Source organism: Solanum lycopersicum, chromosome 2, assembly GCF_036512215.1.
Source record: "Solanum lycopersicum chromosome 2, SLM_r2.1".
Taxonomy (NCBI): domain Eukaryota; kingdom Viridiplantae; phylum Streptophyta; class Magnoliopsida; order Solanales; family Solanaceae; genus Solanum; species Solanum lycopersicum.
This window is the reverse complement of record NC_090801.1, coordinates 35,684,227-35,756,315: the sequence shown is the minus strand read 5'-3', so window position 1 is coordinate 35,756,315 and position 72,089 is coordinate 35,684,227. Positions and strand designations below refer to the sequence as shown.

At 35.8% G+C, this 72,089-nt stretch overlaps 3 protein-coding genes across 3 annotated transcripts; all 3 read right to left on the bottom strand.

Annotated features, from left to right (window-relative positions):
* Positions 1 to 36,254: 36,254 nt before the first annotated feature.
* On the bottom strand, positions 36,255 to 37,641 carry LOC138342006 (uncharacterized). The gene is made up of 2 exons (XM_069294187.1): positions 37,081 to 37,641; positions 36,255 to 37,016 (listed from the first exon to the last, which is right to left on the bottom strand). The coding sequence occupies exons 1-2, from the start codon at positions 37,639 to 37,641 to the stop codon at positions 36,255 to 36,257; spliced, it is 1,323 nt and encodes a 440-aa protein (XP_069150288.1).
* A 332-nt stretch (positions 37,642 to 37,973) lies between these two features.
* LOC138342005 (uncharacterized) lies at positions 37,974 to 44,380 on the bottom strand. Its single transcript, XM_069294186.1, has 2 exons — positions 43,964 to 44,380; positions 37,974 to 38,132 (listed from the first exon to the last, which is right to left on the bottom strand). The coding sequence occupies exons 1-2, from the start codon at positions 44,378 to 44,380 to the stop codon at positions 37,974 to 37,976; spliced, it is 576 nt and encodes a 191-aa protein (XP_069150287.1).
* A 4,991-nt stretch (positions 44,381 to 49,371) lies between these two features.
* On the bottom strand, positions 49,372 to 49,944 carry LOC138342004 (uncharacterized). Its single transcript, XM_069294185.1, has one exon. It carries the CDS (start codon positions 49,942 to 49,944, stop codon positions 49,372 to 49,374), a length of 573 nt encoding a protein of 190 aa, XP_069150286.1.
* Between the last annotated feature and the right edge of the window lie 22,145 nt (positions 49,945 to 72,089).

The following is a 72,089-nucleotide window of genomic DNA, read 5'->3' as shown; positions in this document are numbered from 1 at the left end:
CTGACATACATACATGAACAGAATCATCATGAAAACACATTACATCCCTAATTCTAACAACAAACATACCCAGCCTACAAATCGATGGGAGCTAGTGACAGGGACATGCAACGGGGAACAACCCTAGTTTTCAGAATAGATTCATGTGAGCCCTAATGGTATCTTGGGAAACGGATATAGAGTAAGAAAACACATACCTTTTCAGCCTTGACAACCAGCCACAATCGCACGTCCTAACCCATGCCCAAACCTCTCTTCCGAGTCTTGATACTTGTTCACAAGTGAAGTTCTTTACGTGTAATGCTTAGGCGTAAGATTTTTTTTTTGTTTTTGATGGATGCAGCCAAGAACACGTTTAGCACGGTAGTCTTATTTTATTTTTCTGTAGTTGAATGGTAAAGTAAAGCTGAAAAAGGTTTTAGGAGTAATATAAAGAATTAAGAGTGGGCATGAAGCACACTCCTAGTTGGAGTCATTCGCCCCTTCTTATGGGAATTATTTTTGACTTGTTCAACGCAATTAAAATGGTAAAATCAGATTATAAAATATATATATTAAGTTATTATAATTCCCCTCCTTATTTTAATTAATTTTAATCAATTAATTTGTGCCTCATTATGCCTCCAACTCGGCTCGATCCTGAGTGTGGAGGTAAGGAAATCTCTGGTTTGACAACCGAGATTTGACTTATTTTGACTAATTAATAACTTAATTTAATTAATTATATATAATCCTATGGTAATTAATATACTACCCCTAGAACAAAAATTACCTTTATACCCCCAGAACCCTTAAAACCTAGGACTTACCCTCTAAGTCTGGTTAAGACTCATCCAGGAGAATCCTTGTATTCGGGTACACTACATGGAAGGACCCAATCATTCATAGCTCAACTAACTCCCCAAGTTAGTTGCCTTGGATGTCGCAAGGTTTCAGATGTCTTGTTTTACGCGCATCAATACGTGTGAACCCAGTATAATCGTAGGCATTCTAGACATATTAAGCATTACGTATCATATACATATTTAGGATTGTTACAGTAGAGATTTATGTAAACCTCCAAGTAAATGTAATGATAATTTTTAAAATTTTCCATATTTTGACCTATTAATGTAATGACGTAAGACTAAGAGGCTAGTTTTAGTCCTCAAAGAGTAAGTTGACAGAGGTTATGTCTAGGGGGTAAACCCGTATGTGACAACCGCCAACCCTTAAATCAACCTAATAGGAGAGTAAAATCATCACACAAAAATAAACAGTATGAAAACAAGGGTAATTGAATCACTACATCAAAATTCATCACTAGTTCATAGCTTAAGATAAGAGACTTAGGTCAAATTAATAACATACTTCATGACCTAGTTCAACTACTCAAGAACTAGCATTATAAGACTATAATGCATCTTAATCTATTAATAATTGATAAAATAACATTATATAGTAGTAATTAAATCAATAACCAAGTCAATTGAACCAACATTTACAATTCATATCAAGATCACAACCAATGGATAAGGGCAATAGGTCATCTTCTACAAACTAGACCAATCCATAAAGAGATAGCACAATTAAGTTAAAATAAATGTTAATCTACTCACAGTATCCAAAATAAATCATAGAAAAGTAATTCATAATGGCAATTTTGTATTGGATAAAAACCCACTTGAAAATCTACTTTTGAAATCATTTTGATGGAACTCTTAGAGGAAAGACGTCTCAAAGTTGAAAGGAATTACATACCTTATTAATTGATGAATATTGATGGAAATATTTGACCCTTTGAATCCCTTTAAACAACCCCTATCTTTGTCTTCGTGGAGTTCTTCAACTAGAGAGAGAAAGAAGAGAGAAGGGAGAGAGTTTTGGTTTTGTGAATTGTTAGAGTTTAGGTTAGTCTAATTAGGTTAGGGGATTTATACAGGTTGTTAATTAACTTAGTTAGACTTACCCTAAACCCTAATCAACTCTTAACTAAGACATCTAATTACATGAACTAGATGAAAACATGCAGCAAAACCAGTCACAGACGACACCACGATAGATGAATCGTAGGTCAATCAACGACCACTGTGCACCTCCGTGCTGCATATCCATCGATGAGTTTATAAACAATGCAAACTAAACCTTTGAAGATTTTTTCTAAGTGAACATCGACGGAGGCATCGACGCCCCGTTGTTTCACCAGTTGCTTGTTGGGGTCTTCTGTTTGACACTGTCCCTTGATAGCCTTTTGGTCAATTTGCACGGGTCCTCCTCAAGGGCCCTTGGTTTTTCCTTAGTGAGTCGTGACTTGACGTTTCGACTACGAACTAATTCTAATACGTGTTATACACCCTTACACCTATTTTCATTAGTTTCCGACACCTAAAAGCTAGTCAAATAGGCTAAGGCACGCTAGTACCTCATTGAACTAGTTTCCTGGCGTCATGGACGTTCTTTGAAATTTTTGTTTCTAGCATTCCTAAATGACCTATATATATTAAAATATACCTTAAAACAGTGTCTAAACCTCTTGAAACCTATTTTATGCTCCAGAACACATCATAGAATTTCGAAGTGTTACATTATCCCCCACCCACACTAGGAACATTGTCCCATAATGATACTAAAATCTTTGGTAAGGAATGAATAGATTCAAAATTATCAGCCCAACCAATCAACAATACATAACAACATGAAATACAACATCAATAAGAACATTTACACAAGGCCATTCAAAACATCACTTACCACTTATAAGTCTCAAATATCACATTATGAGGAATTTCCTTCTCACATCAACAAGATGAGCTCAACATACCATATATGAGTCAATTATGCCAAAATTCAACTTACCAACTTGCTACATAGCATTTCATAAAGAATCACCATATCAAAATGCACAACACAACTCAAAACAAGCCAAAGAGCAACAGTTTCAAGGGAAAAGTACATTTTAATGTATCTTACTTTATTGCCACCAAAAATGCCCATTATTGAAAAATTTCACTAAAAATAAAGTGACTTCAATTTTTGTTATTATTTTAATTAATAAGAGGAATAAATAACCTAATTTATCAAATAGATGAGGTTAACGGGAATTCTTGTCGGCCTCGGCCTCAAATTTTGCACCTTCAACTAGATGGTTCTTCCATAATACCTTTACGGAAGATACCTCTTTGTTCTTCAACTTAATTACTTGTCTATCAAGGATTTTAACCGGAACCTCCTCATAAAAGAGGTTATCCTTCCACCAAAAACCTCTATATGAACAATAGACTCGGGATCATCGATATATTTCTTAAGCATAGATACATGGAAAACTAGATGAACCAAAGTCAATTCACTTGGGAGTTTCAACTCATAGGCACCCTTACCAAACCTTTGCAAGATTTCATTGGGAAACACATAATGAGGACTCAACTTCCTTTTCTTGCCAAACCTAACCACCCCATTCTTAGGTTAAATCTTCACGTACACCTTATCACCTTCTTCAATCTATAAGTCTCTTCTCCTATGACCGTCATAAGACTTTTGCAAAGTATAAGTTGTTTGCAACCAGTTCCTTATGATATGAACTTTCACCAAAGTCTTATAAATCATATCTTACCAAGAAGAGAAAAATCACCAACTTCAAACCACCCAATAGGAGACCTACACCTCCTACCATACAAGGCTTCATAAGAAGTCCTGGATATGGATGAATGCAAACTATTATTATAAGAAAACTCCACAAAAGGAAATTGATTATCCCAATTTCCGTTGAAATCAATGACACAAACTCTAAGCACATCCTCAAGAGTTTGAATAGTATGCTCCACTAGACCATCAATTGAGGGATGAAAAGTGGTTCTTAACTTCATCTTGGTACCCAACCTTTCTTGGAATGACCTCCAAAACCTAGATAAGAATTTTGCACCTCTATCCCATATGCTGGATAACGGAATACCATGGCGACACAAAATCGGATCTATGAATATCTTTGCATAATCATCTGCTGAATAGGTAGGCTTGAAGGGACTAAATCAAGAAGATTTTGTTAACCAATCTACAACCACCCATAAGGATTCATATTGTTTTTTTGTCCTAGGAAAACCTACCACAAAATCCATATTGATGTTTTCCACTTTTAAGTAGGAATTATGATTTCTTGAAGTAAGCCAACCGACTTTTGATGTTCGACTTTCACTTGTTGGAAATTTTGACATTTTTCTACAAACTCCGCTATGTCCTTCTTCAAGCGTTCCCACCAAAACACCTCTCTAAGGTCATGTACATCTTCGTATAACCTGGATGAATGGAGTAACGGGATCCATAAGCTTCATAAAGAATCCAGTTATTCAAACCATCTATATTGGGAATATACAACATTCCTTGATAACTCCAGACACCATCCCCACAAGGAGAATGACACATTAAGCTTAGCAAGAATTGATTCCTTGAACTCCATCAATGGTTGATCAAAGTGTTTTTTTTGACTTCACCTCAACCACGAAAGATTACTCAGAGTTATGATAGAACATAAAACCACCATCGGGATAATCTTCAAACCTTACACCCAATATATCAAACCTATGAACATCTTTCACTAGGTCTTTCCTGGTTTCCTCTACATGAGACACAATACCCATGGTCATAGGACTTAGAGCATCCGCAACCTTATTGGCCTTGCCTGGGTGATAGAGAACACTCATGTTGTAATCTTTCAACAATTCTAACCACCTTCTTTGTTGGAGATTCAACTCCTTTTGGATAAACACATAGTTGAAACTCTTATGATCGATATACACATCGACATGAACACCATAAAATTAGTGCCTCCATATTTTCAAGGCAAATACAATGGCCGGTAACTCAAGATCATGAGTTGGATAATCCTTCTCATGCACCTTTTGTTTTCCACAAGCATAGGATGCTACATTCCCATCTTTAATAAGCACACACCCTAAACCCACTTAGGATACATCATAATACACAACGAAGCCCTTTGTACCCACTAGTAAAGTTAACATAAAGCAGAAGTAAGCCTACCTTTCAATATTTGGAAGCTTCTTTCACATGCCTCGACCACTCAAACTTCCTACTCTTTTGGGTCAAAGTAGTCAATGGAGATGCAATGGACACAATACCATCCACAAACGTCCGATAATAGTAAGCTAGACCCAAGAAACTCCTAATGTCAGTTTGAGTAAATGGTCTAGGACATTTCTCACCAAAACTCGAATTTTCTATACTTGGCAAACAATTGATGTTCTTTAAGTACTTGTAACACCACTCTCAAATAACCCATGTGTTCACCCTCATTTTTTGAATATACAAAGATGCCGTCAATGAAAGCAATGACAAATGAATCTATGTAACTTCAAAACACCCTATTCATTACGTCCATAAATGCCGCCGGAGCATTAGGAAGACCAAAGGGCATTACTAATAACTCATAGTGATAATATCTAGTGCAAAATGTCGTTTTGGTATATCCTCACCTCTCACCCTATGTTGGTGATACCCCGACCTCAAGTCAATCTTAGAAAAGAATATTTCCCCTTGTAGTTGATCAGACAAGCCGTCAATTCGAGAGACAAAATACTTGTTCTTGATGTTGATTTTATTGAGTTGGCGATAATCAATGCACATCCTAAGGGACCCATCCCTGTTCTTCAAAAACAAAACCAGAGCACCCTATTGATATAATAGGTCTAATGAATCCGTTGTCTAGTAGATATTGGAGTTTAGTCTTTATCTCTTTCAATTCGACCGAAACCATCTGATAAGGAGGAATAGATATGGGATTTGTATCCGATAACAAGTCGATACCGAAATCAATATCCCGCTCAGAAAGAGAACCGAGAAAATCATTAGAAAAAACCTCCGGAAATTACCTTACTATAGGAACCGACTCAATGGGTGGAATGTCGGAGTCTAATTCTTGGACTCTTTCTATATGATATAAACACCCTTTAGAGATCATTTACAAGCGTTAAGACAAGAGATGATACAACCTCTAGGAATAGAATTTCCCCCCTTCAACTCTAAAACGGGCTCATTTGAAAAGTTAAACTTCAGCACCCTCGTTCTACAATCTATAGAGGCAAAGCAAACTTGCAACCGACCCATACCCAAGATAACATCAAAATAGTACATATCAAGTTGTACTAGTTCAACATAAGTAACTCTATTGGGAAAAATTATATATAACAATTATTATACACACTTTTTGCAATAATTTACTCACCAATCGGGGTAGACACCATGAAAGGTTCATTCAATATATCAGGAAAAATGTCAAACTTTTTAGCTACAAGAGGAGTAACAAATTACAAGGTAGAACCAGGATAAAGTAAAACATATACATCAATAGAGAAGACTTTTAACATACCAGTCACCACATCGGGAGAGGTCTCTTGCTCACCTGTAGAGAAGAGAGCATAGAAGCGATTCTTCTTTGGAGAATCATTAGAACCACTTGCTTGGGCTTGACCACCACCCTTGTCTTGACCCTTCACATCAGGGAAATCCCTAACCTTGTGACAACTCTTTCCACAACAAAAACAATTTCCCATTCAAACTAAGCATTCACCAAGATGAACCTTTCCACACTTGGCACAAGTAGGTTTTTCATTTGGTGAATTTCCTCTCTTTCCCTTTTCGGACCTTTAGGTACCTTATCATCACGAGATTTTGGGAACTTAGAAGGAAGTTGATTAGAGAACTTCTTCATGAACCTAGGTTTGTCTTGGATATCAAGCCTACCATTTGAAGAACCACTATCAAAAGATCTTGCCCTCTTGGCATCTCTACTCTTCCTCTTAGACCTTTCCTCTTCCACTTTTTGTGAATATTTTATGAGACAAGAAATGTTCATATTATCACGTTGCATGGCCAAATAACACCCCTTTTTCAAACAATCTGACTCATCCCTCACAAAACGACTCATATCAGCCCTAGGATCGAAAACCAAAGAAGGAGCATACTTTGACAATTTAGTGAATTTTAAATAGTATTCAAGAAGACTCATACCTCCTTAACGGAGGTTGATAAAATACACCACTTTGGATTCCATCTTCTCCCTAGGAATGAACCGATCAAGAAAAGCCTTCTTGAAGATCTCCCAAGTCATTGGTACTCTCGTTAGAGGCCTATTGTCCCTCCGTTGGGCGTACCATGTTTGGGCCACATATTTGTGTTTGTAAGCGGCTAACTCTACCTTCACACTAGTAATCAACCCCATAGCATAATAGGTCTTGTTTATTTGATCAATGAACTCCTAGGGGTTTTCTTCAACCTTGGACCTATAAATTTAGGGGGATTCATTCAAGTTAAATCTTTCGAACAAGAGGCTATAGTACCAACAGGTCAGTTTTCTTGAGGTACAACCTCCCAGTTATCTTGGGTTGTCATGGCTTCAGCTTGAGTAGTGACGACTTGGGCTTGTTTAGTAATGGCTTGGGCCATTTGGAAGGGGGAAGCCCTTATTTCAGCATCCGTCAAAGGTGGAGGATTGACCAGAGCTTGGTCAACATTACATTTGATGTTTTGATGACACTGGCTCTAAGTACATCCTCAAGAGTGTGAGTAGTAAGTCCGCTTGACCATCCATTTTGGGATGAAAAGCGGTGCTCAACTTTACTCTTGTACCCAACCTTTTTTTAAAATGATCTCCAAAACCTAGATGTGAATTGTGCACCCCTATCCTACATAATGGATAACGGAATACCATGAAGACTCACAATATCATCTATGTAGATCTTTGCATAATCTTCCGCCTAGTAAATGGACTTAACGGGAATTAAGTGAGCGGATTTGGTCAATATATCCAATACTACCCATATTGAGTAATGTTGCCTTCAAGTCTTCGGAAAACACAATATAAAGTCCGTGTTAATGTCTGCCCACTTCCAAGTAGGAATTTGGATTGCTGGATGTAAACCACTCGACTTTAAGTGTTCGACATTAAGTTGTTGGCAATTTGAACACTTTGCAACAAAATTTGCTATTTCCTTTTTCAATTTATCCCAATAATACAGTCTTCTAAGGTCATGATACATCTTAATAGAACCTGGATGAATCGAATAACGGGACCCATAAACTTTCTCAAGAATCCGATTTGTCAAATCATCAACATTGGGTACATAGAACCTATCTTGTGTCACATCCGGGGAGCACCCCCTAGAAGTAACATGGCGTACTTGACCTCTCGGAGGTCTTATACAAGCCCATAATTATCATTCATTGCATTGACATAGTAAACATAACAGAAAATCTAAAACTTCTCATAGCACATCATATGCTAGAAACTTTACTTCATATATACATAAAAATATTAGTCATAATACATATTTAGACCCTAAGTCTCTTTGCCATCTTATACTCAACATCATTAAAATATATAAGGGAAACGGCCCTTAAGACATAATACAAAACTATACGATATTTAATAGACTTTATAGTAAGTACACATTAGGACATCCTTGGACGTAAGGATTCCTTTCCTTGAGCTTAACAATCACCTATCAAGCTCCTCAATCATGTAGACACCCTTTAAGTATACATAACCTACACTTTGTGTAAAAATTAGAGAAGAATTAGATTAGTACAAAAAATGCACTAAGTATGGGAACCATGCAAAAACATGCATTTAAGATGGACATTTTCTTCAAATCATACTTGAAGCCTTTTTGTGTAAGTCCTTATAAAACCTTCATACCATAGCATTTATATCATTCACATACTTCATATAAACATATTCAAAGGCGAAACATCACATAAGATCACATGTAAAATTTATTGAATTCTTAAGGCACATTACAATAAGCTCTTTCTCCCTTAACAGTGAACCACCTTCACTTTTGTTCATTAACTTCTGAAGTAACCCTTTAGTGATACTTGGTGCAATGCATCACCTTAAGGACACATTGAAACATACATGTCATTTACACAAGACAACACATATCATAATAGAAGTATAGTACAACATAAACATAGTTAAGCAAAGACTATAAGGACATTACCGTGAACTCCTAGTCATTATGCACATATACTTATTTTACTTCAAATAGAACCTTATAAGACCTAACTCATGCCCCCAATCTAATTCTACTAGTTAAATGTACATGTAAGGCCCCATAACCTCACATATACTTAGTAAACCTATCATGAGACCACAAGCCTTTACATCCACGTAATATATCAACATAGTAAGAGGAGACCACTTTATTAATGTTAAGCAAGACCTTCCTCATAAAGTCAACAAAATCAACATCATACATAAGGACTCATATCATGCACATCATCATAACAAGTATATAATTAATACAATGTGATGTATAAAGAACACATACACACTGACATGCATTATAACACTTTCATAGAACTTCCTAAGGAGATACTTGTGCAATGTCTAGATGGGTTCATTACTTGAACCTATCCTAAGTAACCCCCCTTAAGTAATTCTAGTTATGTTCCTAATAATTTACTTCCATTGTGCATTTTACTTTAGGGAAACTATAGACTTAACCAACACTAAGACCATGAGGGCTAAACATGGAATTTGGTGTTTTAGAACATTATACCAAGGGAAGGTGTTCCTACCTAGACAAGGTATACCATTAACATATATCCTAGAATATTAGGTGATATTACTTGTTAGATCTTATGTGGCATGTACAGTTTATGGAACTAATAGATAGGTATTCCCTCTTCGTACCATTTGGTAGTTGGGCCTCCTCTCATGTGAATCCATTTGATGAGTATCCCTCAAAGAGGAGTAAACATCACATGTGGAACCTATAGGGTGAATCTTTCTTCTTTATGGAATGTCATCACCTCCCATTGTCAAGTTCACTCGGTTCTAATCTAAGTTCCCTTTATTGAAAAGCCTCTATTACATTTATTTAAAAAATAGAGGCTTAGAATATTTACTCCTCATATACATATAGCATACTCAAAAACTTATCTAGTTTTAAAGTAATCTTTGGAACCCCTCTCAAGGCCCCTCTGCTTACTAGATCATCATACACGTGTGTATATATGCATAGATGTGAACAAACCTTCTACATAACACATAATGTCACACATGTTCATATATCAATCCACAAGTCTATAGGCATAACAATATGATCAATAATTTTCATATAACCCACTTAGACTCTATCCTCATTCATACTTCATCATATCATGTGAATTTTTTTCATAACATGTCCATATATTCATTTTCATATACATAGAAACCAAACCTTGGAACTATCCTATCAAGGTCCATGTGTGCGATGCATAGGCAAAGTCCTAGTTGCCCATACTAGTACACCTATCAAGTCATCCTTATAAGGAAACACTTATCATACTTTCATAAACATTATCCAATGAACTTAATATGTTAAGATATATGTTAAGGTTCTACTTTGTCTAAGTGGAACACCTTCCATTGGTGTAATTTTCTACAACACAAAATTCCATGTTTAGCACCCATGGACTTAGGTGTCGGTTAAGGCTATAGATTGCCTAAAGTAAAATAGACAATGTAAGTAAGGTAAAGTAAAGAGACCCGAACTAGGATAACCTAAGATAATATACTTAGGATAGGTGGAAGTAATGAACACACCTAAACATTGCACAAATAGCTATCTAAGGAAGTCCTAGGAAATTTTTCTTATGCATGTGACTATGTATATGTTCCTTATGCATGACTTTGTAGTATTGGTCTACTTGTTGTGATGAAATGCATGGTTTTAGCCTCTATGTAGTGGTTTTTATGTACATGTTTAATATTGGTATTGATGACTACATCATGAAGGTTTTGTTGGTATGAATGAAGTTGTCTTCACTTACTATGTTGATGTACGAATTGGATGTTAAGGTTTATGGTCTCATGATTGGTTTATTAAGTGTTTGTGAAGATATGGAGCTTCACATGTACATTGAACTAGTAAACTTAGATTGAGGTCCTGAACAATGTCTTACAATTATTAATGTGAAGTTAAATTAGTATATATGTAAAGTGAAAAGATGTTCATTGTAAAATTAGATAATTCACTGTAACAATGAAAGTAGCTCACTTTAATGTGACTCTAAAATTCCTTAAATTTGATTTGTGATTTCATATGATGTTTGGACTTTGAATATGTCTATATGAAGTATGTGAATGATATAAATGCTATTGTATCAAGGTTTTATGAGGTTTTAGCAAAAAGGCATGAACTATGATTTCAATGAAAATGTCCATTTTAAATGCATGTTTTTGCATGGTTGCCATACTTAGTGCATTCTTGTACTAACACCGTTCTTCTCTAGTTTCTATACAAAGTCCAGTTTATGGATGCTTAAAGGATTTCTCTATAATTGAGGAGCTTGATATGTGATTCCCAAACTCAACTCCGTAAGTCCAAGGATGTATAAATTATTATTTATGTCATATATTCTAAGGGTTGTTTCCCTAATGTATTCTAATGTTGTTGAGTTTAAGATGACAAAGAGATATAGAGTATGACAAAGAGACTTAGAGTTTTAAGTATATAATATAATAATTTATATATATGAAGTGAAGTTTTTAGCTTTTGATGTGCTATAAAAATTTTAAATTTTTCGCTAAATTTACTATATGACAATGCGATGAATAATAACTATGGGCTTGTATAAGACCTCCGAGAGGTCAAGTATGTCATCTTACTTCTAGGGGATGCTCCCCGGATGTTACATCAGACCCCCAAGGATCGCCCGAGGGGTCAACAAAGGGAGCCCACATTGGACCAAGCAAGCTTTCAAGAAAACAAGTCCGCGTCAAGGACATTGTTCAACCAAGAGCAAAAGTAAAGATCTTTCAATAGATCATTTTTTAAAATAAAATGAAACCCAAATTAAAATCTGAAGACGAATTGAATGATCAATTCAAAATGTAACTATATTATATCGTATTCATAACAAGTAATACAAATATTCTATTGAAAATAAGAACATTAATATATGATTACTTAATTGTTAATATGAAAAGAAAAAAAAGCAAGTAGAAGGGTACAAGTAAATCCTTTCCAATTAATATAGGTGTTTAAATGTAGAATTTTGAAATGAATATATTTCTTTAGGTATGAAAATCACATGCATGTGGAGGTGATAAAAGTGAATGTGAATACCTCCAACAGAAAATATCATAGAACCTTATCTTGAGAGTAGAATAAAAAGAGTGAGAGAGACGAGCAAATTGTAAAACAAGCAAAAAGAGCATGTCACGCTCATAAATTATAGGTCTCAGACACCACCATATGAAAAAATAATTTTGAAAATCTTGCGGGAATAGCTCCGCGATGTGGACTTTTTCCTCGACAAAAATCTGAAAATATAATTCAAGTTTGACTTCATTAAAGGGTCTAATTAATTGAGGAGTCTTTTGGATATTTCATTGGGGGACTATATATTTATTTCCCATAAGTTTTTCCACACATTTACTCACTCAAAACAAAAACCCCAAATCAAAAACCAATTGCTCTCACTTCTCTCTACATTCTCTCTCTATTCATCCCCCATTAACGAAGATTTGAAGCTTGGAGAAGAAGACCAAATCCATCAAATTTCTACTCAATTTTGTGGTGATTCTTCCATAATGTATGATTTCTTTCACTCTTGGCTAACTTTCCCGAAAAGGTCCTTCAAAAGATGATTGTAAAATCCCCCAAAACAAGGGTTTTTTTTCCTAACATGGGGTCTTCTTGGTAAAATGAAATTGTGAATCAATTATGATGAATTATTATGAATTAATGTTTTTCAAGTATTAAGTAATTTTTAATGTTTAAATTTCTATGAGTATTCCCTAAACCCATGTATTTCTCCCAAATCCCTAATTTCATGGATTGATTAAGTTTAATTGATGAGGGTTATGAACATGTCACTAGTTTACTTTGATTTTAGTTATGTTTATACTTAGTGAATTACTGTATTTTTATATGTTGGTTGTGAGTTCTTGGGTATTTAAGTATGAAGTCCCAAGAAAGGCAATGAGGTATGATCTTGATTCTCCTTTGATCTCAATTATGCAAGCTAAATATACTTATGTCATAGTGATGATATATCCAATAGTGTTGTCATGATGTCGATGACAAAAATCCTTCATCCCTAACCCTAGATTCATGTATTTGCTATGAAATATGTTAGTATGTTATGATATGATTATTTTATGATTGAATGTAGCTTCTCATGATTATGATAATGTATCCAAAGTGAGAGGATAGTTCTCACTCATTATCACTTATGAGCTATTATTATACGATGCATACATAAGGGTCTATAAGAGGCTAATGTGAACTTGTATGGCGTTGTATGATTATTACTTAAGGGAATAATTGCTTAGCACAGAAAGGGCATGTAAATGAGATGGAGGTCTCACATTAGTATGTTCGTCCTTACAGATGGGTTTCTTCACGACTAATAGTGTGGATTCCCAAGATATGTGTGGTCTCATGAGATAGAAACTACTACGTTGGCTACTCAAGGTTTCTAGAAACAATATCATTTACCCTTAACAATGTACCCACATAGGATCCACCTCGATAGCTACGTGCTAATTGTTACACCTTAGGCAAGTGTTAATCCTCTTTTTTCGGGCTGGGAGTAAAACATCAAATTCGTTGTAGCTCACATGGTCTCATGTCGGTTATTTCACTTCTTTACCTAACGTAAATGTAAATTAATAAGTTAAGTATGTGAACTCTTATTAGGGTTGTCTTTATGGCTTCTACATAGGGAAAGGAAGGGTATGAGACTTCTCTTACTCATTGCACATGTGGGGGTCCTAAGGGATGGTTTTAGTAATGTTCTTTTTTATGATTATGACTATGATTATTATTGTGTTGATACGCTATTAGTAGTATTTGTGTATTTAATCATGCTAATATTAATTATGAGAATATGTTGTAAGTATGAAGTGAGTTCTATCTTGGAAATTTCACAAGTATTGCTTCGGTGATCTATGTGTTAGATTACTATTATGTTAAATTGACTTGTTATGTTTCTTATATATGCATGTTGAGTTCTATTGATAGAAAAACCATTATTTTGAATAAATTGTCCTTTTCTCATGCATTTACCATTTTGTGCATAGGAGCCATATTTAGTACATCTGTTTTGTACTAACCCATATTTCTCCTTTGTCATAAACATTTTAGGTTAGGGACATTGAGGATATTCATGGTCATTGAAGAAGAAGACTTGGTTCTTTCCTAATTCAATTGGTGAGACCTCATGAGTTCTGAGGATAGAGCCACTCATCAAGCCTTATTAGTTTTTTCTATGTTTGAGACAATTATTCCATTCTCATGTTGAGACTTCATTTTTGTATATATCACATATTGTAATAGACTAAGGGATATACCCAAACTATTGTAATTCACTTTATGGTTTCTTTAATGTAAGACAAAGTGTTAGAAAAAATTCTTATATGTTGTATGTTATTTATGAGAGAAGCCTATGTATGATTCTGATGTAGAGGTGTATGTAAACCTCCTTGGTATATGAGCAAAAGTTTTAATTTTTCCGCATTTTCGACCAATGATATGTTATGACAAACGCTAAGAGTCTTTTATTTGTCTTCTTCGAGCACGACGATGCCTGTTACACCTAAGGGGTACTTTGGGTCGTGACATAATTGTTATTAGAGCATGAGGTTGAGTAATCATAGGATTGATGTCTCACTAAAGCACGTCTATGTAGGGTCTTATTCATAATTGTGAAGCGCACCACACTTATGAACGAGAGACTATGTGATACCTAGGAACTTTCACCCTCTTATTATTGGTTAGTAATGCCTAAGTTTCTTAACTCTATCTAGTCCTTTCTTCCAATCCTTTTATTGTTTTCATAGGAAATGAATAGAAGAAGGAAGAACTCTCGAAGGTTCGAGAGAAGAATTTGAATGAGGCGGTTCCCCCTCAAGATCCTCAATACCCTCAAGTTCCTATTAAAGAAGAGGATATTTCTAATGGTTAGATAAGGTACTCTATTCATAGATTGACTCAAGTGTTGGCAACCCAAGTTGCTTGAGATGGAAGCGTGCAAGTACAACCCAATGTTTACACTACTACTTCAAGGATTAGGGATTTCAAAAGGATGAATATCCCTTATTTCTATGTTTCTATGATGGAGGAGGACCCACATGGGTTTTTTAGTGAAATGTTCAATGTTCTTGATGATATGGGTATCTATTCAAATGAAAAGGAAAAATATCCCCCTACAAACTCAAATATGTATCTCAATTGTGGTATGAGTAATGGAAGAATGAGAGGCCAGTTATGGAAGGCCAAATTACTTAGGTAGCTTTAAAAATGACTTTCCTTTATAGGTTCTTTCCCTTGGAACTAAGGGAGAGAAAAATGGAAGAATTCATCAACCTTTGTCATGATGGTATTAGCGTGAAGGAGTATAGTCTCAAGTTTACTAAACTTTCAAAGCATGAACCTACTATGTTGCGGATTCTAGGGACAAGATTAAAAGATTTGTCATGGGGATATCCGATGTTGTGGTTAATGAATGTAGGTCATCTATCCTGATTCCTAGCATGGATGTCTCCCATCTTATGGTTCATGCCGTACAAATAGAGGAGCAGAAGCTTAAGCAAGATGGTAGGGAGTTGAAGAAGGTATGAACCGAAGATAGAATTTTTCTAAGACTAGATTTGAGGTTCATGACAAGCCAAGGTTAAAGAAGAGGTTTTCAAATAAAGTCTCTTCTAATGCTCCAATGGAAAGCAAAAGTAAGGTGCCTACTCCCATTACCCAAGAGGGTAAAGGTGGAAGATCTTATGTTGAGAAGCCTCCCTGTGCAAAATGTGATACGAGACATGATGGTAAGTGCCTAGTTGGCACGGGAAATTGAAATTGTTGTGTCAAGAGGGTAACATGAAGAGGGATTGCACAATGATGAAGTCTCAAGGAAGGGAAAATGCTCAAGCTCAAGCAAGTGCACTAAATTCTGATGCTCCTAAGAAGAATCACTTTTATTCTTTCCAATCCCGAAGTGATAAAGAGAGATCACCGGACGTGGTCGCCGGTATGTTAATATTTTTTTACCTTGCTGTATATGATTTTTTTGATCTAGGAGCTACATTGTCATTTGTGACCTCTCTTGTATCCATGAAATTTGAATACCACCCGACATATTAGACGAACATTTTTTTGTTTCTACCCCGATGGGTGATTACGTGGTGGTTAATAGAGTCTATAAAGATTGTCCTATTTTCTTGCCAAATAGTGTTACATTACTTTACTTGATAGAATTTCATATGCTAGATTTTCATGTTATATTGGGTATAGATTGGTTGCATTCTTGCTTTGCCTATATTTACTGTAGGACAAGGTTAGTGAAATTTCAATTCCCAAATGGACCCATTTTAAGTGGATGAGAGGAAAGTCAAATCCTAGGGGTAAGATCATATCATGTTTAAAAGCTTGAAAATTAATTGTAAAGGTTTGTCTCTACCACATAGTAATAGTTAGGGATCTTGAATCCAAGGTCCCTACTATTGAGTCGGTACCCATAGTGAATGAATTTTCAAAGGTCTTTCCTGCTGACCTTCCCGGAATTTCTCCCGAATGGGAGATTGATTTCAGCATAGACTTGTTGCTCGATACATAACCTATTTCAATCCCTCTTTATTGGATGGCCCCGTCAGAGTTAAAGGATCTAAAGTCTCAACTCAAAGATTTTCTAGATAAGGGCTTTTTCAACCAAGCATATCTCCATGGAGTGATCTCGTATTGTTTGTAAAGAATAAGGATGGGTCGTTGAGAATGTGCATAGACTGTCATTAATTAAACAAAGTAACTATTAAAAAGTACATGTTCACTAGGATTGATGACTTGTTTGATCAACTACAAAGAGTGAGCTATTTTACAAAGATTGACTTTAGGTCGGGTTATTATAAAATTAGATTGAGGGAGGATGATATTTTGAAAATGGTATTCCAAACAAGATCTGGCCACTTTGAATTCCTAGTGATGTCATTTGGTCTAACAAATGCCCTGGCGGCATTCATGGACCGTATGAATCGAGTTTTTAGAAAGTATCTTTATTTTTTTATCTTTTTATTCATGGATGACATTTTGATATACTCTAGGAGTGAAAATGATCATATGATACACTTGAGAACATTTTTGCAAGTTTTCAAGGATAACCAACTTTTTGCTAAGATTAACAAGTGTGAGTTTTTGTTGAGATCGGTTCCCTTTCTTGGTCACATTGTCTCTAGTGAAGGGGTAGAGGTTTACCAATGGAAGACGGAATCGGTCAAAAGTTGGTGTAGAATGTTGAGTCCTACCGACGTCCAAAGTTTTCTGGGGTCAGTCGGCTATTATAGGAGGTTTATTGATGAATTCACTTCTATCGCATCTCCATTAACATCCTTAACCCAAAAGAAGTTTAAATTAGAATGGTCGGAATCAAGTGAAAAGAGTTTCCAATTATTGAAAGATAGACTCATCTCCGCTCCGATGTTGACTTTACCGGGGGGTAGCGAAGGGTTTGTAGTTTATTGTGATGTCTCCCGAGTTGGTCTAGGATGTGTCCTCATGTAACATAGGAAAGTCATAGCATATGCTTCTAGACAACTCAAGCCACATGAGAAGAATTACCCAACTCATGACCTTGAGATTGCGTCCATGGTACTTGCATTGAAAATTTAGATATATTATCTCTATGGGGTCCATGTTGATGTATTCACCGATCACAAGAGTCTACGATATGTTTTTACTCAGAAAGATTTGAACCTATGTAAAAGAAGATTGTTGAAACTTTTAAAGGACTACGATATGAGTGTCCTTTACTATCCTGGAAAAGCTAATATGGTAGAAGATGCCTTGAGTAGAGTGTCTATGGGTAGTGTGACTCATGTAGTTGATGATAAGAAAGAGTTAGTAAACGAAGATCATAGGTTGGATCATTTGGGCGTTTAATTAGAAGACTCTCGAAAGGGTGCTTCCATGGTTTTCCACAACTCTGAGTCATCTTTTGTGGTTGACGTGAAATTAATTGAAGAAAACAATCCTTAGTAAGTTTAATGAGTCTTTATCTTCAGGAGAAAATGGGGTGCTTAGGCACAAATGAGTTTATATGTACCGAATGTGGATGGTTTAAGGGGATTGATCACGGAAGAGGCGCAAGGCTCCCGATATACCCTTCACCTTGGTACTACACATATGTACTGCGACTTATGAGAAACATATTGGTTGAATTGTATGTAAAGGGAAATAAGGGACTTTGTTGATAAGTGTCCGAATTGCCAACAAGTAAAAGAGGAGCATCAAAGCTAGGTGGTTTGACTCAAAATATAGATATTCCTACATGGAAATGGGAGGATATTATCATGGACTTTGTAGTAGGGTTGCCTCGTACTAAAATACAATATCACTTGATATGGGTCAATATGGATAGGCTAACCAAGTCTGCAGATTTCATTCCCATCAAAGTCACATATTTGGAGGAAGATTATGCCAAATTGTACATTAATGATATAGTGAAGTTACATGGAGGCCCTTTTCCCATCATTTCAGACTGACATACTCAATTTACCTACCATTTTTTGAAAGCTTTCCAAAGTGAGATTGGTACGAAGATGAAATTTGGTACTGTTTTTCATCCCAAGACAGATGGTCAAGCGGAATACACTATTCAAACCCTTATAGATTTGTTGAGGGCATGTGTCATTGAGTTCAAAGGTACTAGGGATGAGAACCTACCATTGATTGAGTTCTCCTACAAAAATAGCTACCATTCGACCATCTCTATGTCACCCTTCGAGGTATTTTATTGGAGAAGGTGTAAATCTCCGGTTGGGTACTACGAGGTGGCTGAGTTTTCTTCACTTGGTCCCAACATGGTCTATGAATCACTTGAGAAGGTTCTAGTTATAAGAGATAGACTAAAAGTATCTCGAAGTCAACAAAAATCTTATGCCGACAATAGAAAGAGGGACCTTGAATTTGAAGTAGGAGATTATTTCACCCATTAAAGTGGTAATGAATTATGTAAAGAAGGGGAAGCTTAGTCCTTATTTCGTGGGCCCTTATAAAAATTTGAAGTGAGTTGGGAGTGTTGCCTATGCTTTGAGGTTTTAAAACGAGTTGGATCGGGTATTCCATGTTTACATGCTCAAAAACTGTATAGGGGATCAACTTTCCATTCTTCCTCTAGAAGTTAAGGGGTAAAAGAGATCTTTCATATTAAGAGGTCCCGGTAGAGTTCTTTGATCGTCAGGTTATGAAATTCAAGAATATGGAGGTTGCCTTCGTAAAATTTCTATGGAGGAACCACCTTGTTGAGGGCGCAACACGGGAGGACGAAGCCGACATAAATTCCCACAATCTTATGTGATAAGTTTATGAATAATATGAATAATATTATGGTAAGTAGTTCCCTATATGACTAATATGAACAATATTGAACTTATCATGTTTTTTCTAAATATATGTTCATATTATAGAAGAAATTCATTGCTAAGTTGAGTTCTTTTTTTCCATGAAATATGCTTATTATGTTGGATTTTACTTAAGTGTGTTGTGTTCTATAAGTACTCATGAAAAATTATAATGAGCGTGTTTGATATTGTATTGATAAGGAATCAACATGTCAGCTTTTAATGTTAATATTGAGGTCATGTTGAAATGGAGAAGGTAGTACCTCCTTGTTTGATGTGATAAGTTTAAATTTTGTTATGGTTTGTGTGGATTAAGTTCTAATTTGTTGATTCTATGTTATGTGTTGAAAGGAGTTAATATTTCCTCCTATGATCTATGACTCATTACGATATTGTTAGTTGTTTGGCTACTAGTCTTGAGTCTTATCTTCCTATAAAAAGGTTTAGAGTGTCATTCGGGGACGAATGTTTCTAAAGGGGGGAATATTGACACACCCATAAATTTGATGTTTTATACAAGAGCCTTATGTGTTTATTAATGATGGTTATAGACGTAAATAAGTACAAAATCTTGGTTGAGAAGTATTGGAGCCATAGCATTACAGAAAAGCCTTAACGTTCGGAAACTAGCAAAATTTAACTAGTTGACGACCCTAGGTTTGGTGTTGTTTCAGAGGGTCATATGATGTCCAAAACATGTAAAATGACTTTAAATGGGTAAGACCTAGTGTATAGGGTTAAAAATCTGAGGTACGACCCCACAAGGATCGCCTGAATGGTCCACGAAGGGACCTTATATTGAACCTAGCAAGCTGCCAAGAGTTAGCAACTTTTGTTCTTGAAGGAAACAAGTCCGCGTCGCGGACTTGGTTCACCAATTAGCAAAAGTGAATCTCGCATCGCGGGCAGGTTGCGGAATCCTCTTACTTGAAAAATACTTTTTGAAAATCTTGCGGGAACAGCTCCGCATTGTGGACTTGTTCCCCGACCAAAAATCTATGAATAGAATTTGAGTTTGAATTAATTAAAGGTCAAATTAAGTGAGGGGTCTTTTGGGTATTTTATGGAGGACCTATATATTTAGTTCCCATAATTTTTTCATCACATCTACTCACTCAAACAAAACCCCAAATCACAACCCAATTGCTCTATCTTCTCTCTACATTCTCTGTCTACTCATCCCCATTGAAGAAGCATTGAAGCTTGGAGAACAAGACCAAATCCCTTAAGTTTATACTCAATTTAGTGGTGATTCTTTCATATGGTATAGTTTCTTTAACTCTTGGGATTCATTTGCCCAAGATGTTCTTCAAAAGATGATTCTAAAATCCCCCCAAAACAGGGTTTTTTTCTCCTCACATGGTTCTTCTTTCTAAAATGAAAATGTGATGAATTATGATGAACTAATGTTGTTCAAGTACGGATAAATTGTTAGTTGATGAATTACTATAAGTTTTCCCTAGACGCATATCTTTCCCTTGAATCCCTAATTTCTTGGATTTATTAAGGTGAATTGATGAGAAACATGTCACTTGTTTAATTTGATTTAAGTTATGTTAGTACTTCATGAATTGCCCTATTTCAGATGTTGGTTGTGAGTTCTTGGGTATTGAAGTATGAAGTCCCAAGAAGGTCAATGAGGTATGATCTTGATTCTCCTTTGGTCTCAATTATGCAAGGTGAAATCTACTCATGTGAAGGTCATGCATGATATAGTTAATTGTGATGTCGAGATGTTGATTAAAAGAATACTCATACTTAACCTTAGATTCATGAATTTTCTATGAAATATATAAGTATGTTACGATATGATTATTGTATGATTGAATATTTCTTCTCATGATTATATTAATGTATGCAAAGTGAAAGGATATTTCTCACTTGCGATTACCTATGAGCTATTACTTTAAGATGCCTACATAAGGGTCTAGAAGAGGCTAATGTGAACTTGTATGATGTTATATGATGATTACTAATAGGGAAAAACTTCTTATCACTGAAAGGGTTTGAAAATTAGTTGGAGGTCTCTCGTTAATAAGTCTGGCCTCCCATATGGATTTCTTCACGACTAGTAGATTCCCAAGATATGTGGTGTCTCATGCGATGGAAACCTCCACGTTAGTAAGTTAGGGTTTATAAAAACAATCTCCTTGACCTTTAACTATGTGCCCATATAGGAATCTAGCTTTTGTAATTTCAACTCATAAGCAACTTTCACGACTTGCTTCACAATTTCATAAGGCCTCACATACTGGTGACTAAGATTCCCTTCCTTACCAAACATCATCATTCATTTCATGGATGAAATCTTCAAGTAGACCCAATAATCTACTTCTAACACATGATCCCTTCTTCTATTGTCGACATAAGACTTTTGCCGACTATAGGATGTTCTTAACCTATCTCTTATCATTCAAACATTTTTTCATGACCTCATAGAATATCTCGGACAAAGAAGATCAAATTAACCAACCTCAAACCACCCCACAAGAGACCGACACCTCCTACCTTAGTGTGATTCAAATGGTTCCATAGAGATACTGCAATGGTAGTTATTGTTGTAAGAGAATTCTATCAATAGTAGGTGGTAATCCTAATAACCCTTGAAATTAATGGCATACGCTCTCAACATACCTTCTAGGGTTTGTATGGTGGCTTCCTCTTGGCCATCCATTTGGGGGAGAAAAGTTGTACTAAGTTTCACTTGAGTACATAGACACTTTTGGATAGACTTCTAAAATTGAGAAGAGAATTGGGTGTCACATCCGGGGAGCACCCCTAGACGTAACCGGCGTCGTCATCCTCTTTGAGGATTTATACTAGCCTCTTATATTACATCATTACATTTATAGGTTAAACATGCGGAAAATTTAAAACATTTCGTTACTTCTACATTGAAGTTTAAGTAAATCTCTGCATACACATAATATATTCGTATCGTGTATACATCGACCCTTCGTACAAGAAAATTACATAGACTTCGACTTTTATTGCACATAGATATATAAGGTATAACATAGTCTTAATAGAGTGTCTCGTCTCATAACCATCTAAAACAAGAACATATCAATTGAGCATATCCCATACATCAATGTAAAATAGAACCACATATAGGCTATACAATTTGTACTCAAATGAAAAGAAAGAACAAAGGAATCTTAAAATTATCACAACTTAATAAGCTTGATATTGGCATTGTCCTCGGAAAGTGAGGACCTACCCACTTGGATGATTTATAATTTCTTCTTCAAAGTCGTCTAAAAATCCTTCAACGATCGGAATCTAAAATGTTAGGGGGAAAATGGAGAAAATGGGGTTAGTACACCACTTGTAATAAGTATGACACCATATGCACATATAATATCAAATCATGCATAAAACGGACATTTCATTAAAAGATGCCAACTTACATTTGGAAAGTCTTATGCACATACACAAAGACCATACCAATCCACCAAGACCTATTTGTCAAGTCAATACCATGTACCGTATAAGAATAACCCACCTTAAGTCAAAGAAAGTAACATGAATATCAATAAACTTGAACCCCATAATCAAAATACAACTCTATCATCAACCAAGGACATCAGAAGCATGAATAAGAGTTCATTACAACATAACCAAAGAAGACGATCACTGATAACCCTTATTAATTCTGCTTGTGCAATGACCAAGCATAGCCCCATAACCTTACTTAATCAAGTTAATATAGCAAGAACCGTAACCAATGTCCAACTCCACATAGCATATAATTGATAGTACATAATATCATTATTTAACTTTAGAGACAAAATGCATGTTCATAAGAGTAACGAACATCATATAATTTCATTTACATGTAAGATAATTACATTATCATTTTTATATTTATAAGCATATATACGCATAAGAATAATCTCCTAAGGCTTCTCTCATGGCAAACTAGTGCAAGTCATAAGTAGAGACCCATACCCCTACCTAAGCGAAGTCAAACCTCTTGAGTCACCCTAGTTGGTTTGTACTTCATTACTTTATTTTTAGTTTAGGGAAAACTTGCCTTAAACGACATAGACCGCAAGAGATAAGTTTGGATTTTGTGTTGTAAAACTTTACACCGATGAAAGGTGGTCTACGGGCCAAAGTAGAACAAAACATAAACGTAACTTTATAGGTGGATCCACTAGCTAGTCTTCCTTTGGGGGCAACATGGTTTAAGACACTAAGACATATTTATTTACTCTCTACATTCCATTTGGCAATTGGAGACTTATTTCATGATAACCCATAAGGGGAGTATCCCTGATATCAGAGTCAACACCTCATGTGGAATTATAGGGTTAATTTTTCTCTATGTAAAGCCAACACCTCCCATTTGCAAGTTCTCTTAATTCTAAGCTAGAGTCCCATTTTTAAATGTTTTTAACTTCTTAATTATCAATCATTGCTTAGTTAAGGTCATAGTCTCTATCCCTTATATCATCATCATCACCATAGATCAATAAGAATTGCATGAGTATTCTCCTTTCATTATAATTCATATAGGTGAGGTTAGCATATTTACGTAATCATTCATGATAAGGCACATTGGTAAGCCATCACCATCCTTATTACATTTACATATTAGCCAACACCTCAAAAACCAACATCAAGACATTTAAATTCAACACTATACCAACCCTATTACAAATTCTCCTACATAATCCATCTTCAAGGTCTTACCATTAACACTTAACTCAACCAATAATGGTATAATATCATCACACAACAATAACCAACATGATAACAAGGCAAAGTGAATCACTACCTCACAATTCATCACTATTTCATATCTTAAGATAAGAGACTTAGGTCTAGTTCATACATGATTCCTAATATAGATCAATTAATCAAACAATAGCATAATAGGATTATCATTCATATTAATCTATTAAAAATTGATACAATGACATCATAGAATCGTAATAAAACCAATAACAAAGTCAACTGAACCAACACTATACAATTCACATCAAGATCACAACCTAGGGTTAAGGGGAACCTGTCATCTTCTACAAGCTAGAACAATCCATCAAGAAATAACATAATTAAGTTGTAATACATGTTAATGTATTCAAAATGTCCAAAACAGATCATAAGCAAAGCAATTGACAAGATCAATTTTGAAATTTGAAATGATCTACTTGAGTTTCATACTTTTGAAACCAATTTGATGGAACCCTTTGGGGAAAGAAGTCCCAAAGGGGAAAGGAATTCCATACCTTAATGTTTGATGAAGATTGTTGGAGAAAACTTTGTTTTAGAAGGCCTAGATCCCGCATTGACCTTGTCATGTATTGAACTCTTCAACTAGAGAGAGAAGAGAAAAGGAAGAGAGTTTTGCGTGTGGGAATTATGAGAGCTTAGGTTAGTCTAATTACGTTAGGGTCTTTATATAAGTTATTAATTAACTTAATTAGACCTCCGCTAACCCCTATTTGAACTCCAAACTAAGACAAATAAATATATGATTAAATAAAAACGTGCAGCAAAACAGTGGCTCCACAGACGAGACCACGATTGACGAATCGTGTGTCAATCGACGGGCACTGTTCACCTCCGTCCTGCACATCCGTTGCTAAGTTAGAAGACTGTCCATTTGCAGTCTTCCAAAAATTTGGCTAAGTGTCCATCGATTAAAGAATTCCATGCCACATTGATTTTGACAATGGATCGTGTATTGCATATGTTGGTGGACACTGCCTTAGGCAGCCTTTGACCCCAAAATGCTAGGGTCCTCCTCAAGGGCCCTTGGTTGTTCCATGGGGATTCGTGACCTGAAGTTTCAACTATGAACTAACTCTAATACATTTTAGACATCCTTCCACCAATTTTCATCATTTTCCGACTCCTTAAACACAGTCAAATTGGCTAAGGCTTGCTAGCACCTCGTTGAACTAGTTTTCGGACTTCATGGACGTTACTTGATATTTTGGTCTCCAGACTTCGAAAATGACTTATATTCATAAAATTTGAACCTAAAAAAGTTTCTAAAACTTTGGGAACCCATGTTAGGACTTAGAACACGTCTTATACTTTCGAGGCGTTACATTATCCCCCCTCCAAGGAACATTCGTCCCCGAATGACAGTTAAATCTTTTGGATAGAATAGACTCTAGACTAGCACCCCAACCAATCAACATTGCATTAAAACATGAGTAACAACATCAATCATGAAATTTACACATATCAAAAAGCTTTAATTACCATAATAAGGCTCAACATCACTTTATAAGGAATTTCCTTCTCACAACAACATGAGCTCAACATACCATATATGAGTCAATTATGCAAAAACTCAACTTAACAACATGTTCAATATCATTTCATAAAGATTCATCATATTAAAATGCACAACATAACTCAAACAGGAAGAATTGGAAATTTTCAAGTCAATATGCACAATTTCACAGTAACTTCAGTATAATGACACCAAAATGGACATCATTTTGCAAAACTTCTCCAAAAATTATAGCAACTGAAAATTTAGTCAATATTTTCATTATAAGCAATATCCACTAACCTTCAGTAGTGAAGAGATGAGGATAATGGGACTTTATGTCGGCTTCGGCCTCCAATGTTGCTCATGGTTTCTCCATAACAATTTTACGGAGGTCACCTATTTGTTCCTCAAACTCTTTACTTGAAAATAAAGGATTTCAACCAGAATATCATCGTAACAGAGGTTATAATTTACACCAAGACCCTCAATAGGAAAAATAGACTCGGGATCACCGATACACTTCTTAAGAATATAAACATGGAAAATCGGATGAACTGAAGATAGTTCACAAGAAAGCTTCAACTCTTAAGATACCTTACGAACCCTTTGAAATATTTCATAAGGACCCACATAACAAGGAATCAACATCCCTTTCTTTCTAAATCTAACCACCCCTTTCATAGTTGAAATTTTCAAGTACACCTTATCACCCTCTTCAAACTCTAAATCTCTTCTCCAATGACTGGCAAAAGTCTTTTGCTGTGTAAAGGTTGTTTGTAAGCGGTTCCTTATGATATGAACTTTCTCCGAAGTCTTATAAATCATATTGGAACAGAGAAGCAAAGACTTACTAACTTCAAACTACCCATTAGGACATCTATTCCTCCTACCATACAAGGCTTCATAAGGATTCATAAATATGGATGGATGAAAACAATTATTATAGGACAACTCCACCAAAGGGAAATGATCATCCCAATTTTCCTTAATTTCAATTATACAAGCTCTAAGCATATCTACAAGTTTAAAAAGTTCTCTCCGCTACACCATCTGTTTGAGGATGAATAGCGATGCTTAAGTTTATTTGAGTACCGAAACCCTTTTGAAAATATCTCCATAATGTAGATGTTAATTGAGCACTTCTATTCGATATGATGGGAAAAGAAACCCCATGAAAAGTCACTATCTTGTCAATATAGAACCTTGCATAATCCTCCACCGAATAATTTGACGTAATGGGAATAAAGTAAGCGGATTTGGTCAATCTATCCACTACCACCCATGTTGAGTCATATTGCTTTCGAGCTCGAGGCAAACCTACTACAAAATAAAGGTTTACATCTTCCCACTTCTAAGTAGGAATGTATATTGCTTGTGTAGACCACTCAACTATTGGTGCTCGGCCTTCTCTTCTTGAAAATTGGTACACTTTGCAACAAACTCCGCAATATTCTTTTTTAGACCATCCCACCAAAATACTTCTCTAAGGTCATGGTACATCTTTTTAGAACCCGGATGAATATAGTAATGGGCTCCATGAGCTTCCTTAAAGATCCTAATCCTCAAGTAATCCATATTAGGCATCCACAATCTCCATTGATACCCAAGAACACCATCCCTACGTAGAATGATTCATTCATCTTACCAAGAACCGATTCTTTTAATTCCATCAATAGTGGATCAGAGTGTTGATTAGACTTCACCTCAACCACCAAAGATAACTCAAAGTTATTATGTACCAACATACCACCATTCGGAGAATCTTCAATTCGAATACATAAACAAGCCAACCTATGAACATCCTTAACTAGGTTTCTCTTGGATTCTTAAACATGGGACACACATCCCATGGACAACCGACTTAGAGAATCCTCTACCAAATTAGCATTGACAGGGTAATAGAGAACACTCATGACATATTCTTTCAATAACTCTAACCATCTTCGTTTCCGGAGATTTAACTCATTTTGAGTGAATATATATTGGAGACTTTCATGATCCGTATGGAAATCAACATGAATCCTATTAATATAATTCCTCCATATTTTAAAGGCAAAAACCACAACCGGTAAATCAAGATCATAAGTCGTATAATTCTTCACATGAACTTTGAGTTGCCTAGAAGCATAGGCTATAACTTTGCTAGGTTGCATAAGTACACAGCCCAACCCGTCAAAGGATACATCACAATAGACCACAAAACCCTTAGTACCCTCAGGTAAAGTCAATACCGATGCAGAAGTAAGTCTTGTCATGACCGGAATGAAGACCCCAGACGAGACCGACGTTGTTGACCTCTTAGAGGTCGTAGAAAAGCTTGCATACGTCATTGTTACTTCATCTAGGTTAATTTTAATGGAAAATTTGAACTTTTTGTTATTTAAAATTCATGTAAGTAATTCTACTTAAACTCATAAACGTTCACAATAAACCATCTAACATTAAGATCAAATAAAAAAAATAGTTCATAATTGCATTAGAAGTATTTTTGCCAAAATGGCACCAATACAAAGTGTGAAATAAAAGTGGAAATGAAACACAAGTGGAACATGCTCCACTAGCAAAAGCCTACATCTAAGCTAAATAACAGTAGACATCTTCTAAAGCATGAGGTCCTACTAAATACGGATGAAAGATCCACGTTAGGATGTCTGCAACGTCGTACTGTAAGCTTTAATGTCCACCTATGCCTACACCTAAAAATAAATATTGTATGGGTTAGTACACACTTGTACTAAGTATGGATATATGCAAGTACACACCAAAGACATGCATGAGTGAGAATAACTCTTTCCTAACAACATGATTTATGGAAAGTCAAGTCAGTGGACTTGCAAGATTTGGATTAGGAAAGTCAGCGGACTTACTAGATTTAAATTAGGAAAGTTACTGGACTTGCCAAATTTGGATTTAGGAAAGTCATGCCATGAGAGTAACATGCATAATCATACGTATCATATTACACACAACACATAGCACATTACATATGGCAAATAACATATTGCATATAGCACTTAACATATTTCATATGATTCGATCATATGCCATGAGACCTTGGAATTATCTACTTGACATTAAGACATCTCAAAATGAGGGCTCAACATATGGGACCTCAACTAGGGAAACTTCTTTAGCGAACATAGAGTCTGCTTCATTCAATCATACATACTTCATTTCATTCATTCATAAGCTTTTGTAAACACCAACTATAGCTAGGATGTTTTTTAAGAATTTCATCGGGTTCGCTGTGCATTGGCCAAGAATGACCTAGTGTCACTACTTAAGTCTATCTCAATTTATGATTATCCTATCCTTACAGCTTTGGTATCAGTCATTTCATTGTGTGCATCATTTGTGGCTAACCTCATTCATTCATTGGTAACTTTAACTTTAAACGACATAGATCATGTAAGAATAATGAAATCTAGTGTCTTTCCCACACGAAAAAGAGGTGGAATCACCGGCCAAAGTGACCAAAAATAAGCTAGCGTATATAGGGAATTGAACCCTGCTAGATCCCTATGTTGGCAGTATAGGTTCAAAGGCTAGGAGATATAAGGAGACCCATACTCAGCATGCTGTACAGTCTAATCTAATGAGAGTTACGTGAACCTCCGCCCTTCTAGAAAGAAGGCATCACCCCTCACAACTAGCCTATCTGTGCTCAGTATAAAGTTCCATTTCATTAAACTCATAGGTCATGGGAGTTGGATTCCAGTACGAGGACATCATAGCTCAATAGATGATTTCTCATCCCATTATTAGTATTAAGTATATATTAATCTCAATACTTTCATCAGAGTATTCATAGAGATTGGTCTCTTCATTAACTTTACACTCTCATAGCTGAGTACGTTTTGGTAGCATTTACTTAGGCTTATTTGAGGTTGTTCTCATAATTCACATTAACCTTTATCATGTTGTCACTACATTCATTAGAGTTAGCACATTTGCTCTTCATAATTACTCACCCCGTTTTACGTGAATGTTCATTTCATCATATACCAATCCACTTGGAAATTTAGTGTGTCCACACAATTACATAACCCTTCTAGGAGGTCATCATTTCATTACATACATCTTAGGTTCACTTACTATTTAACGTATGCTTGACTTAAGGGTCTATACATACAATCCATGAGGCATCATTCATAGTTTGTTTAAGTGATTCATCTCTTCCTAAGATTTTGTGATACAAGACCTATGCATCTTGTTTGTATGCCAAGATCATAGATTTTGATCTATGTAGGCAGCATTATTTGAACATTTATTCAGGTATACTTATGTATCATGACGGAAATTGGGCAAGGGAACCCAATTTCAAATCCCTTGGACAACTCTTAATTTTTATTTAATTTAGTTTGACCCACATGGCTTGGGGACCCAAAATCGAGAACCAATGCCTTCTTTTCATTTTCCCTTGATAGTCTTTTATGTTATTTTTTTCATTCATTCGGACGAGAAGATGTGGGATAAAACCCCCACAACCTCATTTTATTTTAGTTTCCTTTTTCCTTAAACAAGTTTTGTTTTGACCAATAGGGTGTGGGATCGAACCCCTACAGCCCCAGTTTAATTTTCTCTTTTATTCCTTTTATTCTGCCTAGAGGTCGTGGGTTCGATTCCCACACGCCTCAACGTTTATTTTTCTTTTAATTTTTCCTTAAATATGACCAAGAGGTGGTGGTTTCGAATCCCACTCCTCTCATTTCTTTAGTTCTATTTTAGTTTTAAGGGAATTGGCTAAGGTCACTCGGGTTCGAATCCCATGTGACTCATGTTTTAAGCATTATTTTCTAACTCTATTAAACTTCAAACATTAGCCTAAACTAAGCTAACACAATGCTTGAAATTGGGTCATGATTTCCAACTCCTTTTCATCAAAATTTACACGTTGCTTCTTAGGATAATTCATGGATCATTAAATACATGTTTAGGTGCATTTTTCATGAATTCATTTAGCTAATAGTTTTCACTCAAATCAGCCACATTACACTTCATATGAACATCACAATTTACACACGTTCTTGCACATAAAATACAAGGATTTATTCATGTCATTTCATGATCTTATCCGTGACCAATAATCACAACAATGTACCAACATAACCATATCACACATTTTCAGAAACCATCTTTCATTACACACATGATTTTGAACTTACATTCATACACATAATCATCACAAAAACACGTTACATACAAAAATTCTACCACCAAACATATCCAACCTACAAATCAATGGGAGCTAGTGACAGGAACATGTAATGGGGAATAATCCTAGTTTTCAAATTAGAATTGACTGAATCTTAAGGTTCTCTTGGGAGAGGGACCAAGAATAAGAGAACACATACCTTACATTGACTTTTATTCAACACACGACCTTCTATTCACCCCCTATCGAATTCACGTTCAAGTCTCGAAACTCCAACACCACCTGATGAAAAACTCATCCCTTTGCCTAACGTTTTTTCTTAGTGTTTGTATATGTTTTGATCATTTTTTTAGGCAGAGAAAACGTGAGAAGAGTGGAGAAACATGAGAGAGATGAGCGCGATAGAGTTGTTTAGAATTAGGAGTTTTAGTTTGGGAATTAGTCAAACTAGGAATACTTATTAATTTAATAAAAAATCTGATTTAATTAGATTTATGAAATGACCATAAAGACCTTAAAAAATAAGATTATTGATAAACCATGGTTTCAAGGTATAATTAATACTTTTTCCTTAAGTTTAGTGTGTCCAAAAACCTTTTTTGTGCTAATTTTTATATAAGTTTCTCTTTGTTTTGCAGGAAATCTGTCCAAAGCTCAATGCGGAGATTTTGAGCGAAGAAATGTAGAAGAGACCATCTACGGAGCTTATGATGGTCCGTCGTGCTTGTGACGGTCCATAGGTGGCAGCGTACTGAAGCTGATAAAGGAAGATGGGGAAGTCTGACCAAGTGTGGGGTTACGAAGCTTGTGAGGGTCCGTCGTGGCTATGACGGTCCGTCCTGCAGGTTCATCGTGAAGTTCAGAGAAGTAATCCCAGTACCCAGATTCCAAGAGTTGAAGTGTTTTGAAACGAAGCCCCTCAACAGACCGTTGTGCCTATGACGGTACGTCATACTTGCCGTCGAGGGTGGTGAAGAGAGCAACAGGAGAAATGGCACAAGTATGAGACGACGATGTCCATGACGGTCCGTCGTGACCATGATGTTCCATCGTGAGGTCCGTCGACCCAGCCGCATTTTGGCAGATTTTCAGCAAACAGAGTCCTTGTTTAATTAGGTTTTTATTTTCGATAAATAGTTCGAAAAACCTCATTTTTGAGGTTAGACACCGGATAGTTAGACTCTTGGACGGTTAGACTCCGTATTGTTAGACTCTTAGATTGTTAAACTCCGTATTGGTAAACATTGTATTGGGAGATTCTTGATAATGATTAGACTTTTTGTGAGATTATTGATTACTTTGAGATCTTGCAAGTGAATATTGGTGATTAATCAAGCAAACTTTTGGATTTTACTCTTTCTCATTGAAGTAAGTACATGAACTCTTATTTAATATATTTGAATATTGTGTTTATGGTCATGAGTAACTTAACTCCATAACTAGGGTTGTGGGAACCATAGACAAATAATGAGATAAACCCTAACTAAAATAACAATTCTAGAATAGTGTCTTGCATGTATTAATAATTCTTTCGCTTAGAAGTCTTTTTAACGGATGGCCATTGTTAGAAGTCGCCTTAAGGCTACTTGCCGGACCAAGGAGGTAGATAATAGGAAAAGAATTATTAACATAGATTTAGTGTATACTATCTAATTGGCTAGTATTGATTGGTACGAGGTAATAACTTAGTCAAATATCGAATACGATGTTTAATATGAGGTAAGGATAAGGGTTAGGATAGAAACACACGTTGCGGACCAAGGTACGGAGTGAGATTTTCTAGATGCCGGACCAAGGATTTAGAAATACATAACTTATCACTTTTCATGCAAGATACTAGGAAAGAATTGTTATAGTTAGAATTATCAAGTTATGAACTTGTGGGGAACACGTAAACCCTAGTTACTTTGATTAATTGATTAAAATCCAACATTCAGAGCTGTTAAGTGTCTCTTTCAAGTTCATTAGTTATTTTCACTCATTTAGAAATAGAAACCCCCCTTTTATTGTTTTTTTCTTTCCTAGGAAGTCATTGACCAAACAATAGTAATAACAGGTTGAAGTTAAGTCTAGACTATTTTCCTCGTGGGAACGATCCCAACCTTACTAGTTGGGTTATTTACTTGACACGACCGCTTTACTTCTTATTTGAGAAGTTAGTTTGAGTGTATCAATTATAAACCTCAATTTAAATAAATTTAATTGATGCTTCCTTTGAGGTTCGAACCCGGGTGGAGTTACCACCGATAAACTGGTCATTTCGGGTCGACCCAACCCAAACCATCCACTTAATTAAGTTAGTTATTGAATAAATTATTTCCTTAGGGTAATTATGATACTACCCTTTGCCTAGAAAATACAATTTTAGCCATTGACCATTCAAATCTAAGATTTTCCCTTTTTAAGTCTAGTAAATACTCATCTGAGTAAATCATCGTATTTGAGAGCCCTACATGGCTGGACCCACCTTTTCCAGATCAACTAACTCCCCAAATTATTTAGCTTGGCTGTAGCAAGGGTTTAGAGGTCTGGTTCTACACACATAAATCCGTGTGTACCCGGTCTAATCGTAGACATTCTAGACACATTAAGCATTATTTATCATATCCATTTTTAGGGTTGTTACATTATCCACCCCCCTCCCCAGGAAAATTCATCCCCAAATGACACTTCTTCTAATCTAGCACAACCGCAGTTATATAATAACTTAACTACTATACACAGTCAAGCAGTAGCTACAAAGAACGGAGAGATAAGGAAACTTAGACTTAAGAGTAGGAAGCCTAACCTCGAGAGTTGAAAATATAAGGGTAGCGGGATCTCATTCAGCCTCGACCTCCCACGTAGTAACCTCAACAAGATGATTCCTCCACAATGCTTTCATTGTGGCAATATCCTTGTTTCTCAGCCGCTTGATCTATCTGTCTAAAATCTCAACAGGTGCCTCCTCCTAGGACAAGTTTTCATCGACCCCTTAACTTTAAACAGGTAGAGTCAATGTTGGATAACCTAGGCACTTCTTTAACATAGAAACATGAAAGATTGGATGAATAGAAGCTAGCTCCGGAGGCAATACCAAGTCATAGGCCACCTCACCAACACACTGTAGTATCTCATATGGCCCAACATACCTCAGAGTCAACTTCTCCTTCTTACTAAACCTCATCACCCCCTTCATAGGTGATATCTTCAAATATACCTTGTCACAAACATCAAACTCTAAGGGTCGTTCCCTGTAATCTGCATATGACTTCTACCTACTGTAAGTAGTAGCCAACCTGTCCCTAATAACCCTGACCTTCTCTAAGACCTCATGAATGATCTCTGTACCCAAAATGTATGACTCTTCAACCTCGAACCACCCAATTGGAGACCTACACCTCCTACCATATAGTACCTCGAATGATGACATCCTAATGCTATTGTGATAGTTTTTATTATACGAGAACTTTATTAAAGGCAGATGGTCATCCCAACTACCTCTGAAGTCAATCACAAATGCTCTCAACATGTACTCCAAGGTTTGAATGGTGCGCTCTACCTTCCCATCATTCTGAGGATGAAAGGTAGTACTAAGCTTTACCTGCGTGCTTAATTTCTTCTAGAAGGATCTTCAAAAATGTGAAGTGAACTGGGCTCCTCTATGTGAAATTATGGACAAAGCAATCCTATGCAATCTCACCATCCCATCAATGTAGAGTCTCGCATAATCCTCGACTCTGTAAGTAGACTTAATAGGGATAAAGTGGGCAGAATTAGTCATCCTGTCCACAATAACCCATATGAGGTCTTGCTGTCTCCTATTCTTCGGAAGACCAACCACGTAGTCCATATTAATAGCCTCCCACTTCCTCGTAGGAACCTCGATACTCTAAGTAAGACTTCTAGGCTTAAGATGTTCTGCCTTAACCTGTTGACAATTAGCACACTTGGCCACATATTAAGTAATGTCCTTCTTCATGCCATCCCACCAATAAATTTGGTTAAGATCATGATACATCTTGGTAGAACATGGATGTATGGAATATCAGGAACCATGGGCCTCTACAAAAATCTTGGACCAAAAATCATCCACATATGGTACACACAGCCTGTCCTAGTACCTAAGTATATTGTCACCTCCGAAAGCAAAATACTCATTCATCTTAACTAACATTGAGTCCTTCAGCTCCATCAACAAAGGATCAAGATGTTGACCCTTGTTCACTTCAACTACTAAGGATGATTAAAAACTAGGATGAACTTGAACACACCCACTAGTAGAGTCAACTAACTGCACACCCAACCTGGCCACTCTGTGTATATCTTTCACCAACTCCTTCTTCTCATCCTCAACGTGGGTTGTACTTCACATGCTCATCCTACTCAAAGCATCAACAACAATATTAGCTTTACCTGTATGGTAGTAACATTCATTTCATAGTCCTTTAACATCTCCAACCACCTCCACTAACGTAGATTCAACTCCCTTTGTGTGAAAACATACTGGAGACTTTTGTGGTCTCTGAGCACATCCATATGCACTCTATACAAGTAGTTCCTAAACAATTTCAGTGCGAAAACTAGAGCTGCGAACTCCAGGTGATGAGTGGGATAAATCTTTTCATGAATCTTGAGTTGTCTGGACGCATAAGCTATCACCTTACAAATCTGCATAAGAACACAACGCAAACCAACCCTAGATGCATCACAATAATCAGTGTAATTATCACCACACTTAGGCAAAGTAAGCATCATTGCTAAAGTGAGTCTATCCTTGAGCTTTTGAAAACTCTTCTCACAAGTGTTTGCCTTTTCAAACTTGACTTTCTTCTTCGTCAAACCTGTGAGTGGGGAAGCAATGGAAGAAAAACCCTCCACGAACATGCGATAGTAACCAGCCAATCCCTAGAAGCTACGAATCTGTGGGAGTAAGATGTTTTGGCTAGTTCTTAACAACCTCAGTCTTCTTGGGATCTTCCTCGACACCATTCTCGCACACAACATGACCCAGGAAGGTCACTGATCTTAGCCAGAATTCACACTTGCTGAATTTGGCATACAACTGATGTTGTCCAAATACCTGCAAGGTTAGTATCAAATGTTGTTCATGCTCTTCCTTGGTCTTAGAGTATATGAGAATGTCTTCAATGAATTTTATAACAAAAAGTCAAGGTATTCACATAAGAATCTGTTCATGAGATCCGTAAATGCAATTAGTGCATTCGTGAGACCAAATGACATAACTAGGAACTCATAGTGACCATAACGGGTACGAAAGGCTGTCATTGGGATATATCCATCCTTAACCCTGAGCAAATGGTACCCTTAATGAATATCAATCTTTGAGAATAAATTAAACCCTTGAAGTTTGTCAAACAAGTCATCTATTTTGGGAAGTGGATATTTATTCTTCACAGTGACTTTTTTGAGCTGCTAATAACCGATACACATTCTAATAGTTCCATCATTCTTTTTCACAAACAAAATTGGAGTACCCAAGGGGATATGCTCGGCTAAATGAAACCCTTATCAGTGAGATCTTTTAATTGCAGCTTCAACTCTTTGAGTCCAGCTAGAGTCATTCTGTTAGGAGGAATAGAAGTTGGTTTAGTATCAGGTTCTAAGTCGATACGAAATTCAATCTCTCGAGGGGGAGGCAAATAATCATGAAATACATCTTGGAACTCATTCACTACAAGAAATGAGTCTATGGAAATAATGTCATGATCTGAATCATTAACTCTCACAAGATGACACAATAACCCCTTGGATATCATTTTATTGGCCTTAACGTTCGAAATCAAGAAATTAGGATGACTCGAGCTGTACCCCTCGCATACTAGTTTTTCCTCAGTAGGGAAACAAAATCTAACAACCCTACTACGACAATCCATACAAGCATAACAACTATGAAGCCAATCCATGCCAAGAATAACATCAAAATCATGCATTGGTAACTTAACCAAGTCTGCATACTTAGTGTTACCACATACAACTATTGGGCAATCCTTGTATACTCTATCAGTTGTTACATTTTCTCCTAAATGTGTACTAACAATTATAAGATCATGCAGAACATCAGGAAATATCTCAAAAGTGAGAGAAAGTAAAGGAGTTACAAAGGAAAGGGTAGAAACTGGATCAAGTAAAGCATAAAAAAAAGTTGATAATACTTGCAGCATACATTTGACCACATCAGCGGACTTAAACTGCTCCTCCCTGCGCTTCATGGCGTAGAACCTGTTTCTCTTAGGAGGCTCGGCTGTTGCTGCACCCTGTGTATTATACCTAGGATGAGCATTACCTACAGCTGACCCCTTTCAGTGGGTAGTCCTTTACCATGTTCCCACTCTTATCAAACCCGAAATAGGCATTAGTACCATGTCTGCACTTTCCACTGTGAGCACTTCCACACTTAGCGTAGTTCTTTCCGCGACGCTGTATATCACCTCCACTGCCCTTCTTGGGCTTGGTTCTGCCTTCTCTAAGGGTTGTACTCCTCTGAAAGTTAGAGTTCCCTAAACTCTGTTGCCCCTTTTTGAATATGGGATGCTCACGGACGCCAAAATTGTTTCTATTTCCTCCATTACTAGGAATTTCCTGATCATGAGGCTGAGGCCTCCTAGTATCATGGATACGGCTCTTCTTCCAGCTTTCCTCCACCTGCTGGACATGCACCATCAACCTAAAGAGGTCCATGTTATCATGGAGCATCGAAGAACCACACTTCTTCTCTAGAGCTCCGGTGATTCCTGTGAGAGGCCTACTCATCTCATTTCTGATATTAGATATAAGGGAAGTAACATACCTGGATAGTTTAACAAACTTCACGGAATACTCCTTGACTATCATTGATCCCTGTTTAAGGTTGATAAACTCCTCAACCTTGTCCTCCCTCATGTCCCTGAGAAAGAATCTCTGCAGGAAGGTTGTCTTAGACAACTCCCAAGTGACCAAAACTCCGCCCAATGCTTGTCTATCCTTCCACGTCTTGCATCATGTATGTGAAACATCCTTAAAGTGATAGGTAGCCAACTCAGCTTTCTTTGTATCTGTGGCCCCTATGGCCACCAAAATCTTATGTACCTTGTCAACAATCTCCTCAGGATCTTCTGAAGTCTTTGATAATGTGAAAATAGGAGGATTCATCCTCGTGAAGTCTCGTAGCCTGTCAGCCATGCTACGAACCAGTGGGTTCTCCTTTTGAACATTCTGTCGGTTGACTTGGTCAGTCATGTCCAGGGCTTGGATAATGATTGTGTGTGCCATCTGGGCCAAAGATGCCCGCACCTCGCATCAGTCAACCTAGTTGGGTTAACTGTCATAGCCATTCCTTCAGGTGGAGCCTCCTGTGTAACCTGATTGTGCCCAAAAGCTGCTCCTCCTCTCCTCTAACAAACATTCCTATTAGTATTCATTCTCTGAAAAACAATAAGAATTTATTTTTAAAACGCTCATAACACGAAGAAATCATACATTAGGAAAAGGAACGTTAAGATCAGAAGAAGTGAAATTTTCCTACGCATCATTCAATATCTAATTCAAGAGAGTGGTTCACTTCACTACCATGACTTAGAAACAACTCAATGTGGTTAATGTGAACTTATTATCCTCGAAATTTAACCTAGTACTCTGATACAAACTAAGTCATGATCGGAATCTAGACCCCAGATGAGACCGGCGTCGATGACCTCTCAAAGGTCGCATAAAAGCCTACATACGTCATTTTTTCTTCATCTAGGTTAAATTTAGCAGAAAATTTGAATTTTTTGTTACTTAACATTCATGTAAGTAATTCTATTTAAACTCATAAACGTTAACAATCAACCATCTAATATTAAGATTATCAAATGAAAGAAATAGTTCATAATTGCATTAAACATATTTTTGCCAAAACGACACCAATACAAAGTGTGAAATGAAAGTGGAAATGAAACACTAGGGGAACATGCTCCACTAGCTAAAGCCTACATCTAAGCTACGAAAAAAATAGTAGACATCCTTGAAAGCATGAGGGTCTACCAAATTCGGATGAAAGTTCCATGTCCGGATAGCTGCATAGTTGTACTGTAAGCTTTAATGTCCACCTGTGCTTGCAACTAAAAGTAGATATTGTATGGGGTTAGTACACAGTTGTACTAAGTATGAGTATATACTTAATCAATTCATAAGATAACATCAATTGAACTTTATGACAAAGTACAAGCCATCATAATTAAAGACCCAATATCCTTCAATAGCCATCTTCCATGGTTTTACCATTAACCAATCAATTCCACCCAACAATAGGTGTACTATCATCACACCATGGTATATAACATAATGTCTAAGTTAACCATAGCAATCCTAATCAATTTGATCAATGGTTCACGATCTAGGGTTAAGAGTAAAATGGTTCTTTAATAAATTTTTCAAAAACAAAGATCTATCCCAACAATAATATCTACTAGGAAGTCCATAAACGAATTAAAACCATAAAGACAGCCCACACATTCCCCTACTTTCATCAATGTAAAAGTAAGAACCAAATAATTGGGAAAACTGGGGAAAGGACATGATCTTTATAAAATTCCAAAAACTAACATCAATTACTCAATAATATACATTTGACTAGTCATAGTAAATCATCATTTAACATAATTAATCAAAAGTTTCGACATTTGAAGAAAACCCATTTGTAGAGAAAAACTCTAAGAATTGGGTATTTGAAAATAAACTTCGAGAGAACCTATTGAGAAAGGAATTTAAGAGTGAAGAACTCACACCTTAATGAAGCTTCACCCACAAAAATAGAGTGAAAACATTGGAGACTTTTTCTTCCTCTTCATGCTTCTTAATCATCATTGAAGGATGAATGGAGAGAGAGAAAGTAGCAAGAAGTGGGAGCAATTTGGATTTCAATTTGTGTTTGAGTTTGGAGTCTGAAATGAATGAAAATTGACCTAAAGTAAATATATATAGTACACCCCAAAAATTGTTACGAACCGAGAGTACCAACTAGAAGTTAGGGCATTCTCGAACCGGAACACGATGTACTTGACATCTCAGAGGTCTTATACAAGCCCTTAGACATCATTATTTCAAGGCTAAGTCTCAAAGTCATCATTATTAAAATTAGTGCCTAAATTAAAAATTTTCATACAAAATAATAATACTTCAAAATATCTTCTTTATAGAAAAACATAATTAAAGGCTAAATCTCAAAGACGTCATCTTAGATATACCAGTTTATTGGGACACGGCCAATACTTCACCATATAGGAAAATATCTAAGTTTATACAAAACATTCGATAAGGAAATCTAAACATCAATATGTCCTCGAATCTAGTTGGGACATACCAACTCTTGCCTTAATGAACACTAATACAAGCTTCCACTTTAATACTCCTCTCAAATTCCACCAACACCTTTAGAGATAGACAAAAGTTGGGATTAGTACAACAACTTGTATTATATATAGCATAATGCAAAAAATAATGATAAACAAACTTTTGTATGAATCATTCTCGTTTTGGGAAAACCTTTTAAGACATAGTAGCTTACAAGTCAACATGTATGCATATAAGTCATATTCCAAAATATAGCATTAACATCCCTTCAACCCATATAAACATATACACCTCCCATATAAGGTTATCCTAAGACTTACTTAAGTAAGACAAGAAGAGAGTGACCATACACCCTCCTCAAGTCTACCTAAACAATCCTTAGGACAACCTAAAATAAGATTGTTCCCTTATTCATTCATTTACTCCAAACGTAAGGTTACTCCAAGATTCATCTAAGTAGGACAAGAAGAGACCATCCATACACCATCTTCAACCTTACCTAAGCAACACTCAAAGCTACCCTAGATAGAGTACATTCTAGTCAACATACATAAGCGAAAGTCATAATCATTCGTTTAGTAAATTGGAAGACATTTCATTCATTAAGGACGTCACATAATTGTGTTACAAAGACTTAGGGAACCTACACTCTAGGACAATCATAGCCTACTCGTGCCTTGTCTACATAGCATCCCATTCCACTACCTAAACATTGTTGGATTTATCAAATACTAGAATGTATCCCACATTATGAAAATAGGCAATAACTGACATAGACCATTTTATCTAGGTATGGAATCTGGAGTCTACCCAACTCCGATGGATGGTGTTCTTATTTCCAAGGGTAGAACTAAGACATATCCCATATAGGCACATGGTTTAGGAATATCAAGGTATTTTATGCACTCTAGTCTGCTTCTTATGTAGAGAAACATTGAAGTATATTCCCTTTTTCAAGTATAGCTACATACCATTATATATAAACTTGGTGCTAGCCTTTGTTCTGATGGAGTAAGTTAAATAAAAAGGGGAATATGAAAAGGTATTATCTCTTAGTCATTACCTAGTAATAATTCACCTACAAAAGATGGGTCCACTAGGGCTGCCACTTGATAGTCTATAAGGATATCTCATTCTAAACATTCTTTTTAAGTAGAAGGTTCAAAATATTAGTCATGCTTAGAAGGGAACTATCTTCAGTATACTGATCCTAGACAGTCATTAAACATTCATCTTCATATCACATACTAAATACTGTTCAAGTATCATATAGGAATACCAAGTCAACTTATAAAGATACACTTGTAACACAATCATAGGCATCACCCTAGTCTGTCACAATCACACATAGTCAATCATGAGAGTTCAATATGTCACACACACATGTATCACATATTTATTCACATTTCTAATATTAAAGTCTTAACATAATAATATCACAATTCATAAAATAATGTCGAAAAGGACATGTTCAATACAATTCAAAAAGTATTGACGACGAGGCTACATCATCTAAAGTATAAAACATAAGCACCGCAACCATAAGAAGACCATTTCAATCATAAATAAAATTCAAGACCTAAATTACATAATATAAAGAGAATTAGGGCAGCGTACCACCAATCCATTCTCACCACTTCAATTCATAGCTAAATAATCCAATACAATACCAAAAGGCCCATCCCCATGGTCATGATCATCAATTCAATACACAAATCATATTATTTAATGAATCTAAATAAAATCCATATAGATTTATCAATCTATGACAGACTATGAAGAATCATACATTAATTGTGATGAAAAGCCCACAAGATTGTTTGACAAAAACTTGAGAAAAATAGTCTTCTTCTTTGGAGCTCCCAAGCATCAACAATGGAGGTTTTTGGAGAGAAGAATGCAGAGGTTTTATTTTGAGTTAAGGGTTTAGATTTGATTGGTGATTTTAGGGGTATAAAAATAATAAATTACCGTCAATAAGTCATCTCAAAATTACTGAAAATACCCTTGAACTTATTAGACATTTTAACAAACTCAAATATGACTTAAAACGATGCGACCGAATCTCGTAGATTACTAAGTTTCGTGGAGGAATTTTCAAATCTTGTTTCAGGAAAATTTGGAGACAGAATAGTTCGTGACAGCCCCGCGTCGCAGGGAAAGAATTTTTCCCTAATAGTGTCAGTTACGAGACGCGCAACCACTGCCAGATTCTGGCTTGCGCGGCAGATTGCTTGGCCAACTTTGGGTCCTCTTTGGGGACCCTTTGGCTAGTCACCGGGGCGTTGTTCCCAAAAATTTAGACCTTTTAAATTTTAGTCTACGCGTAGGAACAATCTCTACTCAATTTCACCCTAAAAAATCCCCAAATACTTCACTACATAACACTACAATACACTAGTTTAACTGCGACTAGTTTCGAACATCTTGGACGTTCTTGGACCTTTGACTTCCAAACACTTCCAAACATTATATACTGCCTAAGAACAATAATATTAACTATATTATGAATTTAAGCATCATGACACAAGTATTTGTCTCAAGTTAAACTTAGCTCATTTTTCGGGTGTAACAAAAATGCCCATACTACACCTCATTAAGTTGTACTTCAAAAATGTAAAGTAAAACTTAAATTTATGTGAACACCCATCCATATTCACGCCCCACATCATGGTCTGGGAAGTGCATGATTGACCCTGATGGTGGTCGTGGAGTGGTGAGGCAGTAGCTCCCTCAAACGGCCACCTCCACTTTTTCCCTCTAAGGAAACATCATTAGCCACCTTGACCCCCTCAGTAAAGATTCACCATGGAACATTAAGTGAATCATGTTTGTTTTAGGCAGTATCCCTCCCCAACGCCTCACCAAACTCCTCTGAATAGGCTAAGGCATTTCACAGTAGCCCGCCCCCTTCGGTAAAGTGCACCATGAGTCGTGAAGAGGCTACTGATGTCCTGGACAGATGCTAGGTCCAAAGACCTTTTACCCTTCTTGTATATGTCATCTTCATGAGATCCCCACCTTTGCCGTGGTAATGACCACGAGCCCTGGTCATGCCCGTGAAGAGTGAGGCAGTAGCATACTTTCTTGGGAAGCCTTGGCCTCTTGGCTTTTGGTTGCACTTGAAGTTTTACACTCACTTGGCCTTGCTTCTTTATACCCCATCACAGGCACGTATGTCCATCAACATTACATAGCCGTTATTAATCCTTTATGCCCCTCTTTAACATCATAAAGGCACCACACTAGTACAAGTTACAAGTCCTTGATGTTTTAATTCCAACACCTTTTAAATGATTTATATTCATTATGTTAGGCCTTATAATAGTTCTTGAAACCTTATAAACTAATGTGAGGCTCTATATTAGGTTTTAAACTTTCGGAGTGTTGCATTATCCCCCTCTTAGGAACATACTTTCCCGAATGACACTAAAATCTTTTGAAGGGAAGGATAGACCCAATACTAGCAGCCCAACAAACAACATATATACTAAACATGATTTAAAACTCAAACATGGCATTTAAATATAGCAATCCAAAACATCAATTACTACACTAAAGAGCATAAAACCACGACATGAGTAATTTCCTTCTCACAACAACATAAACTCAGCATATCATCAAAGAGTAAATTATGTAAATATTCAACCTATCAACATGCTAAATAATATTTCCTCAAGGAAACTACATACCAAATACACAAAGTAAGTGCAAATCAAGACAAAGAGCATTTTTCCTTGAACTTCATTTCGGCAAAAATTGTTACCATAAATATGAATATCATTCAACACAAGTCAAAAAATATTTAACTCATTATTTTAATTACTGATACGAATAACTAACCTTAATTATAAAAAAGATGAGGGTAACGAGACTTCATGTCGGCCTCAACCTCCGATGTTGCTTCCTCAATTAGGTAATTTCTCCATAGAACTTTTATGATTGCCACCTCTTTGTTCCTCAATTTCATCACTTGATGATCAAGGATTTTCACCTGGACCACTTCATAGGCGAGGTTCTCATCCACACTTACAATTTCTATAGGAAGAATGGATTCGGGATCACCCATGCCCTTCTTAAGCATGGTGACACGGAACACCGGATAAACTGAAGCTAGTTCACTAGGTAATTTTAATTCATATGACACATTACCAACCCTTTGAAAAATTTCATCGGGACCCACATAACGAGACTCAACTTCATTGTTTTGACCAAATCTCATCACCCCTTTCATGGTTGAAATTTTTAAATACACATTATCACCTTCTTCAACTTCAAGATCTCTCCTTCTATTGTCGTGATAAGACATTTGCGTACTATAGGTCATCTTCAACCTATCCCTTAAGACAAGAACTTTCTCCAAAGTTTCATATACCAATTTGGGACTAAGGAGTGAAGACTCACCAACTTGAAACCATCCAATCATATATTTACATCTCCTACCATAAAAAGATACAAAATGATCCATGGATATGGAAGATTGGTAACTATTATTTTAAGAGAACTCGACCAAAGGCAAATGTTCATCCCAATTACCTTTGAAGATTATCACACAAGTTCTATGAATATCCTCAAGGTTTTGAGTAGTATGCTCTGCTTGACAAAACTTTTGAGGAAATCGATGCTTAACTTCACCTTTGTACCCAACCCTTTATGAAACAACCTTTCAAACTTATATGTGAATTATGCACCCAAATCCAAAATGATGGATAACGGATACCATTGAGACATAAAATCTCATCTATGAAGATCATGGCATAATCATCTGCCTACTAAGTGGAGTTCACGGGAATAAAATGAGCGGAGTTTGGCAATCTATCAACCACCAACCATATAGGGTCATTTTACCTTACAGTCCAAGGCAAGCCCATTATGAAGTCTGTATTAATATCTTTCCACATCCAAGTGGGAACTTGCATTTCTTGATGTGCCACCTGATTTGATGCTCGACTTTCACCTGTTGGCAATTTTGACAGGCGTCCTCGAAGAGGATTTAGACAAGACTCTTAGCATTCATCATAGCAATCATAAGTCAAAAACGTGGAAAGATTTAAAAAATTATTATATAACAAGGAGGTTTACATAGTCCTCTACATAGGAAGAATATATAGGCTTCTCTCAATATACAACTTAAGAACGCATTGGAATTTAGTCTAATACTTTGCCTCATACCGACAATCTAAATGATATAAAAAAATAAAGGCAAATCCCTTCTACAAATCCATAATTAGTACATAGGGCTTACATCAATATCTTCAACAATAAGAAAGAAATGAACACCTATTAGACTATAGAAGTACTACTAAGATAGAGTGTGTGGTAGCATCCTCGAAATTGAGGGCATACAAAAACTTGGAGAGTCTAGTCTAAGCCTACTTGATTTAGCCTTAATGATACCTCAAACACCCTAACCTAAACTGTTTGGGGAAAAAGGGAAGAGATATGGGTTAGTACAAAACACATGTACTAAGTATGGTCCCTATGCATAAAATTTTTTAATTTATTAGAAAAGGTAAAATTTAGTCAAAACTATGCACAATGACAAACAATTCAATATACGCTTATAATGAACATCCTATTCATATCAATATACAAGTAACTCAATCAACACTTTTGCAATGCCAAGAATAAAGCACCATAACTTTAGTCAAAGCTAAGTATCACATGAAGCAACCCACTTCATACTTACAACATATTCTCATGTATAACATGTTGCATACGTCTATTAATCATAACTTATCAACATAATCATAATCATAATCATAAACGAACACTACTAGGATTATCCTATAGGACCCCACATGTGCAATGACTAAGAGAAGTCCCATACCCTCTCTTACCCAATGTAGAAGCCTTCAAGATAACCCTAATGAGAGTTCACATACTTAACTTGTTCATTTACTTTTATGTTATGGAAAGAAGAGCAAAAACTGACATGAGACCATGTGATCTACATAAAATCTCATGTTCTACTCCCACATCAAAAAGAGAGGGTTAACATTTGCTTAATGTGTAACCATTCGTACGTAGCTATCTAGGTGGTTTACTAAGCTAGAGTCCTATGTGGGAACATAGTTAAGGGTCAAGCAAATTGTCTCTAGAAACCTTGACTTTCTAACGTAGAGATTTCAATCTCATCAGAAAACCCATGATTAGGGAATCCAGACTTACTAACGTAAGGAAACCCATATGGGAGGCCAGACTTACTAAGGTGAGACCTCCATCTCATTTACACGGCCTTTCGGTTCTAAGCAATCATTCCCTTTAGTAATCATTATATAAAATCATACAAGTTCACATTAGTCTCTTTTAGATCTTTCAGTAACCATATTATCATAATAACTCATAGTAGATCACAAGTGAGAACTATCCTTTGACTTTACACACAACATATAATCATGAAAAACTACATTCAATCATATAATTGTCACCTCATATCATAATTACATACTTCATAGCCAATTCATAGATATAGGGTTAGGGATGAGAGACTATATCAATAGTATCACATAAGTATATTTCACCTTACATAATTGACATTAAAGGACTATCAAGATCACACCTCATTTCCCGTCTTGGGACATCATACTTCCATACACAACAACTCATAAAAAAAATATGAAATAGGTCAATTCATGAAGTATTAACATAAGTAAAGTCAAAGTAAATAAGTGACATGTTCATAACCCTCATCAATTCACCTTAATCAATCCAAGAAGTTAGGGATTTGGGGGAAAGGCATGGATCAAGGGAAAACTAATAGGAATCCATCAATTAACGATTAATTTACACTTAAACAACAATAATTCAACATAATTCATCACAATTGATAGACAATTTTGTTTTTGAAAGATGACATGTGTGAGGACAAAAACCCTTGTTTTGGGGGATTTAGAGATCATCTTTTGAAGGAGCTCTGGGCACAAGTAATACCAATAGAGAATGAAACCATACCTTATAGATGATAAAACCACGAAATTGGGTTGAAAACTTGAAGGCTTGATCTTCTTCTTTGATCTCTAACGGCCTTCAATGGAGTTGGGGGAGGAGAGAATTTTAGGAGGGAGAGAGATTTTCAGTTCCACTTTTGGGACATGATTTGAGTGATAAAATTAACCTAAAACTGACCCTAAGAAATTATATAGTCACCGATTAAATTACCCAAAAGACCTATCACTTATGGGTTTATTAGTAAAGTCAAAACACCCAAAATAAGACTTTTATGATACCTGGGACGTAGGTGCGCCTCGCGAGGTTAATTACCAAATTTATTTTTGAATTTTGAACTGATGGAGTAGAGTATGTGTAATCCCCGCATCACGAGGACAGCAAAATATCTCCACGTGATGGCTGTACATCGTGCAGTAGCAACCAAGATTCTGTCTGCACGCAGCTGCCTTGGCAGCTTTCTTGCTCAACTTTGGGTCATCCCCAAGGACCCTTTTAGTGGTCCTTGGGGTGTCATGACTGTACCTTTTAACCCTATATACTAAAATCTACCTATTAAATGCATTTTTACAAGTTTTGGACTCCATATTACAATCCAAAACCCTTTCGAAACATAGGGACGTCAACTCGTTAAATTTCGCTAGTTTCCGGACGTTAAGGATTTTCTTTCATCCTAGTGCTCTGATACTTATAAAACAATTATACTTATTTAGGTATAATATTATCATTAATCAACATATAAGACTCACTTACAATTCATGGACTTTACGGAGTGTTAGAATATCACCCCCTTAGAAACCCTCGTCTCCAAATGAAACCATAAATCTTCTATTGGGGAAAACGAAAAAGACTCAAGACTTGCAGCCAACCAATCAATCAATATCATAATGAATCACAGATCATTGGAGGAAATTTAAACTCCTTCTAACATATAAACATAGCATCAACAAATAGGAACTTAATCCACAACATACAATAACACTAGCTCAAATTTTCCTATCACATGAGGAGGTACTAGCTTCTCCATTTTGATTATGAGCTTAATGTAAAGATTACGAGTTGACATACTATTTTTATCAAAGAAACATCAAAACAAGCCCAAAACACTTCTCATGAAAGCAATATAGCCCATTACATATTTAAGTGCAAGTTAATCATGAGAGCCATAAATCACCAAAAAAAACTCAATTTAGGCATAAATTTCTACAATAATATGAACATACTAGATAAACATGATAAGTTCAACATTTTGCATATAACTTATATAAGAGGAAAGTTGTTAACCTTAACTTTGGATAGGAGTAGGGGGAAGTGATGAGGATAGCGGGTCTTGACGTCGGCCTTGGCCTCCGGTATTGCACCCTTAACAAGGTTGTTTCTCTACAATACTTTTACGGAAACAACCTCCTTATTTCTCAATTCCTAATTTTATGATCCAAGATCTCAACCGAGACCTCTTCATTAGAAAGGTCCTCTTTTACCTCTAAGCCATTTAGAGGGATAGTGGAAACCGTATCACCTATACACTTTTAAAACATAGAAATATGGAATACCATATAAATCATGGACAAATCATTTGGCAATTTAAACTCATAGCCAATACTCCAGACCCTCTTTAAAATTTCATATTGCGCCACATAATAAGGACTAAGTTTCTCCTTCTTTCCAAATCTTGTCACCCCTTTCATGGGTGAAATTTAAATAGACCCAATCATTTACTTAGAATTCAAGGTCCCTCAATGTATTTTCGACATAAGACTTTTGCCGACTAAAAATTGTTTTTAACCTCTCTCTCATGAGTCGAACCTTCTCCGTGTCCTCGGACACTAATTCAGGACCAAGAAGAGCAAACTCACCCACTTCAAACAATCCAACTAAGGACCAGAACCTTATACCATAAAGCTCTTCAAAGGGTGCCATACCGATGCTTGCATGGTAGCTATTATTCTATGAGATTTTGATTAGGGGTAAATGATAATCCCAATTTCCCTTGAAATCAATCACGCAAGCCCGTAACATATCCTCTAGAGTTTGGATGGTGCACTCCGGTTGTCAATACGTTTGAGGGTGGAAACCGGTGCTTAGTTTTACTTGTGTACCAAGTACACTTTGGAAAGATCACCAAATTTTTGAAGTGAATTGGGCTCCTCTATCCAAAATGATCGACAATGGGGCCACATGTAACTTCACAATCTCTAAAACATACAATTTAGTATACTCCTCTACCGAGTAAGAAACCTTTATGGGAAGGAAATGGGCTTACTTAGTCAACCTATCCACTATGACCAAAATGGAGTCAAGTTGCCAACGTATTAGAGGCAAACCTGCAACAAAGTCGATGTTGATATCTTCCTACTTCAATGAGGGGATATCAACATCTTGTGTTAGGCCACCCGTGCCTTGATGCTCGGCTTTGACTTGTTTGCAATTTGGGCACCTCGACTCAAACTTAGATACCTCCAATTTCATTCCAGTCCACCAATAGATGTCACACAGGTCATTATAAATCTTGGTGGCCACCGGATGGATGGAGTATCGGGAGCCATGAGCCTCATCCATAATTTCCTCCCTTAACCCATCCATATCCAGCACACATAACCTCCCTTGGTACCTAAATACCCCATCCTCCCCTTGAGAAAAAGATTCATTATTCTTGTTAAGGAATGACTCTTTTAACTCCATCAATAGGGGATCAAGATTTTGCTTAGACTTCACATCCACCACTAAAGACGAATCGGCGTTATGATGAATCATAAAACCACCCTTCGACGATTCTTCTAGTCGAACACCTAAATGGGCCAATCTATGAACATCTTTGGATAGTTCCTTTTTGTCATCAGTAACATGAGCCAAGATACCCATAAAAACTTGACTCAAAGCAACCTTTACAACATTATCTTTTCCAGGATGGTAAAGGACACTCATGCCATAATCCTTTAAAATCTCTAACCATTTCCTTTGGTGTAGATCTAAGTCTTTTTCGGTGAATACATAGTGGAGACTTTTGTGATCGGTGAATAAATCTACATGCACTCTATAAATATAGTGTCTCAAAAATTTTCAAAGAAAATACCACGACCGCAAGCTCAAGGTCATGAGTTTGATAATTTTTCTCATGTGGATTGAGTTTTTTAGAGGCACACGCTACGAATTTGCAATGTTGAATGAGCACACATCCAAGACCCTGTCGGGAGGCATCACATTATATTAAAAAGGCTTCGGTACCCTCCAATAAGGTCAATATAGAAGCGGAGGTGAGTATATATTTTAATAATGGGAAACTCTTATTCCGACCATTCAAATTTGGACTTCTTTTGGGCTATTGCCGTTAATAGAGATGTGAAAGAAAAAAATCCCTCAAAAAACCTTCTATAGTAACCGACCAACACTAGAAAATTTCAGATGTCAATAGGATTCAAAGGTCTCGGCCATGTTTTCACCACTTTAGTCTTCCTTGGATCAACCTCTACCCCTTCACAAGAGACAATGTGGCTAAGAAATGCAACAGACCTCAACCAAAACTCACACTTGCTAAATTTTGAAAAAAGATGGTTAACTTTGAGAACTTGCAAAATTATTCCCAAAAGTCTCATAGGATCATTTTCACTCCTAGTGTATATAAAAAAATCATCAATAAAGACAATCACAAACAAAGAAAGATACTTTCTAAAAACTCGATTCATAAGATCAACGAATGTCGCCAGGGTATTTGTTAGACCAAATGACATCACTAGGAATTCAAAAGTGACCATATTATTTTTGGAATGGCATTTTAAGAATATCAATCTCCCTCACTCTATGTTGAGGATAACCCGACCTCAAGTAAATCTTTTAAAGGTATGTCACTCCTTGGAGTTGATCAAATAAGTCATATATCCTAGGGATCTGTTACTTATTCTTTATAGTGACTTTGTTCAATTGACGATAATCGATACACATTCGCAAGGACCCATTCTTATCCTTCACAAACAATACTGAGGCACCCCTTGGAGATCTACTTGGTTGAATAATACCCTTATCTAGCAGCCTTAATTTCTTTCAACTCGTTCGGGGCCATCCGATAAAAAGGGATTGAAGCAGGTTGTGTATCCGGCAATAAGTCTATGCCAAACTCAATCTCCTATAAGATCATCGGGAAATACCTCTGGAAATTCCCTTACTACGGTTACCGACTCTATGGGAGAGACTTCGGATTCAAGATCCCTAACACTCACTATGTGGTAGAGACAACCCTTCACAATCAATTTGAATGATTTTAGACAGGAGATTATTCTACCCCTAGTATTTGAGTTTCCTCCCTTCCATTAAAAAATGGATTCATTTGGAAATTGAAATTTGACTACCCTCGTCTTATAATCGATATAGGATAAGCAAGCATGCAACCGGTCCATTCCCAATATGATGTCAAAATCAAGCATATAAAGTTCTATCAAGTCAACTAATGTAAATCTATTAGTCAAGGAAATTGTACAACCTTTACAGACTCTATTAACCACCACGGAATCATCACAAATCAAAATCTAAACAACAGACGAGACCGGCATCGTTGATCTCTCAAAGGGCGCAGACAAGCCTACATACGTCATCCTTCATCTAGGTTTATTTTAGCGGAAAATTTGAGCTTTTTGTTTCGTAACAGGCATGTAAGCCATAATACATAAATTCATATACGTTCCCCATCAACCATCTAACATTAACAACATCAAATGAAAGAAATAGTTCAATACTGCATTAAGTGTATACTTGCCAAAATGGCACCAATACAATGTCTGATATAAAATGGGAAAGAAACACTAGTGGAACATAATCCACTAGCTATAGCCTACATCTAATCTAGATAATAAAGGTAGACATCCTCGAAAGTCATGCCATGATAATAAAATGCATCATTCATTTTGCATATAGCACATAACATCATTCATATCATTTTGCATAAAGCACATAACATCTTTCATATCAATTTGCATATAGCACATAACATCTTTCATATCTTTCATTGATATACAATGAGATCTTGGAATCATGGACTTGACATTCAGACTTCCCAAAATGAGGGCTCAACATATGGGACCTCAACTAGGGAGCCTTCGTTTGCAAACACAAATGTAATTACTTAAGTCTAGCTCACCTCTTGATCATCCTAGGATGTAGTTTAAGACTTTCATCAGGTTCACTGTGTAATGATCAAGAATGACCTAGTGTAATTACTTAAGTCTAGATTACCTCTTGATCATCCTATCCTAACACCTTTGGTATCATTCATTTCATTATGTGCATCATTTGAGGCTGACCTCATTCATTTATTGGAAACTTTAACTTTAACCGACATAGATCATGTGAGTATCATGAAATACAGTGTCTCCCCCACATTGAAAAGAGGTGGAATCACCGGCCAAAGTGACCCAAAACATGCTAGCATATATAGGGGATTGAACCCTACTAGATCTCTATTTCGGCAGTATAGGTTCAAAGACTAGGAGATATAAGGAGACCCATACCCGGCATGCCGGACAATATAATATCATGAGAGTTACGTGAACCTCCATCCTTCCCGAAGGAAGGCATCGCCGCTCATAGCTAGCATATCGGTGCTCAATATAAAGTTCCCTTACATTCAACTCATACATCATGGAAGTTGGCTTCTGGCATGAGGACATCATAGCTCATTAGATAATTTCTCATGTCATCATTTGTATTCAGTATGCATTAACCTCAATACTTTCATTATTGTGTTCATAGAGACTGGTCTCTTCATTAACTTAACAATCTTATAGGTGAGTTTTTTGGTAACATTTACTTAGGCTCATTTGAGATTGCTCTCATATTTTACATTAGGCTCTTATCACATTGTCACAATATACATTAATTTTAGCACATTTGCTCTTCATACTTAGTCACCCCTTATTACGTGAATGTTCATTTCATCATATGCCAATGCACCTTGCCCTTTAATGTGTTTCACACTCTTAACTATCCCTTCTAGGGTTTCATCAATTAATTTCATACATCTAAGGTTCACTTACTTTTAAACATATGCTAGACTTATGGGTCTATACATTTAAGTTATGAGGCTTTATTCATAGTTCGTTTTAGTGATTCATAACTTCCTAAGGTTATGTGGTACAAGACTTATGCATCTTTTATGTATGCCAAGATATCAATTTCGATCTATGTGGGAAGCATTACTTTGAACATTTATTCACGTATGGCTTATGTATCAATACGGAGTTTGGGAAAGGGAACCCTTTTTGAATCCCTTGGTTAACACTTACATTTTTTTTATTTAATCTATTTTGATCGATACGTCTTGGGGACCCGAGATGGAGCCCCAATGCCTTCGTTTCATTTTTCCTTATTTTTCTTTCTTTCTTTTTTCATATCTTCGGACCGAGGGGTTGTGGGATCGATCCCCCACAACCTCATTTCTTTTATTTTCTTTTTCCTAGATTTTCGGAGTTGTCCTTGATGGTATGGGATCGAATCCCTACAGCCTCACTTTATTTTTCTCTTTAATTCCCTTGATCAGCCTAGATGTCGTAGGTTTGATTCCCACATGCCTCTGAATTTATTTTCTTTTAACTCCTTTCATTTTTATTTTGCCAGATTCATTTTCCAGACAAGGTCAAAGTACGAATCCCCCTCACCGCATTCTTTTAACTTACATTTATTTATGACTTTAAACAAAGTGAGGTCACTGGTTCGATCCTTAGTGACCTCACATATTTTTCTTCATTTTTACATAACATGTTAATTGACTTAACCTGACCGAAACTAACATCATCAATTTTTGCAGCTTATTTTCTCACCTCTTTCACGTTAAATGTATATACGTTTGGAGTAGTTTTATAGTGAGTTGTTTAGGGGCATTTTCATGATCAGAATCTAGGAAGAGTTTGCACTCAAATCACCATTTTTACATCACTTATCTTGGCCGAAACTCATCTACAAGATGCTGGAAATTTGTACAATTTTTAGTTCAATTTCATCATCGTTTACATGTTAGTTTTGAGGGTAATTCATGGATTCATTTGGCTAATAATTTCCATTCAAATCAGCTACATTATACTTCATATGAACATCACAATTTGTATATGTTTGTGCATGTAAGAATACAACCATAACATGTCATTTTTGAACTTCAAACCAAGAGTATATGTCCCGGCTACACATTGTACACACATAAACACATAATTTCGTACAACATGCTTAACATTGACATAACTCCGAATATACATACATGAACATAATCAACAAGAAAACACATTACACACAAAATTTCTATCAGCAAACATACCCAACCTACAAATCGATGAGATTTAGTGATAGGGAACATGTAAAGGGGAACAAACCTAGTTTTTGGATTTGAATATACTGAATCTTAAGGGGTCTCATGTGAAAGGGATCTACAGAGAAGAGAACCCATTACTTTTGGACGTTCAAACCTCTTACTGCTGCCCAAAGTTTCTCCTCCATATTTACGTCAAACACCGACAACCTCTACCCCACTTCGACGGACAGCCCTCTCTTTGCCTAACGTGATTAATTAGTTGTTTTTTTATCTTTCATTTGAGTTCTTCAAGTGTGAAGAACTTTGATAAATTTTTCTGTTCTTGAAGTTATTTTTGCAGAGAGAACGTGAATGAGAGAAGAGAGAATGATCGTACAATGAGATAGACATGAGAGAGTGAAACATGAAAGTAGTTTAGGCTTAGGTAAGGACTTAGTAAACTAGGACTCTGCTTAACTTTTTAAAAAAATTGTGATTTTACTCTTGTCTTTATGCATTACATTGAGTAATTGTCTACTTGATTTGAAGATATTCATTGTATAAGTCTATATGATGTTAACTTGTCCCTATATGCATAATGTTGGTCTTAATGACTATATAATGAAGGTCTTTCCTTGCTTGGATGAGGCTCTCTTTACTTGTTATGTTGATGTATGAAGTGTTAATGTTTGTGATCTCATGAAGGGTTAACTAAGAATGTGTGAGGTTATGGGGCTTCAAATGTACATTGAAGTAGTAGACTAAGATTGGGGTCATGAATATGATCTTATAATTATTTATGTGAAGTGAAGTAAATATATGTGCAACTTGATCTAGCTTGCTGTAAAGCCAATCGAGTCTTTACTTAAATGTGTATATGATGTTATATGCTTCTATGATCGTGTGTGTTGGATTATGTAGGTTCTATCTATGATTTATTTATGGCCCTAAGGCTATGCATTGCACCAAGTATCACTAGAGGGTTACTTAGGAGGTTAATGAGTAAAAGAAAAAGATGGTTTACTATAAAGAGAAAATAAGCACTATAATATGAAAATGATTACTGTAATATGACTCAAAAATGTCTTAAATTGTATATGTGAATGATATTTGGCCTTTGAATATGTCTATATGAACTGTATAAATTATATAAATGCTATTTTATAAAGGTTTTATGAAGATTTACTAAGAAAGGTATGAAGTATTATTTCAAGAAAATGTCCCTTTTAAATGCATGTTTTTGCTTGGTTGTCATACTTATCACATTGTTGTACTAATCCCATTTTCTCTACTTTTTACACAAAGTATAGGTTATGGATGGTTAAAGGAAATCTCTATGATTGAACACCTTGATATGTCATTCCCAAACACAAGGGATGAGGTCCTTTTGTTCCAAGAATTCCCTACTTATGATTTACTGTAAAGTGTATAAATTTAAAATTATGTCTAATGTTTTATGGGTCGTGTCTCTAATGTACTCTAATGTTTTTGAGTTTAAGATGGCAAAGAGACTTATAGTCTAAGTATTTAATATCATATTATATATATATATATGCATACATACATACATATATATATATATATATATATATACACACACACACACACATAAGAAGTAATGTTCTAGCATATAATGTGCTAACAATGTCTTAAATTTTTCGCTAAATTTTCTATGACAATGAAATGAATGATAATTGTGGGCTTGTATAAGACCTTCGAGAGGTAAAGTACTCCATGGTAATTATAGGGGTGATCCCCGGATGTGACATTAGGCTAGTCCCGAAACAAGCGTGGATATTGTTTTCTCATGTCTTCTCTCTACCAGGTAGCTTCTTTTCTTCATGGTTCCTCCAAAGTACCTTTACTAAGGGTATTCACTTGTTCCTAAGTTTATTTACTTACCGAGCTTGAATTAGGATAGGCTCTTCAATATACGTTAAGTCGGGATTAACCTGAATAGATTCAACTAGAAGAACATGAGATGGATTAGTAAGGTACTTTCTTAGCATAGAAACATGGAAGACACTGTAGATCTTGTCTTACTCAGGTGGTAAAGCAAATTTATATGCTACTTGTCCGATACATTCAAGTATCTCATAAGGTCAAATAAATAGGGGATTAAGTTTTCCTTTTTTGCTAAATCTCATTTCTTTATCAACTGAGATACCTTTAAGAATACTTTATCTCCAACATGATATTCAATGTCACACATTTTTAGATTAGCATATGACTTTTGTTTATCCGAAGAAATATTTAAACGATCCTTGATAATATTTACCTTCTCCTCTATTTGCTACATTTATTTCAGAACCAAAACTTGATTGGTAGCTATTATTGTAAGAAAATTATATCAAAGCCAACTTTTTGTCCAAACTACCCTCAAAATCCATAATGCAGGCCCGAAGCATACGCTATAGAATTTATATCACTCTTTCCAACTGGCAGTTTGTCAGAGAATGGAACGAAGAGGTAAATTACAAATTAGTACCCAAAGCTCCTAGCAATCGCCCCAAAATCTAGATGTAAACCTTAGGTCTCGGTCAGATTCAATAGACACAAGGATCCCAAGTGGTCTTACAATCTCATTAATGTACAAACCATCTAAACGCTCAAGCGAATTATCTAACGTGATTGCTAGGAAGTGAGCACTCTTTGTTATACTATCTATAATAATCAATATTGCATCATTATTTCTTTGATTTCAAGGAAGTCAAGAAACAATGTCAATAATTATTCTCTCCCATTTCCAGTACGGCATAGACAATGGTTGTAGTACACAAACTTGAACTTGATGTTCTGCCTTTTCTTGTTCACAAACCAAACATTTTCAGATGAACTCCACAAATATTCTCTTCATATCATTCCACCAATAAATTTCTTTGATTGTCTGCTACATCTATGTACCTCCAGGATGCATTGCATATCGTGAAGTATATGTTTCTTTTATGATTTAGCTCCTCCTTTTTTAATCAATAGGGATGCATAACATGTTTTTTATAAAGCAAGACACCATCCTTGTTAATGTATTTATGTTTTCCCCATGGTGGACCCCTTTATTCAATTTTACAAGTTTCTCATCTAACTTTTATGTTTCCCTCACCTATTCAACTAATATTGGCTTTACTCGCAAATTATCAATAACTAAATCATTTGAATCAGGTATAAAAAGCAATATTCATGGATTTTAGCTCAAGGAGAAATGTCAAAGGATGGGAAGAAATTCTTCCGTAGGTTTCACAACCCCAAAGTACACCCTAGCATATAAGGTAAATCTTACATGAAACAATTGCGTACTTCACCTTTCGGAGGTCTTGTACTAGTCATTTGCTATCATTCATTACATAAAACATAAAAAATGGTTCGGAATTAAAATTTTCACGACATTTAGTAAACATAATATAATATCATTCATAAATACTAAAGAGTGATCTCGTCTTCACAAGACAGCTTAGTGATATGACATAAATTTCTTAGGGACATGACCCTTTACGGTAAACGAAATTACTTAATAAGGCTTACAGATAAAAATTATAGAAATAAAATTATACCCTCGGATATATGAGGACATACATAGTCATGAGAGAGTACATTCCTATGTTTTGCCTTCTAGACTTCTTCTTGCCTCCAATCTATACTTATAGAGTATAGAAAAGTATAGGGTTAGAACAAACCAATGTACTAAGTATGACATGTGCAAAAACATGAAAAAAGGAAAATTTTAGTAAAATAAGCTTTTTAAGCCAAATAAGTAAAACCTTCATGGTTGTAGAATTAAAATAGTACAAGAATTATCATTAATCACATAAAATAGAACTCTTATAATTTTAGAACAAAAGGATAACTTTACAGTAAACTCAAGCACATTAAATTGAACTCATACCAAACACAATAAACTCATTTCCTTTGAGGTTCCATAACCAAGTTATCCTAAGACTCACTAAGGTAAGACATCAAGGAACCACCCATACACATAAAAGTGATCCTTAACATTACCAACCATAGGCTTACCTCGAATGGAAAACAACCCCACGCATTAGACTACACATTTTGATGGACATTCATACATTTAGGAGTTCATGTAAGTACCCTTCTCTAATGGGACTTCTCAGCTATATTAAGTGCAATGCGAGAGTAGTATCTCATACTACTACTACCACTTAGTGCTCCTTGAGGATTCCATTGGATTAAGCAAACTACATTAGTCAGTCATAACTTCATTACATAAAACATATCGTTAATTTGCTTCCTTAACAGTAGACCATAAGTCACCTAACTTCATTTTCAGCACGAGATAACTCATTCATACACTTCATATAAAATCCCCTTTAAGAACGTCTACTTAGTGGAATGGATAGATAGAGTCCCATACCACCACCTACCCTAAGTGGTGCACTCTTTTAGGAGACTTAGTTCTTTCATTCTTTTGTGGGGTCTATCTTAACATACATAGATCATGAGAGTTATACATGGAATCTCTATACTAGCCCTCTCGCATGAGGGATCTGTATTTTCTTAGGGAAGGGTCATTCTCTTAGCCTGTATATGGCTTTTCCAATAGCTACACTCATAGTTAAGGAATAACGAGATTGGTACTAAGTAACAAAGTCAATACTTGCGAGGAGTACTCATATTAAGAGTCACATTGGAAACATCTCAACACATGAAGTTTAACCACCCTTCTTCATATCCTCTCGGTGATAAGAATAACTCCCCACTGATTCTTACCATTTTATAGTATATGTTAAGGATAACTAGTGGACAACACATCTCAACTCAAGAAGCGCATCCATCGTACTATCTTAGAAAACTCTTTAAAGATAGGGAGGTTGATAAAAAATGCTTCTTCTCAACTCATAGAGTATTCACCCCAACACTACCCTTAATAACATTTACTAACATCATTCATTCATTCAATTGTATGTTTGTGAGTGTACATGTAAGCATACCATTTCACCTAATAACTATTTCATAAACATTAAATTCTAAACATGCTTAACCCTTCTTTCTTCATATTTCACACTCAAACATGGTTCACATGATCATATAGTTCTTTTAGACATTATCTCTAGCATGCATCGCATAACAAGTTTCATAAAACACATCAACAAGAACAACATCACTATCATCATACTTCACATAATATGTCTTCATGGACTTATTCACATTACACAAGTATATTCAAATTTATATAATAAAGTAAATACCGCCACTAAAAGTGGACCATACCAATGACAACATTTGATTATAAGAGCTAAACAATGAGACCAAATTACAATTTATCCAAGCTTTAAAAACCAATTCATAGATTACCCAACAATTCATCATAAAAAATATCCCTTAGGGCAGTATCTAAACCATAATATCATCATGAAGAAACCAAATATCAAACACTACTCAATCATGTTCATTAAACCCATTTGTCAAGCCAGAAGTGGAAAATATGCATAAGTGTGGGTTCATTAGGGGTTTCATGTTAAAAATCACCAACTAACACTAATACCAACACATTTCAATTATTTAAACATTTTTATATGAAGACCCATGCTTAGAGTCAAAGATAGAAGAAGATAGAAATTAAAAACCCTTTTGAAATCTTTTATAAATGAATCCTTGAACAAAAGAGAGTTCAAAGATGACCACCATACTTCAAAGAGAAGGAAGCCCACAGATATATGATGAAGAACACGTCCACTACAATCCCTCCAATGCCTTCCTTGAGTCCAAGCATCTATGGGGTTTTGGGAGAGTCTTTCCTTAGAAAGAAAGTTTTAATATTTTAAATGAGGGATCTTGTCTAGGTATAGGACTTAAAATGAATTTAATATACCTTAAAACCCCTAAAAATGTAATCCTATGGTTATAAGAGACTTGAGGAATTAACAAAACACCCTAAGCCAAGCCTGGAGCGTCCAACAACTTTTGGAGGACCACCATGGATGGACACAAGCAACGGGGCGTCAACTGAACTACGACACGTGCTGCTACGAGTTAGTTGGGTCTGCAACTTGAATCAGGGAGGTTTGGACTCCAATACTAAGTCCCATTTTATGCCCCTATACGATGGACCATCGATTTATTCAATTGTTGTCGATGGACCCTCGTTGTTTGAGGCTGGTTTTTGGGCAGTCTTACTCTTCTAGGTCCCCTCGTGGGTCCTAGGTTGAGCCGTACAACGAATTTAAACCCCTATAATAAGTCATCTAGGTGTTAAGAACATCCCACATAAATTTCTATTAAAACGAAAGCATAAAACTTGCTAAAACATATGAAGACACACAAGCACTTTCTAAGGCACACTTTACGAACGTTATAGATGTTCTTGGACGTTCGACCTCCAAATGTCACAAAACATCACACACATTCTAATAACATAAGCATAAATCATTTTAACACAAAATTAACTCATGAAACATTTAAAAAGATTTATTTCACCTTAGTTTGTTTTAGGGTATTACATTCTCCCCTACTTGGAAAAATATTCATCATCGAATGATACTAAAATCTTTTAAGAACATTAAGTAATAAATTGGAAGAATATATCACATCACATCATGATAAAAAAAATTCTTTGTCAATGCACCAAACTTACAAGGAACACTAACTACACTTTGACATGTATTTTGCTACGCAAACATGAAACTTTTGGGAATAATTTCCATACTTAAAAAACATTATCATTCTTCTTTTATGGAGGAACTACCTTATCCAATATCAAACATGCCCATAAACATCATTTTTAAAACACATTAAAACCATTTTTCATGAAAATGCTCTTTTTCTCAAACCTTTATATTTTTAAAGTTAGCATCACTCTCACCCAATGAAACATGCATAAAATTTCAACCGGTTTACTTTTAAGAAATTTATCAAGAAAGCATGATCATAATAAATACAAAACCATACGAACTCATCTTACAACATAGAAAAATTACCATAAAGGGTTAAGAACTACCGGTACTATTCTCCCTCTTAGCTTCCATCACATAGTAGGTTTTTCTTTGGAGCATTCAGATATAGACCACCTTGAGGAGATTTATTGACCTATTCCCTTTTGCCTTGATGTTAGGTAAAACCTCATCTTATTATTCTTACTAGCACATTCATAACAACCATCTATACAGGCAATACACATACCCAAATGTTGCTTCCCACAAGTAGCACACCTAGGCCTTTCAAAATTATGGCCACCTACTTGGGAATTTTTGATGGAAACTCTATCCTTCATCCCGATGGAAGACTCTTGGTGATAGAACCTGTTCTTAAGTTTGTGTTGACTAGATTCCTCAGACCTATGACTTTTCCCCTCTTGTCTTATCTCCCAACTTTTGGACTCCTCAATTTGTTGTGCGTGCACCATGAGTCTAGAGATATCCATGTCATTAAGGAGCATTGTCGTATATCACTTCTTTTCGACTAAGGTAGACACTCCCATCATAAATTTTTTAATCCTAGCCGTAGGGTTGATAAGCATGGCAGGGGAATACTTAGAGAGTTGGGTGAATTTGAGTAAGTACTATTTACACTCATTAACCCTTAACGAAGATTCATGAATTCAACCATCTTCTTCTCCCTCCACTCTAAGGGAAAGAACCTATCTATAAAAGCCTCTTTGAATAATTTCCAATCTACCGGACAATACCTCAAGGGTATATCATCCCTCCATTCTTCAAACCACACTTTAGCCACATATTTGATTTGGTAAGAATATAACTCCACTCTCTCCCTAGGGGTCACACCCACAGTATCCACCACCTTGAATGTCTCATCTATGAAGCTTTGTAGAGATTCATCAACCTTAGTTCAATGAAAAAGTAGGAGGTTTCATCCTCATGAAGTCAAGAATTCTAGAAGCGGTAGTACTCATATTTGGTTGAGATCTTCCTCCTTGGTTAACTTGGGAAACAAAAATGATTAGTGAAGACTTGAGCTTGAGCCCTCATGAGTTGGGTCAAATTCATTAGGGCATCCCTCAACTCCACATTAGTCATATCCCCTTCAATAAAGTGAGCTTGAAGAGCTTGAGACATAGGGGGAATTTGGGGTCCTTGAGGTCCTTTAGGTTTCGGAGTGGTAATCGCCTCATTCATAATCTCTAGGTCTATTATATGGACTTCTCGAACACGGGGATGGATCCTTTCATTAGCTACACCTTTGTCAGCTCTTCGAGCAAGTTCTCTACTCGTATACATGTCCTATGAACACAAAGGGGAGAGGTTGAGAAAGACATCTTAAAACTCAACTCTGAGGCAAAACATTAGAATAATTAAGAGAGTGAAACTTCAATCATCTTATAGTCTCTCATTCATGGATGTATCCTAAGTCACACCGATGAACAATACTCTATAAATGTGACTTGTGAGATTTCAGACCCTAAACTGTTTCTCAAAAATTTATGCTCTGATACCATGTTTGTTACGATCGGAAAGTACCCCTAGCATATAGGGCAACCTTTAGATCGGACAGTTGTGTACTTGACCTTTCGGAGGGAATGAATTCTCCTAAGTGTTAAGCCTTATAAACATGTTTAAAATATCCAGAGTAACCTTAAGTAATCTATCTTTCTCTTATTTTGACATAGGGTGAATTTACAACTTCACTCTTGCAACTTACAGTAAGTTGCGCAATTGACAGACCAAACCAAGCCTTGAAATTGACAGCCCAGTTCCCAACAATAGAACCGTCCTGTTGGTCCGTGATTTGAGACTGAGGCATTTCCTTGGCTTGTCCTTCTCCCACGCCTATGTCCTGATCCATGATACCCATCGACGGGGCATCAACTATCCCATGAGCCGTCTACTGTCTCCATTTTTGGGGACCATTTTGGGCAGTCTTGGCTCTTTAGAAGGGTCCTACTTCAAGGAACCTTTGTTGGTACTTGGGGGATTTACCTACACGTTTCCACCATTTATATGAATGTATTCGAGATTAGGACATGCCATATAAATTTCACCCAAAAAGAACATGAAAAACTCAACAAAATATGCTAAGACACACAAGGTTGTTCCAAGAAAACCTTTCAAACGTCATGGACGTTCTTCGACTTTTGATTTAAAATGCACCTAAAAGTCTAGAAACTGACTCAATGTCATATTATAGACCAATTTAGGACCTAATAAAATCATAAAAACCATGTTAGTCTCTATTCCATCTAAGTCATTTTTGGGATCTTACAATCTCCCCCACTTCGAAAGCATTCGTCCTCGAGTGATACTTGCCACTCTTCGAACACTTACAAGAACGAAGATTCAACTAGCAGATCAAAAACATAACACATAACACCTTATATAATAAAAACATCTAGAGAAATATCAATTTCACATAGTCAAGAGATTCACAATACAACAAGAAACTAGAATAAGTTCTATAACTCATCATCCCATAAAACTCACATCCTTCATTCCAAATAACAAAAAATTATTGTATATTCATTATAATGATCATATAAATAATTTATAACCACATTACAACATTGTTCGACCAAATAATGAATAGTCATATTTCGAAAAATCTCAGAGTGAGCAAGTAGTTCATTACAATGAATTATACAATTTTTCCAAAAATGCAACTTTTAGGAAATTCATGATGTAAAAATGCTAATATGCAATATAAAATCACATAATAATATCTAATAACATAATCATAACTTCATGAAATTCACAATGCAAGGAATCAATGAAATTCAATTGAAACAAGACCCCTAAACACAATGCACATGCAACATACTTCTATGACTTTCTATCCCATCCACTAACCATAATTCCCACACTTAGAATGAACTCATAATATTAAAGAAATAAAAGAAATTACCATCATCATCATCATCATTATTCATCTTTACTCCTCTAGTCCGTAGTGCATAGAAATGCCTCTTCATTGGAGCATTATCTTTTGGAACATTAGGAGCAACTTGCTTAGCCTCTCTAACTGTAGCTTCAATAGTAGGACAATTTATCACCTTGTGATCGTCCTTACCACTTCCAAAGCAACTCCCGGTACCCAATAGACACTCCTCATAGTTGTTGTTTCCACAAGTAGCAAATGTAGGCTTGCAATCTTGAGAACTGCCTCCTTTTTCAAGTTTGACCTTATCTGTACTAGGTCTATCTTGAGTTTGATACCTCTTCTGGATCCTAGGTTCATCTTGCTCACTTGTTCCACTCCTCTTCGAATTTCTAAACATCCTCTTATGTTTGGAATCCTCTATGGTTTGATCATACTCCATAAGTCTAGCTAAGGTCATATCATTATGTATTATGGTCGTACGACATTCTTCCCTCACTAGACCCCGGTCACAAACCTACTCATCTAATCTATAGGGTTAGACACAAGTTAAGGAGCAGATTTATACAACATAGTGAACTTCAAAGAAGATTCTTCCACACTCATGTTGCATTGCTTGAGATTAATGAACCCCTCAAGTTTTACTTCCCTTTTCTCATGGGGAAAGTACTTTCCCAAGAAAGCCTTCTTGAATTCCTCTTACTCTATGGGCCCGACTCAACCGGCCTATTGCCTTTCAATTGTGTGTAACACAGTTAAACAAGAACTTTCAACTAATACAAAGCCAACTCCGCTTTCTCCTTAGAAATCACTCCATTAGAATGCACTATCTTATACACCTCATCTAGAAATTCATGGGGATCCCTTCCCACCTTAGAGCCAAAAAAGATAGGAGTATTCATCCTCATAAAGTCTCTCAACCTAGAGGTCATATTGTTTTAAACAACATTCACCCTAGGATCCATGCACGTATTCACTTGAGTACTCAATGCTAGGGCAAAAAAATATAAGTATATCTAATCTCTCTATTAGTCAATTCTAGAGGAACCACCGGAACATCATTACCTCATTCCACAATAAGGACTTATAACCTTGAGCACATTGAGGAACTTTCTCAACTTGAGGAGGAATATCCTCATTTACATCATTCTTGTCATCTCCTTGTATTTATCTCCCTAGAAAACAATGAAAAACATAAGGAAAGAGTACTCATAACTTTTACCCTACGACACGACATAGGAGTAGCAAAGAAGGGAAACACTATCGTCCTATAGCCTGTCACCCATAGATGTTTCGCGACTCATTCCGATAGTCAAGACTCTAGTAGACGTGACTTGATGAGACTTTTTGATTCCTAAGACCAATTTCATAATCTATGCTCTAATTCCAAGCTTCTCACATCCCGAGAAACATTTGACCTCTTGGAAATCTTATACAAGCCCTTATATATCGTCATCGCCTATACATAGTGAAAAGTAGTACGAAAATAAAACTTTTCACAAACATTTTCATAGTCTTTAAAATCTTTTCATATAAAACTCGTAGGAAATACTAAGTTTCTTTTCATCAAATCTTAGACAAAAGAATACTTGGGACAGGTCCCATACAATACGAATATAAAATTACTTTCTACTACAATACATCAATTAGAGAAATAAAATACATCTATGCCTCGAGTCAAATGAGGACATACTTCAGCTTATCCAAGCTTAGCTTTCCAAAATCACCTTCACTGATGATAACTTTAGAGATAGGTAAAAGCATGGAATTAGTACAACCACATGTACAAAGTATGACAAAACGCATAAATATCACCAAAACGTTTATATATTGGAAATATGCATCTTTTGATATAAATATCATATTATAATAATAAGAACAACATTGAACACCTTCAAAACATACAAGAGATCACTTAGACAATTATTCACATTTTATAGCAACATTACAATATATCATGTTAAGTTACAGTGAACTAAATTCACTGTTACAGTGAATTTTCTCAAATTCACAAGGGATACTTTCTAGCATGCAATCCTCTCTCTAAAAGTTATCCTAAGACTCACTTAAGTAAGAAAAAGAGAGGCCGCCCATACACCCTATGTAGGCACTCCTAAAATATCCTTAAGACCACCTTTAATGAGATACACACACTTGAAATACACCCACATTCATATAATATGACATTCTTCCTTCAAAGATTATCAAAAGACCTACTGAAATAAATCAAGAAGATAACGTCCATTAGTGATCTCTTTAAGATTATCTATGTAATCATTAAGAATATCTATGTTTGGATCTTGTATACAAAGTCAACCAATTTCCTAACTAGATTCATTCTTCAGACTCATCTAGGTAAGAGATGAAGTGACCATTCCTATGCCCTCTTAACACTTTAACTAGAGAACCCTTATCTACTGTAGATAAGTGCATTCAACAAACTTTGTTTAATTAACTCATTACATTCATTAGTTCATTTAAGACTCATTCATCACACAAGGACATTCAATTAATTGTCTTGGAATGTCTAGATAGTGTCTCATACGACCACCTAAACATCATAGAACTTCTCCAATACTAGTACCTATCCCATGTGATTAGAATACCTAATTACCGACATACACCATGATAGATAAACATTGAATCCGGAGTTATAACGTACTCCAATGATGATGTTCTACTTGCTAAGGGTAGAACTAGGACACATCCCATGTAGGCACATGGTTAAGTAATATGAAGGGCTTTTATGTACTCTAGTCTCATTCTCAAGTAGAGATACATTGTACTGTATTCTCCGTCTCAAGTAGACCTACTTCCCATTACATACTTACTCGGTGCTAGCCTTTTTTCTCAAAGAGTAATACACATCAAAGGATCACATGACGGGGTTCCATATCTAGTTCATAACCCAATCACATTTACCCTACCAAAGAGGTCCACTAGGTCTATCTTACAATGGAGACAAATATAGATCATCATGACTTTAGTAAGGATGATTTGATGCCATACCAGACAATCAACCATAAGTCCACCATTCATACAAGAAGGATACCTTTACAACTCTCGACTTCAATGTTCATAATCTTACCGCTATATTTAAGGTTCCACATACATGACCTTCTGAACATAATTTAAGGTCTCACATATCATTCATTCATAGATGACGTTGGTCAAGACACCTCATATTCACATACCATTCGTACATGTATCAAGTAAGGACACAAGTCTACTAAAACAAGACACAACATACTATGCTTTATTATATGTAACATAACATTCTTTGAAGCACAAAAGATTGACCCTTATCATCTATATGTCATTCTATACATTACTATAACATCATCAATATAACCATTATAGACTGATATAGTGAAGTACGAACAATCACGCATCAACTCTAAGACTACACAGACCAACAAATAGTCATAGTCTAACATGATCAGCAATCATTAATAGAAGAAAAAAATACTTTCACATACTCACATATAGATAGATATGATAAAACTTCATATAACAAACTACAAAAATTATTATAATACTTCAAGTAGTTTTCGACAAGGCTATGATCATTATAATGCATAAAGTAACGCCAACAAGGCCACATCATTGACATAATACCACAATCATAAGTGGACCATTCCAATAACAACATAATTCAAGACCTAAATTACATAAAATAATAAGAATTATGGCAGCGAATCACCAATCCATTCTCTCCGCTTCAATCCTTGGTTAAATCATTCAATACAATAAGACCTTTACCTATGACCATGAACATAGATTTAATACAAAACCATTATACTCAATGAATCTAGGTCAATTCTATATATATTAATCAATCTAAGAATACCTATACATAAATTGAATACAATTCTTACATCATTCAATAGCCCATAGAAAACTACACTAGAATTCATCAACATTCAGACAATATCAAGTAACACATAAAATTGTCAAAAACTATGGTTCATCACTTACAAGAATTCATAGGTTAATTTAGTTAAAATAATCTAATAACAACAATTCAATAAATATTAAATGCTTTAAAACCTTTAATGCAAAAACGCATGGATAGATTTCACTTTAGAAAACTCATCTTTTAAGAAGATTTTTAAAATCAATTTGAAGAATGGATCCTTGATGAATAGAGTTTAAACGATCAAAATCCATAACATATTGATCTTAATACACCTAATTGATGAAGAATCACCACTCAAACCTCCAATCTAAGGTCTTCCTTATGTTTTGGCTTCAATGCAGTTCTAGAGAATTTCTTATGGAATTTGGGTTTTGATTTTGAAGAATGAATTCTTCCAAGTGTTTAAGGATTAAAAACATGATTAAAATATCCAAATTACCGTTAAGTAACCTCCCTTTCTATTATTTGGACATGAGGTAAATTTACAACTTCACCCTTGCAAGTTACAGTATATTGCACAGTTGACAAACCAAACTACACCTTGCCATCAACGACCCGTTTTTCAACCAACGGACCGTCTTGTTGGTCCGTGGTTTCAGACATAGGCTAGTCCTTGGATAGTAATTCTCCCACACATATGTCCAAAAACACGACACTAATCAACAATGCATCGACTACCCAAGAACTGTCTACTGTCTCCATCGTTTCGGAATGTTTTGGGCAGTCTTGTCTACTGAGAAGGGTCCTTCCTCAAGGACCCTTTGTTGGTCCTTTGGGACATATACCTAGATGTTTCCAACCCATATATTATCATGTACGATTTTAGAAGCTCACATATAAATTTAACACAAAAGGTACAAGTAAAACTTGAGAAAATATATTGTGACACGCAAGGTCGTTTTGAGGGAAACCTTTTGAACGTTCTTGGACGTTTAATTTCCAATGCACCTAAAACTATAGACAATGACTCAATACAACATTTAGACCAATTTAGTACCTTAGACCATCATGACAACTATATTGATCTCTAGTTCTCCTATGTCATTTTTGGGATTTAACAGTTAACCTTAAATTCATTATAATAACACACGATGATGCTTTAGGTATACATATACTTCAATTAGACACAGTATTCTCAAGACAAAAAAATCTTAATTTCATAAAACCTCACATGTATATTCATCATAACTTCACTTGAGTTTTCATTCAATGCCTTTAAGGCCATAAACACAATTCACATATATAATCATATACTTCAAATAAACACCGCTACAATAAGTGGACCATACCACTCAAGATCAATTCAATAAAAATTAATAAATATAGAACAACTTATCCTTCATCAAAACTTTCACCAACATTCCTCAGTTTCTCCAATAATCTATCAATAATATAACATTAAATGCAGTAGCTAATACCACTATAACTTAAAGAAACCATAGTTGTAAGATTATCTAATAATTTTCATCACACCCAATTCAAAAGTTGAAAGTTGAGAAATATATTCATTGAGTTTTTAACATTATAATATCAATAATTTCATAGTTTATCCATTAACACATTTTCATGCAAGAACCCTTAATTAGAATTCGAAATCGAAGAATTTAGGATTTGGAACCTTTTTGAAAATCCTTTGGATTGGCTCCTTAAATGAGATAAGAATCAAGGATTAACTACAATACCATATATCAAGAAAAACCGAAGAAATTTGTGAAGAAATCACCCAAAACCTTCAATCCAAGCTCTACGTAGAGTTCAAGCTTAAATGAGGTGTGAGAGTGTTTTTTTTCTTGAGCGAGGGGTTTTCGATTTTGAAAGGTGAAAATTAATTTAGGTTCTAGGAGTATAAAATAACTTAAAATACCTAAAAACTTTTAAAACAATCGCCCATAACTTAATTAGGACGTGGGATAAATTTCCCAATTCACCCCTCACTTGCCCGATTTGTAGGCAATCTTGGAGACATCAAACGACAGACACCATGCACGGGGCATCGTCTAATCGATGGCCTATCCTAGATGGGCGTCGTTTGATTTAGAGACTGCCATTTTGGGGGGATAATATCCCAACACTAAGTGTAGAGTTTTGCTGTTAAACAACAGGACTTCGATTGACATATGGGGCGTAGATTAGGGGTCGTTGATTGGGACTAATTTTTGTAGTTTTGATTCCAAGTCTTTGGTCCTCCTCAAGGACCCTTTAGATGGTCCTTGGGAAGTCGTACCCAAACATTTTAACCCTAAACATGTCAATCTAAGTCTTAGGGTTCTTCCCAAATAATTTGGGGACCAAACAACACATGAACATGCCAAGTAATTCTAGAACACACATAAACACATAGGTGTCTAGTCGTCCAACATCTTGGTTGTCCCTTAATATTTGACTTCAGAACTATACAAACTAACTTCAAATGCTAAAATACATTACTTTAACACATTATTAACTCACAAAAAACATATGAAGATCTCGATTGACCTATTTCATTTTGAGTGACGTTACAATCTCCCCCCTTAGAACAACAATCATCCTCGAATGATACTAAAAACTTCCAAGGACTCAAGTAGAGGCAAACAACACGTATTAACATGGTCATAATATTCATAGTAATTGCACCAAACATAAAAAGAACATCAACTTCAAAACTTTATGCACTCTAAGAAACATAAGGAAATTTGGAACTAAATCCACAATTTAATGTGCATAGATACCTCATCATTTTCATTTAATTTATCGAGGAACTACCTTCTACATCTTTTGACATGCTCATCAGATCTAGATATAGCTAAACATGTAATAACATTCAAATCACCCATTGGCACATAAGCATAAAATATTTTAAAGCAATTAAGGAAAATATAATTATATGCACATTGACATGAGAAATGTAGATTTACTATCAACTTTCCCATGTAACTATGATATCATAAAGAGAAAACTTATCATTATACCATCAGAGGCACTCATAACATAAGGACAAAAGAAGCTCAAATTAATATGTAATATTCCATTACATGACAACATTACTAAGAACTTTCGTCTCAAGCTTGTGTAAGAATAGAAGGAAAATTTAAGGATATCAAATACCCTCCTACATTGGTTATCTCATCTTACTCAAATACAAAAAACCATAAGCAAATTATAACTTACCAAGGCTTTCACTCTAGTTAGATCATTTGTGAGCTTTAAGTTCATAAAACAATTCTTTTTTTGGAGCATTAAGATTCAGACCATCATGATGAGCTTTGCTGGGCTCCTTCACATTTGCCTTGAGTTTAGGGTAATCTTTAATATAATGACCCCTATTTTACATCTAAAGCAAGAAACCATATCGGCAAGATACTTACTTAAGTGATTCTCCCTAAAAGTAGTACACTTTGTCCTCTCAGAGGTGTAGTCACCACCACTTCCTCCTTGAGAGTTTTTGTTGGAAAACCTACTTATGTTCCCTATAGATATATAACCTCTTATTATACTTAGGTTGACTTGGTTCTATTCATCTTCCTAATCTTAGACTCCTCAATTTGTTGAGCATACACCATGAGTCTAGATATAGCCATATCATGATGGAGCTTCGCCATACAACACTCTTCTTCAACCAAACTAGACACCCCAATTACGGATTTGTTCGTTATAGCCCTAGAGTTGGCCACCAAGATTGGGATGTACTTACAGAGTTGGGTTAACTTGAGAAAATACTCCTTCACACTCATTTCCCTTTCATGAAGGTTCATGAATTCTACCAAGTTTTTCTCCCTCAACTCTCTAGGGAAAAACCTATCAAGAAAAGTCATCTTAAACACTCCCCAATCTACTAGGCATGCCCTTACCGATCTTCTATCTCTCCATTGAGCAAACCACACTTGACCCACATCTTTGATTTTGTTTGAGGCTAATTCCTCTTTCTCTCTAGGAGTCACCCTTGTAGCAAATACCTCCTTGAACACCTCATTTTTGAAGCCTTTTGAATCTTCATCCACCATAGTTCCATGCAAAGTAGGAGGATTCATACTCATGAAATTCCGATTCTAGAAACAAGAGTACTAGTGTAAGGGTTCCCTTGAGGTCCAACTCCTTTATTTGTTTTAGCCGTCACATGGTTAGTGA

What these genes read in the sequence shown, in the direction of transcription:
- LOC138342006 (XM_069294187.1), bottom strand. Translation starts at nt 37,641, where the DNA reads ATGAGGGAGGACAAGGTTGAGGAGTTTATCAACCTTAAACAGGGATCA. An exon ending in TTGATAAGAGTGGGAACATG is followed by an intron (nt 37,017 to 37,080) that starts GTAAAGGACTAC and finishes TATAATACACAG; the next exon opens with GGTGCAGCAACAGCCGAGCC.
- LOC138342004 (XM_069294185.1), bottom strand. Translation starts at nt 49,944, where the DNA reads ATGAGTGTCCTTTACCATCCTGGAAAAGATAATGTTGTAAAGGTTGCT.
- LOC138342005 (XM_069294186.1), bottom strand. Translation starts at nt 44,380, where the DNA reads ATGTCTTATCACGACAATAGAAGGAGAGATCTTGAAGTTGAAGAAGGT. An exon ending in TTGAGGAAGCAACATCGGAG is followed by an intron (nt 38,133 to 43,963) that starts GTTGAGGCCGAC and finishes AATGTTTGTTAG; the next exon opens with AGGAGAGGAGGAGCAGCTTT.